At 45.9% G+C, this 72089-nt stretch overlaps 1 protein-coding gene across 1 annotated transcript; it reads left to right on the top strand.

Moving 5' to 3' along the window:
- The first annotated feature begins 30671 nt into the window (after nucleotides 1-30671).
- Nucleotides 30672-36773, top strand: LOC130478116 (phospholipase A2 inhibitor alpha-like protein). The gene is made up of 4 exons (XM_056850246.1): nucleotides 30672-30708; nucleotides 31784-31891; nucleotides 33118-33201; nucleotides 36439-36773. The coding sequence occupies exons 2-4, from the start codon at nucleotides 31801-31803 to the stop codon at nucleotides 36771-36773; spliced, it is 510 nt and encodes a 169-aa protein (XP_056706224.1). The 5' UTR covers nucleotides 30672-30708; nucleotides 31784-31800.
- Nucleotides 36774-72089: the final 35316 nt, after the last annotated feature.

Genomic DNA, 72089 nt, shown 5'->3' with positions numbered 1-72089 from the left:
CTGTCTCAGCAACTTTTTGAAGTTCTTTGACAAGGTTAACAAGGATGTGAATAAGTGTGATCTGGTAGATAGATGCTTTGTCTTCCAAAAGGCTATTAACAAGGCACCTCACCAAAGACTTCTGAATACATTTAGCAGGGGATAGCAGTAAGGACTCTCTTGTGATTTAAAAACAGGGGAAATGACTGGATGCAGAGAATAGGAATAAAGGGACAGTTCTTGCAATGAAGGGAAGTCAGCAGCGTGGTCCCACAAGGATCAGTATTGGAAGTGGTGCTATTCAGTTTAGTCAAAAATGGTCTGGAATTGGGGGTGAACAAAACCCTGGGCAAGTTTGTGGTTGATACCAAGGGGGTAGAGCAACTGCCCTATGACAAGCGATTAAAACGCTTAGGACTGTTGCTTAGAAAGAATACGGTTAAGGGGAGACATGATAGAGGTCTATAAAATTATGTGTGGTATGGAGAGAGTGGACAGGGAGAAGCTTTTCTCCCTCTCTCATAATACTAGAATACGGGGTCATCTGCTGAAGCTGGAGGGTGAGAGATTCAAAACAGATAAAAGGAAGTATTTCTCCACACAATGCATAGTTAAATGGTGGAACTCCCTGCCCCAGGATGTGGTGATGGCTGCCAACTTGGAAACCTTTCAGGGGGGAGTGGACATGTTCATGAAGGAGAGGGCTATCCATGGCTGCTAGTCAAAATGGATACTAGTCATGATACATACCTATTCTCTCCAGTATCAGAGGAGCATGCCTACTATATTGGGTGCCGTGGAGCACAGGCAGGATAAAGCTGCTGCAGTCATCTTGTTTGTGGACTTCCTAGAGGCACCTGGTTGGCCGCTGTGAGAACAGACTGCTGGACTTGATGGACCTTGGTCTGATCCAGCAGGGATTTTCTTATGCTGGTATACCTATTCTCTCTAGTATCAGAGGAGCATGCCTATTATATTAGGTGCTTTGGAACGTAGGTAGGTTAATGCTCCTGCAGTCATCTTTTTGTGGGCTTCCTAGAGACACCTCGTTGGCCACTGTGTGAACAGCCTGCTGGACTTGATGGGCCTTGGTCTAATCCAGCAGGGCTTTTCTTATGTTCTTATTCAGGTTGGTGAAAATCAAGGTTGGTTGTGAAGCATTCCCAGGAGATCTTTCTAAATAGGGTGAATGGGCAGTAACGTGACATACGAAGTTCAGTGCAGGTTAGTGTAAGGTTATGCACATAGTAACAATAAGCTCTAACTTGCAATATATGCTAATGAATTCAGTACAGACTAAGACTGACAAAGAAAAAGAGAACTTGGGGTCATAGTGGTACCTTGATAAAGATACTGACTTAGTGCACGGCAATGATATAAATGGCAAACTCCATGCTGGGAATTATTGGGAAAGGGACTAAAAATAAAATAGGGCCACCAAGATGATTTAAGGGGTTTGAGGAAAGGCTAAAGTCTGGGATTTTTCAGTTTAGGGGGAAAACGGGTTATGTGATAAACATTTTTAAAATAATGTATGGAATGGAGAGAAGTGGATAAAGAATTTTTTTCTCTCCCTCCCTCAAAATACTGGAACTTTGGGACACCCGGGGAAGTTGATGGGCAATAGATTCAGGACAGACAGGAGTTACTTATTTACTCAATGAGTGATTGAGTAAATAAGTAAATTATGTAATTTTTTTAAAAAATCTGCACCATGTGGCTACTCCTGAGAATTAGATATGTGTCTGGATTATGTACATTGGACATATCAACACCATGTCAATGGCATAGTAAAAAGTACAACATCCACACACAATACAAGGAGCTACCAGAGAGGTGTAGTGGTTAAGAGCGGTGGTTTGGACTGGCAGACACTAATCTGGTGAACCGGGTTGGTTTCCCCACTCCTCCACATGAAGCCATCTGGGTGACCTTGGGCTAGCCACAGCTCTCTTAGAGCTCTCTCAGCCCCACCTACCTCACAAGGTGTCTGTTGTGAGGAGGGGAAGGGAAGGTGATTGTAAGCCAGTTTGATTCTTCCTTAAGTGGTGGAGAAAGTCAGCATATAAAAACCAACTCTTCTTCTTCTTCTTCTTCTAAAGCGCCAGTGACAAATGGAGAATGGGACCACTGAACGACCACTTTCTCAATGCTCAGTTTTTTTATTTATTTATTCATACTTATATCCCACCCTCCCACACCAGGCAGGGCTCAGGGCGGCTTACATCATAAAATCCAATAATAATTAATAAAATACAGGGGACACAGCATCATTTAAAAATCCCAGCAAAGTCCCAATAAAACTGATCTAACAACAACCAAGAGAGGGAGGGCATCTTGGCCATCTTCTGGTCACTAGGTGTGGGGGGGAGGTAGTTGTGAATTTCCTGCATTGTGCAGGGGGTTGGACTTGATGACCCTGGTGGTCCCTTCCAACTCTATGATTCTATGAAACCAAAAGTACGAGGTCACCTCAAAAACACTTCCACCCCGTACTGAAGATCTCATACGATTAAAAGCTAAGCAATAATTTGTGGTCTAAAATGAACCACAGACGGCCTGGATGACAGTCAGGGAGGCTGGCAAGGAGACAGGGCAAAGGAAACAGGGAACAGGAGCAGGGGGTGGGGGGTCCAGGACTCAAGCCAGCAGTTCGTCTTACTATATAGCCGTCACTGTCCTCACCCACAAACTAGCAGGACATCTCTGTCTTGCAAGCCCTTTAAAACTGTGTGCCTAATGACCACTTTTGAAATGCTTCTTCAAATCTGAGGAAGAGGAGTTGGTTTTTATATGCCAACTTTCTCTACCACTTAAGGAAGAATCAAACCGACTTACAATCACCTTCCCTTCCTCACAACAGACACCCTGTGAGGTGGGTAGGGCTGAGAGAGTTCTAAGAGAGCTGTGGCTAGCCCAAAGTCACCCAGCTGGCTTCATGAGAAGGAGTGAGTCCACCACGCTGGCTCTCCAACTTAAACCCAATTCAACCCCACTCAAAACTCAAACCCAACTCAAAACTTTAAAAATCTGAATAATATACTCTGGACTCTTATTATAACTTCCATCTGTTTTCAGCCACAGAATAACATCACAAATGTGGTGAGGTGTCAAGTACTTTGGGGCAGTTTACTTATTCTATCTCTTGGATTTCTTTTGACTCTTATGAAGAGCATTTCTTGTGCATACCATTGTATAATTATTTCTAAAAACAATAAATCAATGGAGTATGGCAAAAAAAACAAAAAAAAAAAACAAGGAATACCTATCTGATTTTTAAAAGCTAATGGCTACTCCGCCAACCCCAAAGAGAACACAGTATGGTAATAGAAAATTGAGCACATTTTAAAAATGGGTTTAATCGGGTTGCTTTGGGGTTTGCATTTTTCAATCCTTTTGAGATGAATATAAAACCTGGACCAGGATTTTCTGAGCTGATGGATGGGATAATTCCACCCTCTGCTTCATCTTCTTGTAGTTTGTCATTCCCCCAAGTTGGCAAGTGGGATATTGAAGGTTGAACGTGTTTAATTATTTCAAGGAGGTGAAACCTGGAGCAGGGCAGAAAGCTATCCCTGCTGGAACTCTGGTCGAAAGACGATTAGCTGGAAAACCGCAGTGACGGAAAGTATTAGAGAATGAGTGACCCAGTCAGGCAGGGGAGTATAACTGATCCCAAAAGCATTGACTTAACCATTGATTTGCCATCGCAAAACTGATTGGCCCCAGAGGAATGTTCCTGACCGAACTGGCATTTCTTCTGACTCCCATCTGGAATGGAGGCTTTTCAGCACTGAAGCACTACAAGTAATACACGAGTCACTTATGGAATTAACCGCTACAAGGTGTGATGGTGGCATTGTGGATGCATTCATGGAAGCCTCTGCTATTAGCAACGGTAGAGGAATGAAAGCTCTATGCTTAGAGGCAGCATGTATCTGAATACCAGGGGACAAACAACTTGGAAGGATGCTATAAGAACATTAGAGGAGCCATGCTAGATCAGAGCAATGGTCCATTGTTTCCAAGAGTGGCCAGGGACAGGTCACAACGACGTGTTGCTGACTTCTCCCCAGCATCTAATCATCAGAAACATTCTGCCTCTCAGCCTGGAGGCCCAAGCCAACATCCAACGAAAGACCTATCGTCCATAAATGTCCATCCCCCTTTCAAATTCATCTTCTGAGTCAGTGAGTTCCAGAAGCCAACAGCCCTATGTTTGAACGCCTTCCTTTTGTCTGTCTAAAATCTATTGCCAATCAGTTGACACATACATGAACACATAAAGCTGCCTCATAATGAATCAGACCTTTGGTCTATCAAGGTCAGTACTATCTATTCAGACTGGCAGTGGCTCTCCAGGGTCTCAGGCAGAGGTCTTTTATGTCACCTACTACCTGGTCCTTTTTAATTGGAAATGCTGGGGATTGAACCTAGGACCTTCTGCATGCCAAGCTGATGCTCTGCCACTGAGCTGTGACCCCTCCCCTCATTTTGTCAGGTTACCCCAACTTCTAGTATTAGAAGATAGGAAGAATCCCCCCTTCTATTCACTTTCTCTACACCATGCATAGTTTTGTGGATTTCTATCATGCTGCCCCATAGCCTTTTTTAAAATCAAAATGCCCCACCTGTTTTAGCTTTGCCTAATAAGCCAGGCGCTCAGACCACATGATAATTTAGGGCCTCTTTTTCCAAGCATGTTCCACCTCTTCAATATCTTTTTTTGGATGTTGCAACCACAACTGCACATGGTAGTCCAAATGAGGCCACAATGAGGACAAAACAACTTTTGGCAGTTTTATTCTCATTCCCTTTCCTGTTGACCCCTAGCATTTAATTCACTTTTTTTTTTATTGTCACTCTTCACCACATTGACATTTTCAGCAAGCAATCACCCACTATCCCAAGGTCTTTTTCTTGGTCTGCATGGCATGCTCAAACCATCAGTGTATATGTAAAATTCGGCATGTTAAGTGCGGTCATGGCATGCTCAAACCCATCAGTGTATATGTAAAATTCGGCATGTTAAGTGCGGTCAGGTCAATTCCAACTTATGGTGACCCTCTGAGTTAATGACCTCCAAAATGTCCTATCGTAGAATCATAGAGTTGGAAGGGACCACCAGGGTCATCTAGTCCACCCACCTGCACAATGCAGGAAATTCACAACTGCCTCCCCCACACACCCCAATGACCCCTACTCCATGCAAAATAAAACACACAGGATCATTCCCATTTAGCATTCCACTGTGACATCAAACCATAGTGGTCTCTCAGTGTGGGGACATTAGCACATTCTAACAGTGTGGTGGTAAGAAGAGAAGGCAGACACAGCAGAGCCTTTATAAAGTAGAAGAAGTAGAGTAGTGGCAGATGATAAGAGCTTCCATGGAAGTTCAGTTTCAGAGGGTAGCCATGTTGGACCAGAGTAGAACAGTCAGATTTGTGTCCAGTAGTACCAAGAGTTTCAGGGTATAAGTTTTCGTGAGTCAAAGCAGAGCTTTGGTTCACAAAATATTATACCCTGAAACTCCCGTTGGTCTCTAAGGTGCTACTGAATTCGAATCTAAGTGGAAGCTGAGAAGTTCGTAAGGGTGTCTGTCATCCAATTGTACTCAAAATACAGAGCAGTTGAAATTTCAACTCACTCCTCTCTGATATTCTCCATGGGTGATAGAAGGTGGGATGGGAATCAGTATGGTATAATTTCAGGTGCTTTATTCATCCACTGAAAAGACATCAAACAGAAAGGAAGAATTGTGCCTCCAGGAAAATAGCTACAGTATGTCAGAGTGCCTGCTTTCAAGGAAGGTGTTCATAATACCCGGAAAACGCCGCAATTGTGCTATGTCTTCATAGGATTATGCTGAATATTTCCCAGAATGAATTTCTCTGTAGGAACCAGCATTTTTGGTGGAGTAGGATGTTTGCCCCCCTGAAAAACATTTGGATTGTACAAATATTTGCCTGGTTTTCAATTGTGCTTTGTGCGACCATTTACTGCTGATTTTGATTTGCACTAGTACCAACCTCTTCCTCCCCACTGTTGGTTCTTCTTTCCTGGATGAGTCACAAGAGTAATCTCATCCAATCAGGGATCATTGAGGGAACAGAATGATGTCACAAAGCCTCATAGCCAAATTTGCCTTATATTGGGATGTCAAATTAGGACAACAGAAATGGGACTAAGCTAATAATTGCACAAAGCCATGCTGAAAAATCGCTGGAAACATTACCACTGAAAATATTTACCCAAAAAAGTGAGTCATTTTAGCTCAGTTCTAGTGTGCTTGAGTGTTTTTGTTCCAGGATTGTTGTTCCAGGACTGTTGTGGCCTTTTATGCAGAAACGTTTCCCCACGGTCACCCCCGCCGAATGCTTTGGGGCTTCCTTTTGATTATGCATGCCTTTTCCGCCAGTCATAGATTGCCTCGCTCTCCCCACGTGTTTTGCCCGCATTTTCCGGATTCTGGCTAAAACAGCATCTGGAAAACATGGGCAAAATGCGCAGGGTGAGCGAGGCAACCTCTGACCGTCGGGGACGTGTGCATAATCAAAAGGAAGCCCTGAAGCAGTCGGTGGGGGAGACCGTGGGGAAACATTCCTGCATAGAAGGCCTATGAGTATGCCTCATCACTGTGAAACTCAGGGGCACCATGACAATGACAGTTGGAATGATGTTTCTTGAATTTTGTGCATATAATTAAAGGGATGCTGGCTGAGAGACCATGCTGACTTTACTAAGAAGTCGGCTGCTACAGGATTTCAGGTGATTAAAAAAAAAAAAATGAACCTTTCTAAAATTTGCAGTTTTCTAAAATGGTTCTTAAAACTCCATTGTCCACTTAGTAAAGCTGTTGGGTAGGATTTAAAAAAAAAAAAATCTTTCCTATCTTCACTTTGCCTTTAACTTCTGGTTTTCAGCAAGAAATAAGGTGGCCATTTCCCCAGCGTTTCTAAATGATTGCTTTTGGGCGAAGGCATTTAACTGAGGGAGATGTGGGCCGATAGCCGAGCGAGGACGCAGAAAGCACTACAGTGATAACAAAGGAAGTGCAATCAGCTTGTCAATAGAGGTTGGATTCAGATGCATCCAGGTGACAGAAATGGATAATAGACAAGCAGTCCGCATTCCAAATCTTGCAGCAAATGTTTGGTCTGAAGTGCCCTCTAGTGGTTCTGGTTATCTCCCGCTGCCTAATTGCAGGATTACCGGGATGGCCATTTCCCCCTTTTCTCTCCCCCCCCCCCCCATCATATCTGTTGCTCAGAACAGAAATCTCTATTTTGTTTCTTTGTATTCCAAAGGTAAGGATGTCATCCTCCCCCCATTTAAGTGTATGGTCTACTCCCTTCCTTGTTTTTCATCATTGTTGACAAGCAAACCAAATGGAGTTAAAAAGAGCTTGTAACAATTTGGAGGATTCCGCGAGCCTTGTTAATTGCTCTGCCAGGAAGGACTTCATTTAGCTTCAATATGATTTTTAAAACAGAGTATCCTGGGATAAGGGAAGGGGGTTACGTTTGGAAAAGGCACTCCTGGTGGCTCGCTTCTTCTCATCCTAATGTCCCTTTTCAGAATATATAAACTGTGAAGGAATGCAGTTAGCCAGTTTCTACTCCCAACTCTATTTTCCTGTCCCCCCCACTTTAGTGATTTTCAAGTGCCCTCACTATTCCATGGCTCCTGGTGAGCAATGAATCATAGAATCATAGAATTGGAAGGGACCACCAGGGTCATCTAGTCCAACCCCCTGCACAATGCAGGAAATTCACAACATGCTCCCCCCACACCCCCAGTGACCTCTACTCCATGCCCAAGATGCCCTCCCTTTCATGATCTGCCTAAGGTCATAGAATTAGCACTGCTGACAGATGGCCTCTGCTTAAAAATTTCTAGGGAAGGAGAGCTTACCACCTCCTGAGGAAGCCTGTTCCACTGAGGAACTCTCTAACTGTTAGAAAGTTCTTCCTAATGTTTAGACGGAAACTCTTTTGATTTCAACCTGTTGGTTCTGGTCCAACTTTCTGAGGCAACAGAAAACAACTCAGCACCATCCTCTATATGACAGAACTTCAAGAACTTGAAGATGCTTATCATCAGTTTTCTCTCCAGGCTAAACATACCCAGCTCCTTCAACCTTTCCTCATAGGGCTTGGTCTCCAGACCTCTCACCATCTTTGTTGCCCTCCTCTGGACACGTTCCAGCTTGTCTACATCCTTCTTAAATTGTGGTGCCCCAAACTGAACACGATACTCTAGGTGAGGTCTAAACAGAGCAGAGTAAATTGATACCATCATTTCACGTGATCTGGACATTTTTGATGATTTTCAGGCCATAATTACTTTGAAAGTCATTTATTTCTTTTTTAACAGGCAGATATTTTATGCATACTTAAAGGACACACACCTTGTCTGAGGGTGGCTCCATTTTGCTGCCTTACTGGATCACCCAGTTTGCTATTAGGAGGAACCAGTGAGGGACCTGTGAAAAAACTTACACGGGGGGAGGGGGGATCACACCCACCCTAGTGGTCCCCACTTCCTCACCTTTTGCTCACTCTGCCACCACTGCCCCCTCCCCCTCCATATCTCTTCTCCCTTTGGGGGAAAGCTTAGACTTCCACCTAGGGCTGCCAACCTCCAGGTGGTGGGCTGGAGATCTCCCGCTATTACAACTGATCTCCAGGCGACAGAGATCAGTTCCCCTGGAGAAAATGGCTGCTTTGGAAGGCGGGTTCTATGGCATTGAAGTCTCTCCCCTCCCCAAACCTCACCCTCTTCAGGCTCCATCCCCAAAATCTTCAGTTATTTCCCAACCTGGAGAAACCCTACTCACACCCTATTTTTGTTTCTAATTATGGGATTTCCCCCCACTCCTGCAAATTATCTGGAGGACACATGCCCTTTCTATACCTGGCTCTACTGTACAGATTTTTTCATCAGCACTCTGAGGCCTCGTTCATACTTGCCAATAGCATCACCGGTGATACTTTGCAGAGGTATTCTTCTGCCTGTTTCCTGAATAGCTTCAACCAGTCATCCAAACATCCTTGTCTGTAAAATACATGACAATTAACTCGATTGTCCTGTCCAGCCTATTCACCAATCTGGAGCAATCTGAGTCAATGCGTTGTCGTTCATGCCAGTTTCTAGATAATTTTAAAAGATAACAGCAAGCACTGATGGCACACTACTTATATTTATATAAGCACAATCCTATCTAAGCATATAACAAATTACAGAAGTTCCCGAAATCTGTAGATGTAAACACAGTACAAATCACACCAAGAGGCGAAGCGGCTCCAATAGACTCGGAGAGAAAGCGAGCTCCAAAGAAGCATGGAAAACCCGGACTGGATTTCCTTCGTAGCACTAAGCTCCAAGCTATGTCAATGTAATAAGCTCAAAGTTCATCAAATAAAGCCGCAGTTGGAATTTAATTTACTTCATCCCGAGATGGGAAACCGGTAAGACCCATTTCGCCGTGGCTTTGTCCATCGGGGAAGTGAAAGGTAGCGAAAGATTAATATCTCTAAAAGCAAAGTACAGAGTAGATGGGATTTCTATATACACAAAAATTCTAATTTAAACTAACAATAATAATTCTCATTTCAATTAATAATATATGAAATGGAAGACAATTATTACATACCAGACGCTGAAAAGCATATAGCTTACAGATCAAAGGATGGCTTCTAGCTAGAATTATTATTGTAGCAGAAGTAGCAGAGAGATATAAAATTGTATTACTTTGTGTGCTTACAAAGTTGTTTGATACCATAATCCCACCTATTTCTTTTAAGTTTTTTTTTAACTTTATTATCAAACTGCTTTAATCATATATAGACTTGCCAACTGCCTGGTGGTGGACAGAAGAGGCCCCACGTAAGGGGGGGGGGGCGATTGGCACACACAACCTGTGCGACGCGCTGATATCTCTTCTGGGTTTACCCAGAAGTGATGTGGATGTTATAGTAATCATCCCCAGAACTCTATGGTAAGGAGCTACCCGGAAACCCTAATCATATAATATGTATTACTTATAATATAATTAGCAGATAAAATTGCACGATTCACAATATTTATGAACTTTAAAAACAGGATTAGATTTGCTTTCTGCTCACAAAATCATGAATATACCCAACATGCTGGGACCCTCAGGAAACCCACAGGAGGAATCCCACCCCCTGCTAAGTCCCTACTTTCTCATGCTGCCCTTCTTCCTCTTGTTCTCGTTCAGCCTTTTTCTGCAGTCTTTCCTTCTTTCCTGGTTTAGCAGTGTTGGGTTGCAGGATGTACTTCTCTGAATCTCCTACGGTTGCCAGCCTCCAGGTGGGGCCAAGAAATCTCCCGGAATTACAACTGATTCCCAGAGTACGGAGATCAGTTCCCCTGGAGAAAATGGCTGCTTTGAAGGGTGGACTCTATGGCATTATACCCCACTGAGGTCTCTCTGGCCCAAATTCCACCCTCCCCAGGCTCAACCCCCCAAATCTCTAGAAATTTCCCAACTTGGAGTTCGCAACCCTAAATCCATTATGCCACTGGTGGGAGATTTGGGGGCAGAGCCTGAGTAAGGTGGGGTTCGGTAGGGGAGGGACTTTAATGCTATAGAGTCCAATCGCCAAAGCGGCCATTTTCTCCAGGTGAACTGATCTCTATCGGCTGGAGATCAGTTGTTATAGCAGATGTCCAGCTAGTACCTGGAGGTTGGCAACCCTATCTGCAGAGCACAAATATCTCGCCACTTCTCAGTCCAAGTGTGTGCTTCTTATGCATCCATTTCATTTGGAAGACATTTTATTCCATATGCAGCGCTGTGCTTTAATTCAAACGTGTATTTTGGCATGGAATGTGGGAGAACCTGTCTTCCTGTAGCTGCTTTGACGTTTCTGCTTTCACTGAAGCTTCCCTGGCATATTGACAACAGCATGAATTAGCCAAGAATCTTCCCCCTCACCCCGTTGAAGCACATGCACACACACAGAGAACCCCAGGGTTTTGAATTAGGGCTGCCAACCTCCAGGTAATAGCTGGAGATCTCCTGCTATTATAACTGATCTCCAGGCAACAGAGATCAGTTCCCCTGGAGAAAACTGCTGCTTTGGCAATTGGACTCTATGGCATTGAAGTCCCTCCCATCCCCAAACCCCTCCCTCCTCAGGCTCTAGCCCAAAAACCTCTTGCTAGTGGCTAAGAGGGACCTGCTGTTAGCCAAAATGCGCTTTGATTGGGGAATTAGCGCGCATACGGTAACTATAATATTTATATAGCGGGATGCAACCAATATATACCAGAGCCCGGATATGTGACCCTAGAATAATGACAGAGGCAAGGGATTCCAGATTAAGAGAGTTTATGTAATTCAAGCATTCAATGTAGCAATACAAACATACAAAGAGTCTAGGAGCAAAAGGTGGTAGATGGAGATGTTTGCCAATGTGGCAGGCTTACGATGATGGAAAATACTGTAGCTATCTTGGAGCGGAGTTGTCCTGAGTTCCGTAGGCTAAGAGGAATAAAAAGGGGGCAGGGGGGTCCCCTGCTTGTTTGAGCATGACTGCCCCCTCTGACAGAGTGACAGCAAGTATGGAGGGGAAGGCCTAAGGTAACAAATGAGTGGTGGAGAGCCCAGATATACTGTTTTCTGGGGGGGGGGGCTGATTGGATTACCCACGTGGTTCCCAAGCTAAAACAAAAGGTGACAAAAAGGATTAATGTTCGGCTGCCAGGGTTGGGAAATGGGGCAATTGAGTAAACTTATGCTGTTTCCATTGATTTGCGCAAATCCAGGGGAATCAGGAGTTGCTTGTACATGGGATTAGTACTTATACACAAAGCTGCACATCACTGTCTCCGGGGCTCGTTGCTTTGCATAGCCGGAGGAATGTTGGTTTTACTGTCATCTCAACGTCTCTCGATGGATCGCTAATCAAGTTGATGAAACAAAAGGGTGGTGTTGATGGTGGTTGCGTGCTGACAGCTCCCTGCGAGATGGTTTCCACTGGAATGGGGGCACACAGAAAAATGGACTCCCTCGGGCTCACTTGATGGGTTGAACTGGCCACTGCTCCTTGACTGCCGATTCGTGGGATGACGGGGCGCTCTTTCTCAGGCAGCTTTAGGCTTGCTGCTTGCTTTGGAGAGGCGGAGGCTCGCACCAGCTGGGGTTGCCATGACCAGTCCGGGAAATAGGCAACCCATTTTGTAACACTGCCAACCCTACTCTGAAATATGCTTGGCTAAAACTCTTAGAAAATGCAAGTCTGCTTCATAGGCCCATGTTTCTCCTATCACAACCACAATGATCATATAACTTGAGAAAGGGCCGACATCAGCATACACTAGTGTTGCCAACCTCCAGGTAGTGGGTGGTGACCCCCCCCCCCACTATTACAACAACTGATCTCTGCTCCTCTCCAGCACCGCCTTCAGGTTATTAGAATATGTCCTGCAGTTTCCCACTTTCTAGGTAATCAGCAGAGCCATTCAGGTTCCATTTGGTTTCACAGAACTGTTATCTCTGGTGTGCTTCTCCTTCTGGCCAAGGGTTGAACAGCGGCAGTCTGCCTGGATGCCCTGCTTGGGCCTGCCTCACAGCTACCAATAGGATTGCCAACTGCCAGGTAGCAGCAGGAGATCTCCTGCTAATTCAACTGATCTCCAGCCGATAGAGATCAGATCACCTGGAGAAAAATGGCCGCTTTGGTAATTGAACTCTATGGCATTTAAGTCCCTCCCCTCCCCAAACCCCGCCCTCTTCAGGATCCGCCCCCAAAATCTCCCGCCTGTTGAGAATAGGGACCTGGCAACCCTAGCTGCCAACTGTCAGCTCCTGACCCTTCGAACCAGAAATCACCACAGAGTCGTATAGAATCCAATCAGATGGCTTTTACTGGTCAAAAAGGCAATACAGTGCAAACAGGGAAATATGGCAGCTATGAGAGTCTCACTAGCCGAACGATAATATAAGGCAGTAAATGGCGGGAGATTATACAACATTAGCATACACAGACAGAGTCAACTTTCTCAGGAGCAGTGTTCCCAGGCCTTGGTATGTGTGGTCGGCCTTGAGGCTAGACAGTACAGTACCAACACAGAAACAATACTGGAACCGAGATAGCAGCCTGACATCCTGCTCCCCTTAAGGCCCCCTCCCAGTCGGTAAGGGGGATGGTCTGTCCGGGTAGGTAGTGTGAAAGGCATCGATTAGTTTGGGGGCGGAGACATCTCGTGCACGAACCCATTCGTCGTAGGCAGGGGGGAAGTGCTTCCACCGGACCAAATACTGTAGGTTTCCATGGTGAACACGGGAGTCAAGGATTTTGGAGACTTCGAAGTGCTCTTCCCCCCCCCCACCATAATGGGCTGTTCGGGGGGCGGATCGGGATGCCATTGTGGAGAGGCCGTATGGGGCTTCAGGAGGCTAATGTGGAAAACGGGATGCACACGCCTCAGGGTTTTCGGGAGAGCTAATTCCACCGTGACAGAATTTATGACCCGGGTGATCGGGAATGGGCCAATGAATTTAGCATTGAGTTTAAGGCACGGACGGGTGGAACGTAGGTTTTTGGTGGAAAGGTAGACCAATTTACCCACTCGCAGTTCGCCCCCGGGGGAACGATGTTTATCAGCTTGTGCTTTGTATTTGCGCTTGGCTCGGTCGAGATTGTTAATGAGCCAAGGCCAAGTGGTACGGAGGGTGTGTGCCCAGGAAGCAATGTCAGGATCTCCCTCCCCCTCCACAGTGCTTGTGGGAGTAACAGGACCAAACTCTTGCCCATACACTGCATAGAATGGGCTAAACCCTGTAGATTGATGTACAGCATTATTGTAGGCATATTCTGCAAAAGGCAACATTTCTACCCAGTTATCTTGGTGGTAGTTAACATAACAGCGTAAATAACATTCAAGGACAGCATTTACACGTTCAGTTTGACCATCGGTTTGGGGATGGTATGCAGTAGACAATCCCTGTTCCACCCCCACCAACTTGAGAAATGCTTTCCAAAACTTGGAAACAAAGCCACTGCCGCGGTCACAGATTATTTTGCGCGGAAACGAATGTAATTTGAAGATATGTGTCACGAAGAGGCGGGCCATTTTTTGAGCAGAGGGAATTCCTGCGCATGGTATCAAATGGATTTGCTTAGAAAACAAGTCGGTAATAACCCATAATACAGTTTTTCCCCCGCTGAGAGGGAGATCAGTCATAAAGTCCATAGCAATTACTTCCCATGGTTTGTTGGGTGTTTCTAGAGGTTGCAGTAGTCCTGGGGGTTTGCCTTGTGAGCGTTTCATTGTGGCGCAAACAGGGCAGCTGCGAATAAAAGAGTCAACATCGGAACGCATTCCCCCCCACCAAAATTGTCGGCGCAATAAGTGGAGAGTTTTTAGGAATCCAAAGTGTCCAGCTGTTTTTACTCCATGAGCTAAGTGTAAAACGTCTTTTCGAAGTGCCTTGGGTACGTACAATTTAGAGTCTTTGTACCATGAGCCCCCCTGCTCCATTACCCCAGGGGGTAGGGTGTGAGTGGAGCGTTCAGAAAGGCAGTGGTCCCGAAGGGTATTTAAAAAGGATTCGGAGATGGGAATCCTGGCGGGACCCCCCCCCCCGGCTATAGTAGTTTTAGGAGTAGTTATGGGGGTAGAGCTTACGTGCGGTGGTGCGCAGGTCGTAGGCGGTAGGGCAGCCGGTGGGGTTGGAGGATCGGGATCGTCGGTTCGTTGCTGTTGCGAGGGCGGTTGGGTAGCCGCTCGGGTTGGAGGTGCTGGAGAACTGGATCTGGGATGCTGTCGCTGAGATCGAGTTTGCACGGCCAGTACAGGAAGGGCTCCCCTTTGCGTAGGGGTGAACAGAGAGTCAGTCGGTCTCTCGAGTTTTACCGGGTATTGTGGCAACCGGGAGAGGGCATCTGCGAGAACGTTTTGCTTCCCAGGAACATGCTTTCGGACGAAACGAAACTGAGCGAAGAATTCAGCCCAACGTTGTTGTTTCGCTGATAGTTTATGGGACCCTGTGAGGGCAGCTAGATTCTTGTGATCGGTCCAAACCTCGAAGGGGATATTGGACCCCTCTAAGAATTGCCTCCAGAGAGTTAGGGCATGGTGAACGGCCGCTGCCTCTTTTTCCCAAATGGGCCAGTTCAATTGTGCGTGCGCAAATTTCCTCGAAAAGTAAGCGCAGGGGTGAAGAAGGCCATCCGGACCTTTTTGAAGAAGGGCCCCTCCCATAGCTACATCGGAGGCATCGACTTGCACAACAAACATTTGGTTTGGGTCCGGGTGCCGTAATACGGGTTCGGATGTGAAGAGGCGTTTGAGAGCTACAAACGCAGCTTGGCATTGATCAGTCCACAGGATTTTTGCGGAAGGTAAGGTAGCCGTGTTTGCTTTCCCTTTGGTTTTTAGTAAATCAGTAATGGGTAGGGCCACTTGGGCGAAGTTAGGAATGAACCCTCGATAAAAGTTTGCAAACCCCAAAAACTGTTGCACTTGCTTGCGGTTGGTGGGGGGAGTCCAATCGAGAACGGCTTGGACTTTGACAGGGTCCATGCGAAGACCTTGGTGGGAGATTATGTATCCTAAGAATGTGAGCTGGCTTTGATGAAATTCGCATTTAGCCAGTTTGGCAAAGAGTTGGTGGTTGCGCAGGCGTTGCAGAACTTCTCGGACTAAAGTGACATGCTCTTCCATGGTTTTTGAATAAATAAGAATGTCGTCTAAATAAACCACCACCCCGCGATATAGCAAGTCATGAAGGATTTCGTTGATGAGTTGCATGAAAACCCCCGGGGCCCCTTTTAATCCGAACGGCATCACGAGGAATTCATACATACCGAAACAGCTAGAGAAGGCAGTGAGGTGCTCATCTCCTTCGCGGATGCGGACTCGGTAGTAGGCTTCCACCAAGTCTAGTTTGGAGAATATCCGGCCCTCCTGTAACTGTCCCAAAATATCAGAAATTAATGGGATAGGATAGGCGTTGGTTTGGGTAACCGCATTGAGTTTTCGGAAGTCAATGCATAAACGAAGGTCGCCCTCCTTTTTTCGGACAAAAAACGCGGGGGCCGAGTTCGGGGCATTCGATGGGCGAATGAACCCTCTGGCGAGGTTTTTGTCAAGGAAGTCCCGGAGAACAGTGCGCTCGGAAGCGCTCATAGGGTAAATTTTGCTTTTGGTTAATGTGCAGTCCTTGACTACCTCAATTGTACAGTCCGAGGCTCGGTGGGGGGGTAAGGTGTCACATTCTTTAAGGTCGAAGACATCCACGAAGTCTCGATAGACGTTAGGTAGAACTGGAAGCGTTGGGACATCGGAGGCCAATGCTGGGACGCACATAGGACTGGCGAAGGAGATAGTGTTTGTTTCCCAGTTAATGCTGGGACTGTGTCCCTTAATCCAGTTAATACCCAAGACCACTTCAAAACGGATAGGGGCTATAGTGAAGTCTATTTGCTCCCAGTGGGAGCCAATTCCCATTGCCACCCCTATGGTGCGGTGATCAACTGGACCCCCCTGGAAATGGCTTCCGTCCATTTGGGCAAATTGGACAGGGGCGGGTAAAGCCTCAGAGTCGGCTCTGAGTGCAGCAAAAGTGGCTTCGCTTATGAGAGTGCGACAGCAACCGGAGTCAATTAGTGCTTTGACAGGTAGTTGTGGGCCACCGTTAAGGTGTTGTAATACTGCATCCACGTAGACGGTGGAGTCCACTTCTTTGATTTTGGTAGGAGCATTCGGTTTGATAGGAGGATCCTGAGAGGTCTGTGGAGACGCTCCATTCACCACAGACCGGAGCCGTTTTTTGACAAGTCGAGGGGAGATTCCAGGTTTAAGGCTGGAGAATTCCAAGGATTTTCCTCATCCGAAGAGGGAAAGTTGTCCCCCAATGGGGCACTTGTAATCCGAGACCCGGCGGGGTCGTTGGTAGAAGGCAGGGAGGCTGGGTCCCCGGCATGGAGTGCAGAGGGTGTGGGTTTTCCCGGAGCTGCGCTGCGGGTAGCCGCGGTGCCTCTGCGTGGTGGACGACCTCTGGCGCGGGTTGTCGTGCTGGGACGAGATAATTCATGGCGGTGCGGGCAAACGGCTGCAAAGTGGCCCATTTCTCCGCAAGTAAGACAGGCACCCCTCTGAAATCGGGCTTCACGTTCCTGGGGCGGGCGTGGAGGATTTCGTGGGACGAGCAGTGGTGCCTTGGGTTGAGGCTTTTGGGTGCCCTTTTCCTTGTGCTTTTGACGGACGAGAGAAATAAAGCGTCGGCGGCTTTCCACTTCCTCGGCCAATAGGATCCAGTCTTCGAGGGTATCGGGATCGCCCCGCATGTAAGACCAGTTCAGAACGTCAGGATGCAAGGCTTCCCTGAAATGATGGATCAGGGTGGTCTCGGGCCAACCTACAATTTTACTTGCCAGCCGTTGAAATTCATCGGCAAATTCTCGAACTGTAGCAGAGCCTTGTTTTAATTGTAAGAGTTCCGTTTTGGCTCTTTCCCCCAGGAAGGGGTCCTCAAACCTCCTCCTCAGGGCAGTCATGAAGTTGTTGAGGGAACGAATAGCACGAGAGCGAGTGTCAAACTGGAGGACCATCCAGTCAGCCGCTTTACCTGTCAGAAGGGAAGCTACATAACGCACCCGGCTATCTTCCGTGGGGAAAAGTTGTCCTTGTTCTCGCATATAACTGTCCACTTGATGCAAGAAACAAGGCAAAGTCTCGAGAGATCCGTCGTACGTAGTCCTCAATTTGAGTTGCTTCCAAGGGCCGGGCGCAGGTTGACCCGGTTGCACGGGTGGTCCGGGCGGAGGAACAACAGGAGCTCCAGGAGGCAAGGGTGGAGCAGGCACATTAGCGGGTGGTTGGGGTGGCTGTATGGGTACCCCCTGACCCGGTATCGGAACGGGCTGTCTCTGGGCTATCAGGGTTTGTTGTAATTGCCTGTTCTCCTGAAGCATACGTTCCATTAGTTCCTGGAGTTGATCAACACGGTCGGAGAGCTCCCGATTCTGGGCTCGTAAGAGGTGAACCTCCTCACTTGGGCCACCAGTAAGATGAGGTTTACTGGTCCGGAAGCTTGTGGCCCATTGAGAGCTATCCCCATATAGATCCTCGTCTTCAGACTCTCCTGAGTCTCGACGTCGGTCAGCCAAACGGCGTGCGTGTTGGGTCGCGCGCGACGGGACAAATGCCGGGGAAAAAGACAGACCTGATAGCCCTTGTACATTGTCCTTGGGGCGCGTGTCCATGTTCGCCCGATCCCTAGCTCTTGCTGCAGCCGCCCTGGCTGCTTCAGCAGCTTCTCTCTCTCTTGCGACCTTAGCCGCTTCGGCGGCTTTCTGATCCGCAAGAACTTTGGCATTCTCAAGTCTTAGGGCAGCCTCCGCCGTAATGCGCGGCAAAAGTTCCGTCTCCAGGAGTGAGAGTATGGGGTCGGGTTCCCCGCCCAGCAGAGGTTGTACTCGAACCGCCAGTGCGGGTGCCTCGGCTCCAAAAGTCGAGGTCAAAACTTGAGCCAAGGTGGCTACCGGGGTGTCCTTTGTACATTCCACAAGGAGAAGAGCGGTGCTAATAGCGACTCGCTTGGCCTCAGCCTGACAACTGGCTGCATCCGGGATCAGGGAAAAACCCTCCGGCGGGGCTCCCGCCATGGTAGAACTAGAGGAAAGAGTTTCTCGAGAAATAAGACTATCCAAAAGTCCAGTTAGTACTTGTAAATCCTCAGTTGCCAATCGGGCATCGTCCAGTAATTGATCCAAGTCTTGAAGATCTAAACGAGTATCAGTATCCTCCGACGTCAACATCCAGAGAGTCCCTTTAAGAGATTGCCACTGTTCCTGTACCAGTCCCCTCAAGCGGCAAACCTCTAGGGTAGTCCTGAAGAGTTCAGCGACTATGTCCTGTAACAGGGTGGGATCCTTCCGAGAGGAATCCAGGATAATAGGTCACTCGGAGAGCTTCTCAGCTCCCATCCAAGCGGCAGGCGAACCCTCCTGGGCTCCAGCCTGACTAGTAGTACAATAAAGAAGGAGATGGTTAGCTGCCATAATGTCAGCTCCTGACCCTTCGAACCAGAAATCACCACAGAGTCGTATAGAATCCAATCAGATGGCTTTTACTGGTCAAAAAGGCAATACAGTGCAAACAGGGAAATATGGCAGCTATGAGAGTCTCACTAGCCGAACGATAATATAAGGCAGTAAATGGCGGGAGATTATACAACATTAGCATACACAGACAGAGTCAACTTTCTCAGGAGCAGTGTTCCCAGGCCTTGGTATGTGTGGTCGGCCTTGAGGCTAGACAGTACAGTACCAACACAGAAACAATACTGAAACCGAGATAGCAGCCTGACACCAACGATCACATTACTGGTAAGACATCCATTACATTTAGGGTTGCCAGCTCCAGGTTGGGAAATACCTGAAGATGTTTGGGGCGGAGCCTGAGGAGGGTGGGGCTTGGGGAGGGGAGGGGCTTCAATGCCCTAGAGTCCAATTGCCAAAGTGGCTATTTTCTCCAGGGAAAACTGATCTCTATCGGCTGGAGATCAGTTGTAATAGCAGGAGTTCTCCAGCTAGCACCTGGAGGTTGTGCAATCCTAAGAAAAAAATCTCAGTACACTGCCACAACTTTTTCCTTTCAAATATATTTCTCTCTTTTCTTTCCAAAGTTTCTTAACTTGTCTTAACAATTTATACAACAACAACGTTATAAGTTCCAATACAGTTTAACTTCACTATACAATTACTTCATTACACTTAATACCTTCCCAGAATCTTTAACATAAATGAGTACTCCTCGGGAACAACGAAATGCCGGCAGCAAAGTCCTTGCTCACAAGTAAGCAGTATAAAGACAATATTGTGAGGAACGCTGTGCTCCGCACCACTTCCGTGGTCAGGTGATGTGGACTGGTCCAATCACAATGATGGAAGCTCGTTCTTGCCGATATTTCTCTTTTGGCTGTAAAAAGCTGTGTATTTTGAATGTGGATCCATTCAATATTCATATACAGCATACAAAGATCCCGGTTGCCTCTTGTTTCGCGTTGTGTATAATTAGCTTCTTCAGACCATGTATTAATATTCTAGAAAATTAATTAACACCATGACATCCTATATCTTATTACATGCAGCACCTCCCCCTTAATAAAACCTGTGAAATATATTTCTTACCTGACTGCACCCTTGCAGTTCAAAGGAATGACTCCTAGTCATAGGCTCTATGTTAAAAATTTAGCAACATCTCATTTCTAAATATACGTTTTTTTCTTTCTTTACAGGTGTTCATAATACAAGGTCCATCACTCTTCCAGGTAAGTATCCTGTGTTAACTTGGAGGTGCTACTCCATAGCAATCACTTCCAGTTAAATTTTTAACCATTACTATTGTATTCAATTCAATGCCCTACTAAGGAACTTGATTCCCACTAGATGTACATACAGTTATAATTATAAATATACATAAATATATAAATACATGAATATATAAATATATAAATACAAAAATATGTGTTGTAAACCATGCTGGTAGCTATATTTTAAGAAAGGGTGTCACCACATAATTTAATAAAACAAATAGATTGAGTTATATTATGTACAATGTATAAAAACCATAAAAAATCCTTTGGTGTCCTTCATAAAAAGCTGGATAGATCTAGAGCCGAATTTAAACCATGAGGATGAACAGAGTGGAGCAAGTAAATGAATCTCTCCTCTTGCTGACAGAGTATTCTTTCTGCATTAATATAGGGACCTTTTTGCAACTGCCAGATTGCAAAAAACTGTAAATCAGTGTCCCTATGTCCCTTTTCTTGAAAGTGGAGAACCATGAGAGCGTCCAAAACTTTATTCCTTATTCTGGAACGATGCTCACCCACCCTATATTTTAAAGATCTTAAGGTTTTACCGACATAAATTAAATTACAAACACATTTGATGATATAAATTATTCCCCTAGATTCACAATTGGTAAATGATTTTAACTCAAATCGAATACCTGACTGTTGACATACAAATTCCTTTACAGGTAGTGACAAAGGGCACTGGACACAATGTCCACACGCAAAATGGGTTGAACTACTCTTCTCTTATTAATGTCAGTTCTAATTAAATTATCTTTGATTGTCTGTGTTTTTTTAAGACCAATTTTAGGTAAATATCTACAGCCAGGTATCTCACTAACAATATTCCAATTTTTATAAATAATGTTTTTAATAATGGGGGCTAAATGTGTGTATGTTAAAGCAAAACATAGGGATTTCTGATCTTTTTTAATATTATTTTGCAATAGTTTGTTCCTATTAATATTTCTAGCTCTGTCCAGTGGTCTATCCACTATGTAATTAGGATAACCTCTATCTACCAAATATGTTTTCAATTCATTTGCAGCTATTATGAAGTCTTGTTCACGTGTAGAATTTCTTTTCAAGCGTATGAATTGGCCATAAGGAAGACTGTTTCTTAGGTGAGAAGGATGAAAAGAACCATAATGTAAAAGTGAATTTTTATCTGTAGACTTTTTAAAAGGACGTACTGCCAATTTCAATTCTGTATTAATAAATACTTCTGTATCTAAAAATGAAACCATGTTTGAGGAAATGGTGCCTGTAAATTTAATCGTATCATGACATGTATTCAAATGTTCTAACAATTTTGTGTATGATTCCTGATCCTTAATAATAATAAAAATATCATCTATGTATCTGAAAAATGTGTGTACATTTTGTATATATAACGCATTATTGTAAATAAACGTTTTTTCAAAATAAATCATAAAAATATTGGCCACTGAGGGGGCACAAGAGGAGCCCATAGAAACACCTCTGATTTGTAAATAATATTGTTGATCAAATCTGAAATAATTCTTTTCAAAAACCAAATCCAAAAAATCCATGAGTAAATGAGTGGGCGGTTCCTGTATTATCCTTGTTGACAGCAATTCTGCAATCACTGCAAGTACCTCTTCCAAAGGTATGCTTGTATACAAAGCATTGACATCAATAGATGCCAGCATGTAGCCTTTGGGAACCTGCAGTCCCTCTATTTTGTATATGAAATGTTTGGTATCCTGTACATAAGAACATGTTTCAATAGAAAATCCATGCAAAAAACTTTCTAGATATTGGGCTAATGGTTCTAGTGCTGATGCTGAACCAGACACAATTGGGCGTCCCGGTGGAGGAAAAACATTCTTATGCATTTTTGGTAAACAATAAAAAACAGGAACACGGGGAAATTTATTAATGAGGTGATCTGCTAATTTTTTTGTAATCACATCCTGTGCTAATGCATTCTGAACAACAGTGCGAATCACTCGCATAATTTCTGTGGTAGGATCTCCTTCTAGTTTTTTATATGAATCCTTATCACTTAATAACCTTTGAACCTCATCCAAATATGTTTTTCTGTTCATAATCACTGTCCCTCCTCCTTTGTCAGCTTGTTTAATGACTAAATTAGGATCATTAGCCAGGTCATGTACTATTTTCCAATCCTTAACTGTAAAATTAGGTTCCATAGAGCCCCAATAGTTTTTCTCTGCCTTTTCTATTTCTTTAAGAATCACAGTTTGAAAGGTTGTAATCAGATTACTTGGATTAGGAGGCATGAATGTGGATTCTATTTTAAAGGAGGGTAAAGACTGTTCATAGGTGGCATCTCCAAAAAATTCTTTCAATTTTATGAGTCTGATTAATTTATAAATTTCAATCCGTGTTTGAAATGATGAATATCTAGGCTTTGGAACAAATCCTAGTCCCAAATTTAGAATCCGTATCTCATCCCTAGTTAATTGTTTATCTGAAATGTTTATAACTAATTGTACTGATTGCGACGCTGGGGAAAATACTGAACATAAGATCTTCCTTCCTGGTTGCGCGATCTCAAGTCATATGATCTATGCGAGGTTCTACTAGACAGACTCGACGAGTCACTATCAGAGCGAGATGATTGCCCCATTCTATACTGGGGTCTGCGTCTCCCAGGCGAGTGGGGAATGTTTCTCTTGATATTATTTACCCACGGATAAACCTGATTGTTTTTATAATCCGTGGTGTCCCTTGCAAGTTTGTTTAATTTATTCCCTCTGATATTCTCTTTATAACTCTTAAGTTCCTCTTCAAACTGCTTAAATTTGATAGCAAAGCCAGAGGCATCAAACTCATCCTTGACCTTTTCCACCTGCTTCTTAACATCCTCTTTAATTAGAATTATTTCCTCATTCGCTTGTTCTATAATAAGGATCATAAGGTCCAACGAACATTTGTTAAGTATGGTGACCCATTTCTTTTTAAATTCATTATTTTCTCTAAACAATGTGGGTGCTTTGTTCATCCTAAGTCCACGGGGAATCATGTTATCCTTAATATATTCTTTCAGGGTGGACGCATGCAATTCCGTACGAATCTCACGCTTGGCTAAAACATATAACTTATCAAAGCCCTCACCCGTAGGCATGTCATTTCCCCTAAGGGGTGGAACACCATCCAAAATACGGTTTTTGTCATTATCGTTGTAAGCAAAAGTATCCAACCATGTGGCCATTGTAATAACTATATAAATAGGTGTACTGATATAAAATTGTGCAATCCTAAGAAAAAAATCTCAGTACACTGCCACAACTTTTTCCTTTCAAATATATTTCTCTCTTTCTTTTCTTTCCAAAGTTTCTTAACTTGTCTTAACAATTTATACAACAGCAAGGTTATAAGTTCCAATACAGTTTAACTTCACTATACAATTACTTCATTACACTTAATACCTTCTCAGAATCTTTAACATAAATGAGTACCCCTCGGGAACAACGAAATGCCGGCAGCAAAGTTCTTGCTCGCAAGTAAGCAGTATAAAGACAATATTGTGAGGAAAGCTGTGCTCCGCACCACTTCCGCAGTCAGGTGATGTGGACTGGTCCAATCACAATGATGGAATCTCGTTCCTGCCGATATTTCTCTTTTGGCTGTAAAAAGCTGTGTATTTTGAATGTGGATCCATTCAATATTCATATACAGCATACAAAGATGTAACAAGATCCCGGTTGCCTCTTGTTTCGCGTTGTGTATAATTAGCTTCTTCAGACCATGTATTAATATTCTAGAAAATTAATTAACACCATGACGTCCTATATCTTATTACATGCAGCACCTCCCCCTTAATAAAACCTGTGAAATATATTTCTTACCTGACTGCACCCTTGCAGTTCAAAGGAATGACTCCTAGTCATAGGCTCTATGTTAAAAATTTAGCAACATCTCATTTCTAAATATATGTTTTTTTTCTTTCTTTGCAGGTGTTCATAATACAAGGTCCATCACTCTTCCAGGTAAGTATCCTGTGTTAACTTGGAGGTGCTACTCCATAGCAATCACTTACAGTTAAAAATTTCCACATAAGAACATAAGAAAGGCCATGCTGGATCAGATCAAGGCCCATCAAGTCCAGCAGTCTGTTCCCACTAGGGTTGCCAGGTCCCTCTGTCCCTCCAAGTGGGCAGAGATCAGTTCCCCTGGAGAAAATCGCCACTTTGGCAATTGGGCTCTATGGCATTGAAGTCCCTCCCCACCCCAAACCCCGCCCTCCTCAGGCTCTGCCCCAAAACCTCCTGCCGGTGGAGAAGAGGGACCTGGCAACTAGGGTTGCCAACCTCCAGGTAATAGCTGCAGATCTCCTGCTATTACAACTGATCTCCAGCCGATAGAGATCAGTTCCCCTGGAGAAAATGACCACTTTGGCAATTGGACTATGTCATTGAAGTCCCTCCCCTACTCAAACCCCACCCTTCTAGGCTCCGCCCCAAAAATGTCCAGGTATTTCCCATCCTGGAGCTGGCAACCCTAGCTATCGGACAGTTTTCCTCTAATTTCTAGGCTTCGTGAGTCTAACTACAAGATTGAGGCAGAGGGAGAGTTGGAAAAGTCACTGTTCTTTAAGCCCTAAATCTCAGAAATTCAGTCCTATTGGGAAACTGCCCTGCCAGTCTAATATTGTTCGGAGCAATTCCGGAGCGAGAACAAAATGGTCTGTGATGTTTTGTTCCCACTAGTAGAAAGAACAGAAACAAACGAGGGAACATTGGCTGATCCTTACTCAAAATGGTGCCAGTTTTTGCTGTAATTTTGCAATCCAATATTCTCTGTGGGTGGATTCTGGCCTGTGTGGAAATTTTGGCCCTCCTTCCTATTAGAACGGAACCCTGCTGTTGCAAATTACACCCCTTCACACGGAGCCCATGTATGAAATTATTAGTGGAAGGTCTCTTGTGCACGGAACCTCGCCTGACTTCATTCTCAAAAACCCACGGGCACCACCGCAAATATTTATGTACAAAGGTTGGGAAAGGGAAGACACAGAGTATTGTTAAGCAAGATTTGAAAACTTTTGATTTTGGGAATGGCTCATATTGCCAGAGATTTCGGAAGCACTTTTTTTTTAATGTCAGTTCTCAGAAAAGAAAAGAAAAATCATTAATCCTAAATGAATGGTTTCCTATTTCATGTCGTTGGGTTATTTTAAACAAAAAAATGCTTTAAGCCGTGTTATGTAATGTCTCCAATTGAATTCAAACACTATAGTGATAACAGTCCGATTCATCAGATTAGCAGTTTGTAGCAATGAAAAATGGAGAGGTGATCAGTGGCATCTTCAAGATCAACAAGATTTCTTGAAGCATCAGCTTTCATGAGCAAACGGGATTCAGCCCACAAAAATGGATCAATAAATCTGTTAACATTTATTGTGTCTCAGGACTCCTTTTTGAACACATTAACATGTAAAGCGGCCTTACACTGAATCAGACCCTTGGTCCATCAAAGTCAGTATTGTCTACTCAAACTGGCAGCGGCTCTCCAGGTTCTCAGGCAGAGGTCTTTCACGTCACCTTCTTGCCTAGTCCCTTTAACTGGAGATGTCGGGGATTGAACCTGGGACCTTCTGTATGCCGAGCAGAGGCTCTACCACTGAGCCACAGCCCAGTAATGAGTAAATCTGGTTGGATTTCATAATACACAATGGCATATTTTATTTTTATTATCATTTTTATAATAATCCTTTTAATTTTTATAATCATGGGTTGTACTTTTACGGGTTTGCAAAATGAGAAAATCTCTGCATAGTGTTTATTCAGGCCTGTAAATTATTCTCCCCTGAAGGATGGCAGTGTCTAGGGACTTTTTTTCTTTCCTGTGTAACTAGTCAGTCCTGAATCCTGTGTCTGCTCTTCATGCGTACCAGCAGTAACGATGGCCAGAACTAGATGATACATGAACTAGGGTTACCAGCCTCCAGGTGGGGCTTGGAGATCTCCTGGAATGAAAACTGATCTCCAGACTACAGAGATCAGCTCCCTAGGAGACTCTACCACAGTGGACTCTACGGTATTGTATAGGGTTGCCAACTGCCAGGTAGTAGCAGGAGATCTCCTGCTAATTCAACTGATCTCCAGCCGATAAGAGATCAGTTCAATGGGAGATATGCCCGTCTCCCTTACGAATTTCACCTCTGTCCATGTCAATCTGGGATGGTGGAAACAGTTGAACATGTTCTATTACACTGCCCATTTTATCAGGACATACGTAAAACACTCATTGATCCATTTTGGCTAGCTTCCCAGATAGAGACGGAGTTAGCTATACTACTTTTATTATTAGATGATTCTGTTAAAGATATTACCTATCAGGTTGTGAGATTCTGTGCCAGGGCATGCGCTATAAGGCAGAAGAAGCTGTCATAATGACTTTTCATGTTAAACAGACTATTTTACCAAGAGTTGATGTAACTAAACTTACGTTTTATTTGAGCAAATTTCAGACATTTTGTTTTTGATTATTTATGATATTTCTTTTTGTGCAAGCTGGTCTTTGACCGTAATAAACAAATGATGATGATGATGATGAGAGATCAGTTCACCTGGAGAAAAATGGCAGCTTTGGCAATTGAACTCTATGGCATTGAAGTCCCTCCCCTCCCTACACCCTGCCCTCCTCAGGTTCCACCCCCAAAATCTCCCGCCAGTTGAGAAGAGGGACCTGGGAACCCTAGCATTGTAGTATATTGAGATCCCTCCCTCCCCAAACCCCACCCTCCCTAGGCTCCAAGCATTTCCCAGCATTTCCCAAAATCTCCAGGCATTTCCCAGCCTGGAGTTGGCAACCCTACAACATGACCAAGGAGCTTAATAATCAAATTTGGAGCCTTCAGTGCACTGCACAGCCCAGTGCACTGCACAGCCTTCAGTGCACAGCACTGTGCACTGCACAGTGGAGTGTCTGACACAAATTATGGAGCCATTTTCAGAGCCTCAAAATGGAGGTTCTTAGTTGGCCTATGCATAAGGTTGGCAACCTCCAGGTACTAGCTGGAGATCTGCTATTACAACTAATTTCCAGCCGATAGAGATCAGTTCACCTGGAGAAAATGGCTGCTTTGGCAATTGGGCTCTATGGCATTGAAGTCCCTCCCCTCCCCAAACCCTGCCCTCCTCAGGCTCTGCCCCCAAAACTTCCCACTGGTGGCAAAGAGAGACCTGGCAACCCTACCTACGCACCTATATACCAATGGCTGTGGCTCCAGGTATTGGCTGGAGGTCTCCTGGGATTACTACTGTCATCTATGAGTTGGGAACTATCTGGAGATTTTGGGGTGGAGCCTGAGAAGGATGAAGTTTGAGGAAGGGAGAGACTTCAATGGGGTGTAATGCCATAGAGTCCACCTTCCAAAGCGGCCATTTTCTCCAGGTGCTCTCTTTTCGCCTGGAGATCTGTTGTAATAGCGGAAGATCTCCAGCCAACACCTGGAGGTTGGTAACCCTACTAATAAAAGGTATGACATGGCTTTGGGTTTTGGATTTTATCATTGCGACAATAAATATTCTTTCTTTCTTTTTTAAGGAAGCTATTATGGTTTATTTAATAAGACATTTCAGAAGTCAGTTCAGGCCAGGTGGTTGCAAAGTATATGAATATGATGCCCAACATGAGAATGTACAATGGACGATGGTAGTCTGGTTTCATCTATTACAGACAAAGAGAGTTAGCTGGGTGTGTGCATGAAACTATAAGGATACTTGTTTCCCATGAGAAGTTTTGTCATTTATTTCCGCCATGTCACTTTTAATCCTTTTTAATAATAGCTGTACAAATCATACAGATAGTTCTATGGTGTTACCCGAAAGATTGTTCAAGATGTGATATTTTTTTGCACTTTTAAAGGCTTAGAGATGACAGTACTTTGGCTGGGGCTCATCAAAAGACAGTATAATTTAGAGGATTAAGTAATTTAAAAGCCTTGTCTTGAGTACTAACGTATTGCCATTTATTCCTCTCAAATGACTTGGTGTCCATTTTTAAAGAGGGTGGCCAAACACCAAGAAAAATGACACACATCCCAGTCTAAATCTCATCCTAGAGACCCATAAATAGATTTCCAGCCACAGAAAAATAAGTCCTGTTTAAAAAAAAAAACCAGTAACCATGGCTATTATATATGAGATTGAGGGGAAACAGTAGGGTTGTCAGCTCTGGGTTGGGAAATACCTGGAGATTTTTGGGGTGGAGCCTGAGGAGGTCAGGGTTTGGGGAGGGTCTTCAATGCCATAGAGTCCAATCGCCACAGCAGCCATTTTCTCCAGATGAACTGAGGTCCATCGGCTGGGGATCAGTTGTAGTAGTAGGAGATCTCCAGCTACAACCGGGAGGTTGGCAACCCTACATCTGAGACAGCCATCTTGTTAGGCCTGTATCCCAGTTGTTTTCGTTTTCTCACTGATCAGACTCAAGGATTGTTATGCATACCTAAACGCCTTTGAAGCTGTGTGAACCACAGCGCTGTTTGTGTTCTATAATCTCTTGCTTTTTTTCATACTTTTATATTACCAAGTACAAGTCAGCAAAAGCCATTGCTGTCACCTTTTCCTTTATGCTCTGTTAACCTATTTTGACCAGTAAAAACCAGCTTCTTTGGACCTGACTGTCTCTGATGTGGTTTTTGGTTCGAATTGGGCCAAGGGCTTACACATCTTTGGTAACAGACGTGTTAAAAGTATATAAGAGCAGTGGTTCTTAAGAGGCCCAATTTTAGTGGGGCTGTCCATCCAGGATTACAGTAGGGTAGGGAAGGATTTGCGTCATCACAGGCTGTAGCCATTCCTTTGTCTCTGTGCTTGCTGTCTATCCACCATCTATGTCGGGGTCCCCAGTGTGGTGCCAGGGGGCACTAGGGAAGGCAGGGTTTGGGGATGGGACTTCAATGCCATAGAGTCCAATTGCCAAAGCGCCCTTTTTCTCCAGGTGAACTGATCTCTATTGGCTGGAGATCAGTTGTAATAGCAGGAGATCTCCAGCTAGTACCTGGAGGTTATACCAAAAGTAGTCACTATGCGATACAAAGTGGTTAAGAAAAACTATCGAAACTCGGCTCCGTTTCTAAGCATATATTCAATGGAGAGACAAACAGTACAAAAACAGTGCAATAATATCTACAAGTGACCAGTCTTCAGATTGAGAAACATAAATACAAAGTCGATGCAATGCTATGTACAAAAATCTATGTCAAAAATTTCCCAAGTCCTATGACTTTCAAATGTGGTAACAGTCTTTGTAGGAGCTGGTCCGTGTATATGAGGAAGCAATGTCCTTCTTTCTCTTTACATGAGTCTGAGCGGACGTCTCAAACCGCTAGCAGAAGAGCTGCGGAATAACTCCAATGGTGACCAAGTTGGCACTTAGCAATCAAATGAAAACATCTTACTGGTAATAGACGCTTTCACCAATAATGGCTTCTTCAGCCTAAAGTGCCCAAATAATATTTATATATTTATACAATTAGGCTATTGAGCCACACCTGCTAACTAGATCCAGTTACTAGTAAAACGAAGGTGAGAATGGAATAGACTAAAATCATCTTGCAGACTGCAATGCAGCGCAAAAGCTAAGGTAATATATCCAGTTATTAACATGGGTTTAGAAATAATTTATTATTTTACCTAGATAACTATTGAGCCATTATTATTATAAAGTATAGGTTTGTATGAAGTATATACAACATCCAGTAAAAGCCAGCAAGGTTTAGTTGTAAATTTTGTTCATTATTTTGGTATTTTTCCATACGGAACACAGCAATAACTATATACTGATTAGCACTGGTTACCAAACCTCCAGGATCTTCTAGTCCAGGGGTGGGGAACGTCAGGCCCGGGCGCCATATAAGGCCCGCAAAATCATTTGGTCTGGCCCTTCGTGGGTCCTGGCAGATCTCTGGCTCAGAAGGATCTAAGACTGGCCATCTGCCATCTCCCCCTTCTTTCTTTCTCCCTTCCTGTGTGGCCTGTTGACATTGGCTTACGCTCCCAGATTGAGAAATTTGGTGTTTATTCAGTCTATCTGTTAACAGGCTAGTTTGTACAGGGAGAAATCAAGTCTGAATTGCATCGCGTTGAGAAATCAGGTACGTTTTTGCATGTGTCTTCCCATTTCCCCATGTTTCCTTCCTTGTGGTTCTGGGTTTTCCCCGATGAATCAGAATTTCTGAAACATTATGTGACCATTAATGGTGAAAAGGCCACATTGTTTACAACACAGAGATGTCATTTACAGTAAGAGGGAAGGGTTTGTTTGAGCAACCAATGTGTGTAGTCCTCATATTGGGCAATACACCCTTATAAAAAGGTGAAGGAGGCTGCACAAATTAGACTCAAAGACCCTCATCCAGAAGAACAGCAGCAGTTTAAAGTTGCAAAGTAAGTGGCTGAAATAACAATCTGACTGTATTTTCTTCTTTCTGCCAGAAAAAGTACAATGGCTAAGAGCCATCTAAGTTAGAATGTCCTATCTGCATGCAATATAGGATTTATGAAGCAGATAGCTACACTTCAAGCCATACATGCCATTCTTCCATATTTGATTCCATTGAATGCTTTGTGGAATGCCATTTCCTTATGTTCAGTTACACTGGCTTATGAAGATCTAACATTTAACCATGGTTTGTTTTCTTTAACCATGGTTCAGTGTTACTTCTAAATGCCTAAAGTACAGTTAATGATTGGCCCAAGCCCAAGATATTAAACAAAGGTGTGTGGTAGGTTTGCAAATTTTCATTTGGGTGTGATATATGCACCAAATAAACCCTGGCGACGATAATTTTTGCCTCTCCAAGATTAATGCAAATGTGATAAAGAAATACCTGTTTTAAAATATGATTATCATTATAATTTTATGCTTTCTTAGAGAGCACAAGTAACTTGCAAAAAGAGAAAAGGCTAATTTGTTGATTAAAAGCAGAAAAATATATTAGGAATGTAATAGCACTGGTCATGAAAATTAAAACAGCAGCAAATTAGATACCAGGAAAAAAATTTGATTAATAATTCTAGATAAGGAAAAACATTTGTGAGTTCCTTGGATTTCAAATGGAGAGTTAAGTATGTGCTGAACTCTTTTTTGTCTACTTAGCAAAACCATGGGAACTTAGCCAGTGTTTTGTGTTGACTGAATAGTCCACTAAGTATCTGGAGGCCCGAAAGGCCGCTCCTCAAAGCATTTGTAGTCACAGAATTAATGGAACCGTCTCTAACATAAAACAAAACCCTTTAACAATCATTTTGGGTGTTTTGTTCATTTGTGGAGTGAGAGCATAAATGTCTGTAGCAAGTGAAATGTAGAGCTGGAGGCAGGTTTTCACGATCAAAAACACATGGCAGGAACCAGACAGAACTGGAGAAGGTTGTTGGGAACCATCTTCAAAACCTTGGCTCAGATCAGGGACCATTGCTAAGCACGGATAGATAACTGTACCATGCCCTTTTTTAAAAATAGGTAAAACCATCTGAAAGATGCTTCTGTTCTTCGCATTCAGTGCTCTTGTTCTCGGAACATCTCTGGCCAGTCCACCGCAACAACAGAAACCAGAATGTTGCCATCAAGGTATGTCAATGTTTGAACCTGAGGTGAGACCATAGCTATAATGGTAAAGCAGTTCCAAATAAAATTATAAAACAGCCAGATAAAATTAATCTCAGGGAGGCGTACTTGGGAAGATCTCTGCTTAAAATGAAAAAAAAAAACAGCAGGCTAGGAGCTAACCCTGGTTTTGGATTGGACCTCTTCTGGTTGTAGGAGGAAGCTCACATGACTGCACATTCCTCAATACATAAAAATATTCAGTGTATAAACCAAGAAGGCTGGGCAAAATTGTAGGGTGACCTGATATGATGATGAAGAAAAAGTAGAAGAAGAGTTGGTTTTTATATCCCGATTTTCTCTACCTTTAAGAAGTCTCAAACCGGCTTACAATCACCTTCCGTTCCTCTCCCCACAACACACGCCTTGTGAGGTAGGTGGGTCTGAGAGAATTCAGAAAGAACTGTGACTAGCCCAGGATCACACAGCAGACTTTCATGTGGGGGAGTGGGCAAACAAACCTGTTTCATCAGATTAGAGTCTCATGTGGAGGAGTGGGGAATCGATCAAGGTGGGGTGTAGAGAGCCAGCGTGGTGTCATGGTTAAGAGCAGTGGTTTGGAGCGGTGGACTCTAATCTGGTGAACCAGGTTGGTTTGCCCACTCCCCCACATGAAAGTCTGCTGTGTGATCCTGGGCTAGTCACAGCTCTCTTAGAGCTCTCTCAGCCCCACCTACCTCACAGGGTGTCTGTTGTGGGGAGGGGGAGGGGATTGTAAGCTCGTTTGATTCTTCCTTAAGTGATAGAGAAAGTCGGCATATAAAAGCCCACTCTTCTGCTTCTGCTTCTTCTGCTTCTTCTTCTCCTCCAGATTAGAGTCCACTGCTCTTAACCACTACACCATACTGGCTGTCTAGGAGAGTTTTTGCCCAGTAGAGTAGATAATACCAAGCTAGATGGTACACTGACCTAAAATTTCTTCATACAGTTACACTTGGGCAGACATAAATAAAGTGAGGAGAAAAAATGTGCTCGCTTCTCACAGTAAATCAGAAATTCTAAGAAAAGTTTGATATAATTAATGCTTAATAGCCTATTGAGATGTCTACAGGTGCGAAGAATTCTTAAGCTATTGCACATGCTGCATGCATGTATCTTATCCTATTGCACATGCTACGTGCATTGAACTCAGAGAACTGTACTCTCTGCTTTACGTATCCCCATGAAAATGATTTTGTTTTCCCTTTCAGTACTGCAGAGCTTGACTGCACGGCTAGACGCTTTGTCTCAAGAGGTGAAGACGCTTAGTTCTGCTTTCTTTGCTGTCCACCATGGTAAGTGAGATGGAAGTTTGGCGTTTGCTCCTGGGATCCTATCTTCAGACTCAGATAAAACTTTTTCTCAATTTTCATTCAGCCTCATGTTAAGTGGTGGCTGGCCTATTTTAAATGGCTCTTAAAAGGTAAAGGTCCCCTGTGCAAGCACCGGGTCATTCCTGACCCATGGGGTGACGTCACATCCCGACGTTTACTAGGTTTACTGGTATTATGAGAGAGGAGACCCTATTAATTTTCCAAGGAACTACCAATGAAAACCATGTTGCTGGCCAGCCCACCCCAGCAACTGGTTGGGGAAGCACAATGAGGAAGGCCTTCATAATGTACTGCAGGGATTTGCTTCCAACCATCAGTGGCATGGCAAGTAAATGGCATCTCTTTCTGCACCCATACGACCAAAAAAGGGATACTAGTCATGATGCATATCTATTCTCTCCAGGATCAGATGAGCCAGCACCTGCCTTTTACATTAAGTGCTGTGGAACGCAGGCAGGATAATGCTGCTGCAGTCGTCTTGCTTGTGGCCCCTGGTTGGCCAGTGTGTGAACAGAATACTGGACTTGATGGACCTTGGCCTGATCCAGCGGGGCTTTTCTTATGTTCTTATGACCAGCAGCTTGGACCTGGCTAGCAGGGATGCAGACCCAGGTGTATCATGATGAATGGAACTATGTCAACAGGGACTGTGTTCCTAAGGGGAAGGGTTCTAAGGGAACAGAGTTGGGAGTGGATGGGTGGATCTTGCTTGGGGTGGCAAAATACTATGAACTGGCCCTGCACTGATGTTCTGATTTATTATTTAAACATAGAAACATAGAGCTGGAAGTGACCTCAAGGGTCATCTAGTCGAACCTCCTGGCACAATGCATGAAATTCACAAACCACCACTCCACTCCCCCAGTGACCCCTACTCCATGCCAGAGGAAGGCAAAAAAAAAAAAAAAACCCTCTAGGATCCCTGGCCAATCTGGCCTGGAGGAAAATTGCTTCCTAACCCCAAAGTGGTGATTGGTCATGATTGCTCTCTTTAAGTATTTGTCACTTAGAGGAGGGCAGGGAGCTGTTCCTGTTGGCAGCAGAGGATCATAAGACTCACAATAATGGCTTTAAATTGCAGGTGGAGAAGTACTGGCTGGATATTAGGGAAAACCTTTTTTTACAGTAAGAGTTGTTCGACAGTGGAATCAGCTACCTAGGGAGGGGGTGAGCTCCCCCGTACTGGTAGTCTGTAAGCAGAGACTGGACAAACACTAGCAGGGATGCTCTAGGCTGATCCTGCATTGAGTAGGGGGTTGGACTAGATGACCTCTATGGACACTTCCAACTCTATGATTCTATGATGATCACTAATATAACATTGAAAGCTGGACCTTGTGAGACTCACTGGGGGGGATATCATTACCCCTACTGGTTCCCCTCACTACTTTCCCTTTCCCTTTTCTTGCCCTCCTTGCAGATTTCCATCCACTTTTACTGCTTCCACTTCCTTCGAGTCACAGCTTTCCATGCCCTTGCAAGCTGAAAGTATTCAGTTTTGCTGGGGTTTTACAAGATCTTGGGCAGTATTCTCCTTGTTTGGGAAAATTTTAAGCTCCCCTCACCTTTTCTTTTAGTTTTTGGATACCGTATATACTCAGGTATAAGCCGACCCGAGTATAAGCCGACCCCCCAAATTTGAGGCCAGAAAAGGGAATTTCGTATTGACCCGCGTATAAGCTGAGGGTCAATAAGAAATTCCCTTTACCGGCAATGCTGCGCTCTAAAATGGCGGCCGCCATTTTAGAGAGCAGGGCCCCTGCCCCTGGTCACCCTCCCGCCGGCCTCCCGGGCCCTCCCGACCCACCCCAACCCACCCCGACCCCAGTGCCATCCAAGGGGGGGAGGGGGAAGAGCCCCTGAACCCCCTACTTACCGGGAGACGCGGCTAGGCGGCGGCGGCGGCGCGGCCTTCCTGGGCCAGCAGGAGGCCCCTCCAGGCTCCTGCCGGCCGGAGGAAGGCGCCTGGGCGCGTGGGTGGCGGCAGCGCGGCCGGCAGGGGCCTCCTGCCAGCCCAGGAAGGCCCCTGCCGGCAGGAGGAAGGCGCCCGAGCGCCTGAGAGGCGGTGGCGCGGCCGGCAGGGGCCTCCTGCCGACCCAGGAAGGTCCCTGCCGGCTAAAAGAATGTGCCTGGGCGCGTGGGCGGCGGCGGCGCGGCCGGCAGGGGCCTCCTGCCGGCCCCTCCAGGTTCCTGCCGGCCGGAGGAAGGCTCCCGGGCGCGGCGGCGGTGATGGCGATAAGTTCCCTCCTCCCCCCTACCCTACCCTACCGTATTGACCCGCGTATAAGCCGAGTTCAGCTTTTTCAGCCCTTTTTTTGGGCTGAAAAACTCGGCTTATACGCGAGTATATACGGTATCTATGTAAGCCTGGGGGGGGAGCTGTCCTAGGCTTACAGAAAAATCCCCTTTATCTGAACCTGGCCCTGTTATGCAGACTTTTTGATCTGCATTCTATGGGCTTTGTTCAGAATTAGACATATTGATATTTTCTACATTAAAATTGTCATTGTCGAATCTCATTTTTAAGCTTTAAATGCTGGATTAATTGTGTGGTATTTACAAATATGTGTTAAAACCTCCTCCGTCTATCTTCTCGCCTGTCTCAACAGATACAGTACTAAACTTCCCATACTTTTTATTGAATATCCCTGGGTTTTTTGTGGGGGTGGGATCAGAAGTCTTGTTTTTAAAGCTCAGCTATACTTTGCAAGGACATATCCTGGATGGCCGAGGCTAGCCTGATCTCATCAGATCTCAGCAATGAAACAGGGTCAGTCCTTAGTAGGATTGCCAGCCTCCAGGTACTAGCAGGAGATCTCCTGCTATTACAACTGATATCCAGCCAATAAAGATCAGTTCCCCTGGAGAAAATGGCCGCTTTGGCAACTGGACTCTATGGCATTGAAGTCCCTCCCTTCCTCCAACCCCACCCTCCTCAGGCTCCACCCCAAAAACCTCCCACCGGTGGCAAAGAGGGACCTGGCAACCCTATGTAGCCCTAGTTAGTATTTGGATGGGAGACCACCAAGGAATTCTGAAGTTGCTATGCAAAGGGAGGCAATGACATGCCATCTCTGAACGTTTCTTGCCTTGAAACCCCTACGGGGTCACCATAAATTGGCTGCGACTTGACAGCACTTTACACACACATACTTTGTAAGATCCTAGAACGATAACGCTTGCATTCTGTGTTTCCAGCCCGCTCTTTTGGAAGTGGCAGTGAAAGATTATTCGTGACCAACGGACACGAAGGCAACTTTGACACCGCAAACCGCACCTGCATCCAAGCAAGGGGCTACGTACCTGCTCCTCAGAATGAGGCTGAGAACAATGCCCTGGTCAATGTGGCAAAGAGGCACAGCAAAACAGCGTACCTTGGCCACATTTCTGCCGGGTACTCTAACTGGGCACCTGGGGAACCAAGCAGCCCTAAGGGAGCGAAGAGCTGTGTGAAAATTGATCAAGAAGGCAAGTGGAGCGCCACATCTTGTGAAGAACAACTCTTGCTAATTTGTGAATTTTTTGTTGTTTAGCTCATCTATGTTGATCATCACAGTAGTGTGGTATAGTAAGTGTCGGTCTTGGATCAGGAAGGCCTCGTTTTAATACCCACTCAGTAACGAGGCTCACTGGATGATTCTCAGTCTATCCCACCCCACAGGGTTGTTGCAAAGATAACATGAAGTAACCTTTATGTACACTGCTGTACCTTGAGGGAAAGGCTGAATAAATACGTGATAAATAAATATATCATTTAAACCTCTCTGGGATTTTATTTTATTTAAAAAGTTTTATTACGTTTAAAAAAATACAAATACAAACCAGGATCTAAAATTCAAATTACTGAATACAGAACGGCCATCGACACCAAATTATACAAGCTCAAACTTCACTTATCATTCTGGATAGAAAAACATCCCCTTTTTCAAACTTTCCAGACATTTGGCTGCATAATGGACAGGTTAGTTTACACAGACAAATGCCCTCCACTAATTTCTCCAACCACTCCTCCTTTTTCGGGATTATTCTCTAGGATTTTAAATTCATTTCAAATATATAGCCAGCTTGGGTCCAGAACCCCTTTTAAAATGCCTGAGTCCTTCCCATTCCAGTTGGAATCCTTTAAAGAGGAACCCCTTCAATGCATGGATATAATACTGTCCCATTTCCTCATTTTTAGAATTAAAATTCCTATGTGCAGGTAACCCAAGCAGAATAATAACAGGGACTGGTGGGGTACAAATACAAATGAATCATGGATAGTTCACATCCTTCTGTGAATATCATATTGAGGAGAGGGAGCATAAAAACACTGATTTTTTCACCTCAGGTCATACCCAATTATTAGGAAGGACAATTTAAAGCACAGCAAACGTAGGGCAACTATTCCCAACTTGGCACATTTATAGTCGTCAGATGTCTGATGCGCATCAACCACCTCCTATTGGCTGTGGAAGGTGTAGGTGTGGTAGGAATAATTAGGAGAATGTCCTGCACGCATGTGTATTTTACTCATGCATCCGGGTTGCCAACCTCCAGGTGACGCTTGACGGTCCCCTGGAATTATACCTGATCACCAGACTACAGTGATCAGTTCACCTGGAGAAAAGAGCTGCTCTGGAGGCCAGGCTCTATGCCGAAATACCCTGCTGAAGTCCCCTCCTAGGCTCCACCCCCAAATTTCCCAACCTGGAGATGGCAACTGTATTGTGCATCCTTCAGTGTGTGCATGCACATACAATACCATCTTAGGTGTGCGATAATGCTGCTGCAGTCATCTTGTTTGTGGGCTTCCTAGGGACACCTGGTTGGCCACTGTGTGAACAGACTGCTGTATAGGGTTGCCAACTGCCAGGTAGTGAGTACAGGAAAAGCTGATGCTCTAAAGTCAATCACAATAACAAATCATTCACAAAATTATCACAACATGGTGTATTAAGTGCAGTGAGAGACATACAACATACAAATCTGTATACAATCCTATGTTAACAATCCTAAAAGGTACAAGTCTCAGAAATTCAACTATGAGAAGTCTTCATAGAAGAATGACAAGGGAGCGTGATATAAATAGTCCCATAAAGGTACAAGTATCCAAATATGTAGAAAAATCTTCATAGAAGAGTCACTCTTCTTTATGGGACTATGTATATCACGCTCCCTCGTCATTCTTCTATGAAGACTTCTCATAGTTGAATTTCTGAGACTTGTACCTTTTAGGATTGTTAACATAGGATTGTATATAGATTTGTATGTTGTATGTCTCTCACTGCACTTAATACACCATGTTGTGATAATTTTGTGAATGATTTGTTATTGTGATTGACTTTAGAGCATCAGCTTTTCCTGTACTCATTTCCTTACCATTGGTAGTAGTACAGAGGTGTTTATTTTGGTTGCTTAACTGCCAGGTAGTAGCAGGAGATCTGCTAATTCAACTGATCTCCAGCCGATAGAGATCAGTTCACCTAGAGAAAATGGCAGCTTTGGCAATTGAACTCTATGGCATTGAAGTCCCTCCGCTCCCCAAACCCCACTCCTCAGGCTCCGCCCACAAACTTTCCCGCTGGTGGTGGAGAGGGACCTGGCAACCCTACTGCTGGACCTGATGGGACTTGGGCTGATCCAGCATGGCCTTTCTTATGTTCTTATGATAACCTCCACCCAAACAAGTATGATGGTGCATGCCCCACATGTTTCTGTGCATGAAGCTTTCTGAGGGAGGAACTTTCAAATAACAGAAAAGGGGGAATTAAGGCCTTGTTGGGTTGGCGCATATAGTCATATTGCATATGCAAATTGCATCTGATGAAATATGACCATATTCATAGCAAAATAACAGCTTTGCCACATACCAAGCTGGCATTTGTATCTAACAATATAGAACACATAGAAGCTCTTCCATAGCAAGAAAATAGTTTCAGGCAGGTAGTCGTTAGGGTTGCCAGCTCCAGATTGGGAAATACCTGAAGATTTTTGGGGTGGAGCCTAAGGGAGACGGGGTTTAGAGAGGGGAGGGACTTCAATGCCATAGAGTCCAATTGCCAAAGCGGCCATTTTCTCCAGGGAAGCTGATCTCTATCGGCTGGAGATCAGTTGTAATAGCAGGAGATCTCCAGCTATTACCTGGAGTCCAGTAGCACCTTAGAGAGCAACAAGGTTTCCAGAGTATGTGCTTCTGAGAGTCAAAGCTTCCTTTGTCAAAGTCATCGTGAGCTTTGACTCCCGAAAGCTTACACCCTGGAAATCGTGTCAGTCTTTGAAATTGATAATGGTTTTATGTCTTCAGATTAATGGCACAGCTACGGACACCCGCATGGCACCATGGCATACAAACGTTTTCATGGCTCACTTCAAGTCTCTTCAGCCCCTGTCCATTAACTGCTCCTCCATAGTTAAGATTTACTGGTGATATTTTCATAATCTGGACACATGGGAAGGTAGCTCTCAAGAGATTCCATCGAGATTCAACTATTCTCACCCCGACATCAACCTCAGCATGGACCAGTCAACGCAACAAGTACATTGGTTCTTGTAGGTTATCCGGGCTGTGTAACCGTGGTCTTGGAATTTTCTTTCCTGACGTTTCGCCAGCAACTGTGGCAGGCATCTTCAGAGTAGTAACACTGAAGGACAGTGTCTCTCTGTGTCCTTCAGTGTTACTACTCTGAAGATGCCTGCCACAGTTGCTGGCGAAACGTCAGGAAAGAAAATTCCAAGACCACGGTTACACAGCCCGGATAACCTACAAGAACCAATGAACTCTGACAGTGAAAGCCTTCGACAATATTTTGCAACAAGTACATTTCATTTAGACCACTATGAAATGGTGCAATGGAGCGATAAGCACAGCCTGATACTGAAAACCACCAAACATGCTCACATGCTTCCAGCAACCACCCAGAACATATAAAGCAGTCCACAGGCAACAATCAAGCAGTGCACCACAGTTGCATTTTATTCGATCCCTCAGACAGGGATTCTCAGGTGGAGGATTTACGAAAAGCATTTTTGGGATTATAGTACTGTCCCAATGAAGAAGCAAAAGCAGAAGCAGAAGCAGAAACAAAGAAGCAGAAGAAGCAGAAGCAGCAGCAGCAGCAGAAGAAGAAGAAGAAGAAGAGTTGGTTTTTATGTGCCAATTTTCTCTACCTTTCAAGGAGAATCAAACCAGTTTACAATTTCCTTTCTCTTCCTCTCCCCACAACAGACACCTTGTGAAGTAGGTGAGGCTGAGAGAGTTCAGAGCAAACTGTGACTAGCCCAAGGTCACCCACCTGCCTTCATGTGGAGGTGTGGGGAATCGAACCTGCTTCTCCAGATTAGAGTCTCCAACTCATGTGGAGGAGCGGGGAATCAAACCCGGTTTTCCAGATTAGAGTCCACTGCTCTTAACCACTGCACCACGCTGGCTCTCCAGACTGGTAGCCAGAGCCAGCCTGCTACAAGACACACCCAAAGGAGGGAACAACAGAATGCCACTGGGTGTCATCTGAGTTCTCAACTCAAATCACATCAATGTATTGTTGATGACCTACAGCCTCTCCTGGATAAAGATGTTTTTCACGGGACTTGGATGACAAGCTGACAGGCTGCTGAGAGCCCCACTTGGGGACAAGTGCTCCACTTGGGGACAACTCGCCATCTTCGGATGAGGACAGGGACTGGGACTCCCCTGCTTTGAATCTCGAATCTCCTCTGGATCTGTCAAAAAACGGGCAGGGTCTGTGGTGAGTGGAGCGACACCGCGGACCCTCGCAGCTACTCCTGCAAAACCCAATGCTCCGGTGAAGGTGAGTGAGGTCGAAGAGACTGTGTATGTGGATGTACTGTTACAGCGCCATTAGGGGGGACCCCAGTTACAAGTTAAAGCCTGCTCCCTGATCAAAGAGACCACTTTCAAAGCACTCAAAGCCAAGTCAGAGCCCCTGCCAGCTCCCATCCAGTTCGCCCAGATGGATGGCAGCGACTTTAAAGGGGCTCCAGTGGATCGTCGCACTCGTGAGTTGGCAATGGGCGTCGGCCACCACTGGGAACAAATTGACTTTACCATAGCCCCTATCAGATACGACGTGGTATTGGGAATTAACTGGCTCAAAGGGCACAGCCCTTGTATTGACTGGGGGGTTGGAACTATAAAATTCTCCGATCCTAATTGCGATCAACACCATCTCGAGGTAGCTGTTGCACCTCCGTCAGCCTCGGCTTTAGTCTCAGACCCCCTGTCAGGCATATCAGTGTTGTTTGCTCTTCCATCCTGACTCAAGGAATGTTATCCCTACTGAACCGCAGCCAAGGTTGCGAGAGCTGTTATGCCTGCCACTTTCTGTTTGAAGTTGTTTTCCGTTTGAAGTTGCTCTTTCTCAGGGCTCTCTCTCTCAACTGTTATGCCTGACACTTTCTGTTTGAAGGTCTGGGAACTTACTTTGTTGTCAATATGTAATCTCTCACCCCTTCTGGGCATCTATAATACCAAAGTCCAGCAAAGGCAGCCCCATAGCTGTCACCTTTCTCTTCATGCTCTGTAATACCTATTTGACCAGTAAAGCCATCTTCTTTGGACCTGACTGTCTCCGTTGTGGTTTCTGGTTCGAGGGACCAAGAGCTGACATTGTGACTGCTATCTCTCAATCATCTTTCTACTTTCATCCGTCCGGCTGGAGCCCAGGAGGGTTCGCCGGTCACTCGGATGGGAGCGAGGGAAGCGCTCTCCGAGTGATCCCACAGGGGACGGCGCCCTATGTGAGCCGTCTCAAACCAGCTGGTTGTGATCCCCAGACTACAGGTGTCCGGACCAACCCTGGAAGGTGACGACCCCAATCTTTTCCGGGACGTGGTAGCCGAGCTGAGCAGGACTAGCACAGAAGTTGGTCGCCTTAATGGATTACTACAGTCCCAATGGCGTTCTCTAGTGACTTTTCCTTGGATGTCTGATGCTGAGGATACCAACACCTGTTTAGACCTCCAAGTCCTTGATCGGTTAGTGGACGATGCCCAACTAGCAGCGGAGGATTTACAAATACTAACCGGCTTGTTGGATAAACTCATTATCCGTGAAACTCACTCAACAGGAGCCATGGCGGGAGCCGCACCGGCAGGTTTCTCTTTGGTGCCGAATGCAGCCGACTGTCAAGCAGAAGTGAAACGGATCGCTATCCAAACAGTGCTTCTATTTGTGGATCTCACCAAAGATACCACGGTCGCCACTTTATCACAATTGCTGACCCCAACTTTCGGGGATAATGCTCCTGCGCTTGCGGTCCAGATTCAACCGCTGTTGGGTGGGGAGTCTGAACCGCTCCTCGCCCTCTTAGAGAAGGAACTTTTACCGCTTGTGACCGCTGATGTTGCCTTGAAACTTGAAACCACTCAAACCCTCGCGGACAGAGAAGCGGCGGCAGCGGCGGAAGAGGCGGCCAAAGCTCAAGCCGCACGGGATGCGGAACGAGCACGGGCGACTGTACACCCCAAGGACCCCGGTCAAACCGACCCCTCGTGGAGACCAACATTTTCCCCGGCTTTTGCCCCGTCCCGCACCACCCAACGCGCACGGCGCCTCGCAGAACGGTTTCGGGGATCCGACAATTCTGACGAGGAGGATTTGTATAGAGACAGCTCCCACTGGGCCATGGGCTTCCGGTCCAGCCGGGCACACCGTACGGGGGGATCTGAGGACGAGGTGCACTTGCTGCGAGCGCAGAACCGGGAATTATATGATCGTGTAGACCGTCTCCAAGAACAAATGCAATGTTTGCTCCAAGAAAACGAACATTTACAGCAGGCGCAAGTAACTCCGGCACAGCCCATCCCCCCGGGGCCCACCGCACCAGTTCAGCCGGTGGTACCCGCTCAACCACCAGCTAACCTCCCCGTTCAACCACCGATCCCCGGAGCGCCAGTCGCCCCAGCTCTTGGGGCACCCATGCAACCGGGACAACCTGGACCATGGAAGCAACCCCGATTGAAGACGACCTATGACGGCTCGCTTGAGACTCTACCCTGTTTCCTACATCAAGTAGACAGTTATATGCGAGAACAGGGGCACTTCTTTCCCATGGAAGATAGCCGAGTCCGTTTTGTAGCTTCTCTACTGACGGGGAAAGCAGCTGATTGGATGGTCCTCCAATTCGACATTCGGTCTCGATCGATCCGCTCCCTCGATAATTTCATGACTGCCTTGCGGAGACGGTTCGAAGACCCCTTTATAGGAGAACGAGCCAAGGCAGAACTTCTACAACTTAGGCAAGGCTCTTCTCCGGTTCGAGAATTTGCAGACGAATTTCAGAGACTAGCCAGTAAAATAGTGGACTGGCCGGAAGCCACCCTAATCCACTACTTCAGGGAAGCCTTACACCTTGACATTTTGAACTGGTCATATATGCGAGGTGATCCCAATACCCTCGAAGATTGGATTTTACTGGCGGAGGAAGTTGAAAGCCGCCGGCGTTTCATATCCCTGGTCCGCCAAAGACACAAGGATAAGAATGCCCAAAAGGCCCCATCAAGAGCGCCGCTCCCCAGCCTGCGGAAATCGACGCGACCACCTCAAGATCGCGAAACAAGGTTCCAGAGGGGAGCTTGCCTCGTGTGCGGGGAATTGGGCCATTTTGCAGCAACTTGCCCTCAACGACCGGAGACCATCCGCCCCAGCGTGCCACTCCGAGTTCGAGGACGACCTCAACACAGAGGCACCGCGGCCACCCGCAGCGCAGCGCCGGGACGACCCACACTTTTTGCACTTCACGTTGAGGAATCGACTAACCTTCCTGCACCTAGCGACCCCACAGGGTCTCGGATTACAAGTGCCCCAGTGGGGGACAACTCTCCTTCTTCTGACGAGGACCAATGGAATGCTCCAGCACTAAACCTGGAAACCCCTCTTGATCTGTCAAAAAACGGTTTCGGTCTGTGGTGAGTGGAGCGTCTCCACAGACCCTTGCGGAATCTCCTGCAAAACCCAAAGCTCCCGTCAAGGTGAGTGAAGTGGAAACCACTGTTTATGTGGACGCAGTGTTACAACACTATAAAGGGGGCCCCCAACTACCTGTCAAGGCACTCATTGACTCTGGCTGCGGTCGCACTTTAATTAGTGAAGCCACATTTGCAGCTCTCAAAGTCAAGTCCGAAGCGCTACCCGCTCCCGTCCAATTCGCCCAGATGGATGGAAGCCCTTTTAAGGGGGGACCAGTCGATCATCGCACATGGGGAGTAGCGATGGGCATAGGTTCCCATTGGGAACAAATAGACTTCACTATAGCCCCCATCCGGTTTGAAGTTGTCCTAGGAATTAATTGGTTTAAAGGCCATAGTCCTTATATAGATTGGGAAACGGATACAATCACCTTTACCAATCCTATGTGCGCACTACACCGACAAGAAGTCGCAGTAACGTCTTTAACCTCCGATGCCACAGCACCACCGTCTTTGCCTAAAGCATACAAGGACTTTGCAGACGTCTTTGATATTAAGGAATGTGACACCTTGCTCCCCCACCATGCCACTGACTGTGCAATTGACTAAGAGCAAGATTTACTCCATGAGCGTTTCCGAACGCGCTGTGTTACATGACTTTTTGGATAAAAATCTTGCTTGAGGGTTCATTCGGCCATCGAATGCTCCCAACTCAGCCCCTGCATTCTTTGTCCGGAAAAAGGAGGGTGACCTGCGTTTATGCATTGACTTTCGAAAACTTAATGCAGTTACCCAAGCCAACGCCTATCCTATACCGTTGATTTCAGATATTATGGGACTATTACAGGAGGGTCGCGTTTTCTCCAAGTTGGACTTAGTGGAAGCTTATTATCGTGTTCGTATCCGCGAAGGAGACGAACCCCTCACCGCCTTCTCTAGCTGTTTCGGAATGTATGAATTTCTTGTGATGCCTTTCGGGTTGAAAGGGGCCCCGGGGGTCTTCATGCAACTCATTAATGAAATCCTCGATGATTTGCTGTACCGCAGCATGGTGGTTTATTTGGATGATATCCTTATTTATTCAAAAACCATGGAAGAGCATGTTGCTCTGGTCAGAGAAGTGTTACAACAGCTGCGTAACCAGCAGCTTTATGCGAAACTGTCTAAATGCGAATTCCACCCAGAGCAGATAACATTCTTGGGATACATAATTTCCCATCGGAGCATGGACCCTGCCAAAGTCCAATCGGTGCTGGACTGGACTCCGCCCTCCACCCGCAAGCAGGTACAGCAATTTCTGGGTTTTGCTAATTTCTATCGCGGTTTCATCCCCAACTTCGCTCAAGTAGCACTGCCAATCACTGACCTCCTGAAAACGAAGGGTAAAGGGGTTTCTGCAACGTTGCCCTCCGCCAAAATACTGTGGACTGATCAATGCCAAGCCGCCTTTGTAGCCCTCAAACGGCTTTTCACTTCTGAACCGGTCCTGCAGCACCCAGATCCGAACCAAATGTTTATTGTGCAGGTCGATGCATCCGACGTAGCCAAGGGGGGGGGCTACTCCAGAGAGGACCGGACGGTCTCCTGCACCCCTGTGCTTACTTCTCCAAGAAGTTTGAACATTCCCAACTAAACTGGCCCATTTGGGGAAAGGAAGCATCAGCCGTCCACCATGCCCTGACGCTGTGGAGGCAATTTCTGGAGGGGACCGGGATCCCCTTTGAAGTTTGGACCGATCACAAAAATCTAGCTGCCCTCACGGGGACCCATAAATTATCCGCGAAACAACAACGTTGGGCAGATTTCTTTGCTCAATTCCATTTCGTTCTCAAACATGTGCCCGGGAAACAGAATGTGCTTGCAGACGCCCTATCCCGGTTGCCTCAATATCCAATAAAACGTGATCGCCCAACAGACTCTTTATTTACCCCGGCGCAAAGGGAAGCCCTACCCCTGCTAGCCGTGCAGACCCGAGCTCAAACTCGACACCGGCAAGAGAACCATGCCATAGCCGACAAGGTAGCCAGCCCAAACCAGCAGGCTCCCTCGCCTGCCCCCCTTGTGCCGCCGATTTCCAGCGCTCCGCGACAGCCGCTCCAGGCGCCACCAATTTCCAGCGCTCCGCAGCAACCGCTCCCTCCCCCTCCACCAACTCCGGAATCACCCATTTCTACGAAAGGAGAAGGGGTAACCATCTCCAATAGCTTCCTGGGCTCCCTGCGGTCTCAGTGCCTAGCCGAACGCACTGCCCAAACATTGACCCAAGGTGTACTTGAAAAAGGGGGCTATTGGTACAAAGACTCAAAACTGTACGTGCCAAAAAGACTTCGACGTGAAGTACTACAGTTAGCCCATGGAGCTAAAACTGCAGGACACTTTGGGTTTCTAAAAACTCTTCATTTGTTGTGCAGACAATTTTGGTGGGGGGGAATGCGTTCTGATGTGGACTCCTTTATTCGCAGTTGCCCCATTTGTGCCACGGTCAAACGTTCTCAAGGCAAAACCCCAGGGTTGCTGCAACCACTGGAAACACCCAGCAGACCCTGGGAAGTGATTGCCATGGATTTCATGACAGATCTCCCCCTTAGTGGGGGAAAAACAGTACTTTGGGTTGTTACTGACTTATTTTCCAAACAGGTACATCTGATTCCGTGTGCAGGTATTCCCTCCGCTCCCAAGTTAGCCCGTCTCTTCATGTCACATGTGGTCCGATTACATTCGAATCCGCGCAAGATAATTTGCGACCGCGGAAGTAGTTTTGTGGCTAAATTCTGGAAGGCATTCCTTAAACTGGTGGGAATAGAACAAGGGTTGTCAAGTGCTTACCATCCCCAGATGGATGGGCAAACAGAACGTGTTAATGCTGTGTTAGAATGTTATTTACGTTGTTATGTAAATTACCACCAAGATGACTGGGTAGAACTATTGCCATTTGCAGAATATGCATACAATAATGCTGTCCATCAATCTACGGGCTTTAGCCCTTTCTATGCTGTATACGGTCAAGACTTCGGCCCTCTTGCTCCGGTGGGGATGCCTGAGGGGGGGGGAGGGTTCCGATATAGCCTCATGGACACACACCCTCCGTACTACTTGGCCCTGGCTGGTAAGCAATCTGGAAAGAGCCAAACGCAAATATAAGGAGCAAGCAGATAAACACCGCTCTCCCAGCAAAGAATTCCAGGTCGGTGACTTAGTATACCTTTCCACTAAAAACTTATGGTCCACCCGACCTTGCCATAAGCTCAGTGCCAAGTACATTGGACCCTCTCCCATTGCCCGGATCATTAATCCTGTCACTGTGGAGCTGACTCTCCCCAAAACCCTGAGACGTATTCACCCCGTTTTCCACGTCAGCCTCCTAAAACCCCATGTCGCCTCCCCAAACTGGCATCCAGAGCCACCTCCTGAGCAGCCCGTGATGGTGGGTGGGGAGGAGCATTTCGAAGTGTCAAAAATCCTAGATTCACGTACAAGACATGGGTCCTTGCAGTATCTAATTTGATGGAAACACTTCCCCCCTGCCTACGATGAATGGGTGCGTGCTGAGGACGTCTCTGCCCCGCACCTAGTAACTGCCTTCCACACCGCCTACCCGGATAGACCGTCCCCCTCACAAGGTGGGAGGGGGTCTTAAGGGGGGCAGAATGTCAGGCATATCAGTGTTGTTCGCTCTTCCATCCTGACTCAAGGAATGTTATCCCTACTGAACCGCAGCCAAGGTTGCGAGAGCTGTTATGCCTGCCACTTTCTGTTTGAAGTTGTTTTCCGTTTGAAGTTGCTCTTTCTCAGGGCTCTCTCTCTAAACTGTTATGCCTGACACTTTCTGTTTGAAGGTCTGGGAACTTGCTTTGTTGTCAATATGTAATCTCTCACCCCTTCTGGGCATCTATAATACCAAAGTCCAGCAAAGGCAGCCCCATAGCTGTCACCTTTCTCTTCATGCTCTGTAATACCTATTTGACCAGTAAAGCCATCTTCTTTGGACCTGAATGTCTCCGTTGTGGTTTCTGGTTCGACGGACCAAGAGCTGACACCCCCACTCGTCCTTTCCTCTACCTGTTGAATATCGAGACTTTTCAGAAGTTTTTGATGTACAGGAATGTGATGTACTGCCCCCCCACCGCCAGACAGACTGTGCTATTGAAGTAGTGGGAAATGAAAAACTGCCCAAAAGTAAGATTTACCCCATGAGAGCTACCGAACGTACCGTGCTACGTGAATTCTTAGACAAGAATTTAGCGAGGGGTTTCATCCGGCCATCTACCGCCCCCTCTTCGGCCTCTGCCTTCTTTGTGTGCAAAAAGACGGGTGACTTGCGCTTATGCATCGACTTCCGAAAACTCAATGCAGTCACCCAATCCAATGCCTATCCCATCCCTCTGATCTCGGATCTCTTGGGACAATTAAAGGAAGGGCGTATCTTTACAAAACTTGACTTGGTGGAAGCCTACTACAGGATCAGGATTCGTGAGAGCGATGTACCTCTCACTGCCTTTTCCAGTTGCTTTGGCATGTATGAATTCTTAGTGATGCCTTTCGGATTAAAAGGGGCCCCGGGGGTCTTCATGCAATTCATTAATGAGATCCTACATGACTTGTTGTATAGGGGCGTGGTGGTTTATTTGGATGATATTCTTATTTACTCTAAAACTATGGATGAACACGTTGCCTTGGTGAGGGAAGTATTGCAACGCCTCAGAGACAATCAGCTCTATGCTAAGGTATCTAAGTGTGAATTTCACCAAAAACAGTTAACCTTCCTGGGCTATATAATTTTGCACCACGGACTTACCATGGATCCTGACAAGGTGCAGTCGGTAACCGATTGGGAACCACCCCCCACCCTTAAGCAGGTTCAGCAATTCCTTGGGTTTGCTAACTTCTACAGGGGGTTCATCCCCAACTTCACTCGAATCGCACTCCCCATCACGGATCTCCTTAAGATTAAGGGAAAAGGCAACGCCACCACGTTGCCCTCAGCCATAATCAACTGGACCCCCCAGTGCCAAACCGCCTTTGATTCTCTCAAGCAACTGTTTACCTCTGAACCAGTATTAAAGCACCCCGATCCTGATCAGATGTTTATAGTTCAGGTTGACACCTCAGACATGGCAATGGGGAGTGCACTTTTACAGCAGGGGAGGGATGGTCTTCTGCATCCATGCGCTTACTTCTCTAAGAAGTTCACGCAATCTCAGCTCAACTGGCCAATCTGGGAAAAGGAAGCGGCTGCCGTCCACCATGCCCTTACAGTGTGGAGACAGTTTCTGGAGGGGTCTAAAGTCCCTTTTGAAGTGTGGAGCGATCACAAGAACCTGGAGGCGCTCACGGGGGCCCGGAAACTGTCCGCGAAACAAGTTCGCTGGGCGGACTTCTTTGCTCAGTTCTGTTTCGTATTGAAACATGTGCCGGGGAAGCAAAATGTCCTGGCTGATGCTCTATCCAGACTTCCCCAATATCCAACCAAGGTTGAACGCCCCACGGAGTCCTTGTTCACTCCTGCTCAAAGGGGTTTGCTGCCCACTCTAGCAGTCCAAACCCGAGCGCAAGCCCGGCTCCCACCGCAACCCCCACATGGGGGGGCACTTCAAGCCCAACCACACCGGTCAGCCCGACCGCACCACCCCCCTTGCCTCCTTCGCCAGCTCCTCCGGCACCTAGTCACTCCGACAATCCAGCCGTCCAACCCCCCTCAGGGACGTCCCCTCCCTCCACCACAGAGCCCACACTGCCAGATGGGTTGGATATCACAGACTCTTTTTTAACCTCACTTCGTTCCGCTTGCCAAGCCGAACTCTCTGAGCAGACCCTCCCCTCCTCTCTAACTGAACGTTGAGGCTTATGGTACAAAGACTCTAAGCTGTATGTGCCTAAAGTGCTCCAAAAAGAAGTCCTACAGCTGATCCATGGAGCCAAGACTGCGGGACACTTTGGGTTTCTAAAATCATTGCACTTGTTACGGAGGCAGTTTTGGTGGGCGGGCATGCGAACTGAAGTGGATTCCTTCATTCGCAGTTGCCCAGTCTGTGCTACGGTCAAACGGGCCCAAGGGAAACCTCCCGGATTGTTGCAACCGTTAGAGACCCCCACTAGACCTTGGGAGGTGATTGCTATGGATTTTATGACTGACCTCCCCCTCAGCGAGGGAAAAACTGTACTTTGGGTAATCACGGACCTGTTCTCTAAACAGGTGCATCTCATCCCTTACGCAGATATCCCATCTGCCCCAAAACTGGCCCGCCTCTTTGTGTCACATGTCTTCCGACTACATTCCTTTCTGCGCAAGGTGATAAGCGACCGCAAAAGTAACTATGTGGCTAAATTTTGGGAAGCTTTCTTAAAATTAGTGGGGGTAGAACAAGGTCTCTCAAGTGCTTTCCACCCCTAAACCGATGGCCAAACCAAACGGGTGAACGCTGTGTTGGAATGCTACTTGCGCTGTTATGTTAACTATCATCAGGATGATTGGGTTGAATTGTTACCCTTTGCTGAATATGCGTACAATAATGCTGTGCATCAGTCAACTGGATTTAGCCCCTTTCGGGCCGTTTATGGGCAAGACTTTGGTCCCATAAGCCATAACGATGTCTCCAGGGTGGAGGGGGGAGAAAGTGTTGCTGACTGGGTGCACACGATTCAAACAACCTGGCCTTGGCTGGTGCGAAATCTAGAGCGAGCTAAACGTAAATACAAAGATCAAACTGATAAGCATCGCTCACCAGGCAAGGACTACTCAGTTGGAGACATGGTTTATTTGTCCACCAAGAATCTACGGTCCAACTGCCCGTGTAACAAACTCAGTGCCAAGTACGTGGGTCCCTTCCCCATTGCTCATATCATCAACCCAGTCACTGTGGAACTTTCACTCCCAAAATCGCTCAGGAGAATCCATCCTGTCTTTCATGTCAGTTTGCTGAAGCCACACGTGCCTTCCCCCAAGTGGCATCCTGAACCACTTCCTGATGTACCTGTGATGGATGGGAGGGAGGAACATTTAGAGGTTGCAAAAATCTTGGACTCACGCATCCGTCATGGGTCTCTCCACTACCTAGTCCGATGGAAACATTTCGGTCCTGCCCACGATGAGTGGGTACATGCACGTGACATGTCTGCACCCCGTTTGGTCCGCCGGTTCCACACTGCCTACCCTGACAGGCCTGCGCCCCCAAATGGACCGGTGGAGAACGGTGGGGAGGGGGCCTAAAGGAGGGCAGGATGTCAGGCCTGCTCTCAGAAGCCTGACAGACTGTTTTAGTTTCGATTCCACCAGATGCCTCTCAAGGTCAAACTTGCTAACTGCTGAATTCCTGTTCCAGTGCTATCTCCCTTGGGAACGGCTCCTCGGTAGAGAGGGGGGCCGCCTTGACCCGTTGTGACTAATACTTTCCCTTATAGGCCTACACTGTGCTCCCATTTGCCATTCGTGCCAATGTACCTGTAAGCTCTGCATACCTGTATGTTTTTCCAATAAATCAGCTCTCTTTTGGACTCTGTGTCTGTGGATGCTGTTTCTGGGATTACCACGGGGACAAGTGCTTACACAAGCCTCTTGTTGCCCTACATCGTAAAAAAGCTTCTCACCAACAACAGCGGACCTCCCAACACAGACACAGAAAACAAAACCCTCAACATACCTAAATGTCAACTTTGTCCCAACATACACTGAGGGACCTAATAACATCCGCTACACCATCCTGGATTCATCTGCTTGTGCGTCATCAAATTTAATATACGCCATCATGTGCCATCAATGCTTTTCTACTGCCTACATTGGACAAACAGGTTGGTCTCAGCATGAGAGAATCAATGAACACCAGTATGACATAAGAACTCACAACATTCAGAAACCAGCAAGGAACATTTTAATCCACCTGAACATAATGTTTTAGATCTGAAAGTCGTGGTTCTATTTTTCTTTTTAAAAGAAAAACTTCAAAAGGAATGTACAATGTGAAAGTGCTGAATTAAAACTCATCAAGAAATTAAACATTGCCTGGAATCCTGGTTTAAAGAGAGACTTGGATTTCCTTACTACAATTTCTAACATTTCTACAAGGCCCACTTTTTGGAAACTTTAATTGGCTGTTCCAAACAAGTTTCATCATACTATCATGTTGTTGTTACCTGCCCTGAGCCTGGCTTCAGCTGGGGAGGGCGGGATAGAAATTGAATAATAATAAATAAACAAGCAAATAAATAAATATCACCTCGTGTTGATATCAGTTAATTTTCTTAAACTTCAGAAAACTTATTCCTGGCCAGTTGTATTGATCCTACTTCATTACATTATTTACTCTTACCCCAAAAGAGGCTTGCCTCTGCTCTCTCATCATGCATTACGTGTAAGGGCTCAGTCCGTTCAGGTTCCTCACACAAAGAATTCCACTTGAAAGATTTATGACAGGATTCTCACCAAGTCACAGCAGAAAGGGGGACAGGGCAGCTGTGAACCGGTGAGTATTCGTAATAAGGAAGAAGTTGCCCAGGAAATGTCCCCATCTCCCTGAAAGCTCTTAATTTCAGCCTGAAAAATCACAAGGCACTGTGACTGGTGACATATTGGTACCCAAGGCCCTTGTACATCGAAGGGAGGAGGAATTAGTCTCATTTGGCACTTACCCAGAGTGCTGTTTACTATCATATATTTGATGGTGTGTCCCACAGAGGAAGCTCTGTGACTGAGGAAAAACCATCAGTTTTCTGATTCGGGAAGTGGAATATCAGGAAGCATGTTCTCTTTCCAATTGAGATCTTTTCATGAACACACACGCACACACAAAGCTGCCTTATACTGAATCAGGCCCTTGATCCATCAAAGTCAGTATTGTCTACTCAGACTGGCAGTGGCTCTCCAGGGTCTCAGGCAGGGGTCTTTCACATCACCTGTTTGCCCAGTCCCTTTGACTGGAGATGCCGGGGATTGAACCTGGGACCTTCTGAACGCCAAGCAGATGCTCTACCATTGAGCCACAGCCACATGCCTTCTCCTGCATCCACCTGTTGCTCATATGGCTGACTTCCCCCACCCACCCCCGTCCCAAAAAACGACCAGCTGCACCCATCCAACAGACCCTTTTCTAACAGGCCTTTCCTCACACCCTCTTTATTTTAGTCACCCTTCCTCAAACCTTATCTGCTCCCCAGGCAAGAGACCCATGGATTCTCCAGGGAATTGTGGGTTCCCTGTGCCGCCACAAGCATTCATCCAGAGAGTTTAGAGAACCACCTTAATGGCCACCACAGTTTTGTTTTCAGCCCCTTCACTTCTTAACACTGCACTGGTTTTCGCTCTCTTGGCTTTGTCATCCCCCCAACCCCACCCCCCAACCCCAGCTGACAGTTGTAAATCTTTCCACCCTGACTCCCAAGACTCCCTTTCTTGAGCCAATTTATCCGCATGTGCGAAGGCCAGAGTTGTTTTGCTCCATTAAAGGGGCATTCAGAAGACTTCTGTTGCACCTTCCCCCACTTTGGAGAGCGACCCCTCTTCACAGCCCGCTTGAAGGTTCACCATCCCTAGTGTCGCCTGCAGTCTGGACTACCTACAGAATCATAAGAGTTGGAAGGGGCCACAAGGGTCATCTAGTCCAATCCCCTGCACAATGCATAAGAGGTAGTGACAGATTGTTGTTAAAAAAAAATGTCTCCTGGGAATGTGTTGTTGGAGTGAGAGCGACTCAGCATGCCTGGACACTGGGGGGTGCTATGTTACTCTTACGTTTGTAGTTGCTCTTTCTTTAATGAGATGTTGCTGTTTGGCTGAACTTGGGGGGGCTGCACTTTAACTCCTCCTTCTCCTTTCTCAGCAGCCATTTTGTCTCTCTGCTCTTTCCACATGGTCTGCAAAGGAGGCAGATGTTTCTACAGATCTCTCCTGCATAAACCATATAATCATATTCGCACTCACATGATGCTGGATTATCTAGCTACTTGTATAGGGATGTGTATTCTTTAGATGAGGCTTTCTGTCTTTTATCAACTGTAACAAGAATGTTAACAAACTGAACCTGAATAAATGTAAGTTCTACTTTTCTTTTGCAATTTACTACTTGGGAAGAATGAATTTATTGCACTCAATATCTCGCTTCCATGACTGGGCAAACTCTGCTATATTAACCAAATATAAAATCCCAACAGGGTTATGGGACCAGAGTGAATTTTAAAGTTTTTTCCAACTTGTTTGTTCTCTTGCTTGTGCAACTACAAGGCCTTACAGCCTGCCAGCAAGTTGACAAAAGAAGCTGGGAATTTGCCTAACAGCTACTCCTAAGCTCTGAGTGCAGAAAGTTTTTCTCTCTCTTCCCCTTTCTTGGAATGCAAATATGGCACAGAGAAAGGCCATCCTTGAGAAACAAACAGCAACAATTTTAATACATGGCTTTTTATAATTGAGCATCAGCTCAAAGAGGAAAGAGCTAATTTTTCATTAACTGCTCCACGACCTTCAGGTCCTGAAAATGAAGTCACGAGATGGGACAATGCAGACGGCAAAGCACAAAATTTAATTATAAGTACACTGGCTAATTCCCAATTGGTCTACATAAAGGGTCAAGAAACAGCAAAAGGGATGATTGAAGCCTTAAGGAAAGTTTTTGGTGAGCAAGATAAAGCAAGCAAAATCTCAATGTTTAGGGAGCTTTTCTCCATCAGACTACAGGAAAATGGAAATGCAGAAACCCATATTGAAACTTTATTAAATCTAATTGACAAGCTTGCAACTGCTGGTGAATTGTTAGGTGACCGTTTAAAAGTTGGACTGTTTTTAAGTTCTCTCCCTGAATCTTACTCTGCATTCATTTCAACATTTAATGGAAAAGATTCTAAGTTGGAGAATGTTCTAGGGCTAATCAGAGCTGAGTACCGCAGGCAAAAGGGCTATCATGAGCAGAACATAAGCAAGAATGATTCAAGTTACATGGTCCGAGAGACCAGGCCAAAGTGGGCAGGAACTAAGCCAATTGATCACAGAAAGCCCAAACCCAAAGACAAAAGGAATGTACCTATCTGTTTCAGTTGCAATAAGCCAGGTCATATTCAGAGGGAGTGTTTGCTCAATAAAGATGCAAATACCAACAGCAGCAAACAAACTCGCCCTGTATCACAGAGACAAAAGGATTTTTCCTCAAGAAAGCAATTTAATTTTTGTGTGTCCCATGTAACACAAACTGATAAAAATCGTAAGCCTTGGCTGATTGATAGTGGTGCTTCCATACATATGACATCAGATATAAATTCATTTACTGAATTGGACACAAATGCTGCAGGAAGAGTGCACTTAGCAAATGGAGACCAATTAGAAATTAAAGGAAAAGGAGAATAACGTATGTACTATTGCGCAGCAAGGTTAGCTATATTCCACAGGTGCTCTCAGAAATGGAGTCTTTGAATTGGACTGCCAGGAATCAAAGGCCTGTACAGCCAAGACAACCGCTGATCAGAAGTCTCTTGAACTTTGGCACAGGAGATTTCCTCATCATGATGCAGAAGCCATATTAAAACTACAAACAAAGGACTTGGTAACAGGTATCAATATCAAAGAGTGTTCCAATGATGATCAATTATGTGAATGTTGTATAAAGGGAAAGGCAACTTGGCCTTCTTTTCCCAAACAGAGTCAGAGGTGCTCTAAGCGACCCCTTGACCTAATTCACACTGACTTATGTGGGCCTATCAAACCAGCATTGACTGGGAATAACATTTGTTATCTTTTATTGATGATTTCTCAAGATATAGTGTGTTATTTGCTGAAAGAAAAGTCGCAAACTGAGCAGATGCTGAGAGACTGTGTTGCCATGGTTTCTAACAAGTTCATCAGGAAACCCCAAGCCATCCAGTCTGATCGTGGTGGTGAGTACACATCCAGACCAGTTTTATGCTCATATACCAAAAGAAAAAAGATCCAAACTAGAACCCAGAGCCGAAGAAGGCATCTTTGTGGGATACTCTCCAGAGAGTAAGGGATACAGAATTCTAGACCCGAGTACTAACAAAATTACTACAAGCAGAGTGGTACAGTTTGATGAGCGACCAAGAAGCCATCAGACTGCTGTGACAGATGACCGTCCAGAGGGAGCTGGTGACAACGACCAACTGCTGGTGTATCGCCCAGAGCCAATGGATGCAGTCACTATGCAGACACAACCAGATGCTCAACCAGAGGAGGCTGTGAGGGCAGAAATTCCTGAACAAGCAGGTGAGCCAGAGACCTCTGCGGAGGCAGATGGGACCCTGGATCTCAGACGCTCATCGCAAGCCAACAAGGGAGTTTCAGCTAAGAAACTCGCCTACCTCGCAAGGACATCGCTACCACATGAACCAGCATCATGGGCTGGATTACTGCCCATGCCTGAACCAGAGGCAAGCAAGTGGAGGAAAGCAGCACAAGAGGAAATGGACACGCTGCATAAGAACGAGACATGGATTCTCACCCAACTTCCTGAGGGTAAGAATGCCATTGGATGCAAATGGGTTTTTAAGGCTAAGCAGAATGCAAAAGGTGAAGTTGAGAGATACAAAGCCAGACTAGTGGCAAAAGGATTCTCTCAGACTTATGGATCAGACTATGACCAAACTTTTGCACCAGTTGTGAAATACCCCACAATTAGGATGCTCCTAAGCATCGCAGCATCCAGAAACATGCAAACAGAACACTTAGATATTAAGACTGCCTTTTTACATGGTGAAATAGAGGAAGAACTATACATGAAACAGCCACCAGGGTTTACAGATGAAAACAATAAACATCTAGTCTGTAAACTTCAAAAGGGGCTTTATGGGCTTAAACAAGCTGCGAAAGCGTGGTCGGACAAGCTGACCAAGATGCTACTCAATCAAGGCTTCAGACAAGGCAATGCTGACCCCTGTCTTTACAGTAGACATAAAGATGGGAGATGGACATTTATTCTAACATATGTTGACGATCTGATTATTTGCCATGAAAATCAAAATGACTGTGCTGAGATTATATTCCAACTAAACAAAGAAGTGGAAGTCAAACACTTAGGAAATGCTAACTTTTACTTGGGAATTCAGATTGAACGGGAACAAGATGGAAGTTATCTTCTTAGCCAAAAGCAGAAGATACTAGACCTATTACAAAGCCTGGGCCTGGAAGGTGTTAATCCAATGCCTACACCAATAGAAACAGGCTTCTACAGAGAAGAGGTACCCGATGAACCACTGCCAAACAACAATAACTACAGAGCTGCCATAGGCAAACTTCTATGACATTGCAACAGCTGTAAGTATATTATCCAGAAGGGTTAGCACACCCACCACAAATGATTGGACTGCAGTTAAAAGGGTGATGAGATACTTAAAGGGTACTGCACACTTCAAACTGAGACAGCCAGCAACTAATAATCCCACACTATTGGGATATGCTGATGCAGACTGGGCTGGAGAAAGATCAGACCTAAGATCTACTAGTGGTTATGTATTTTTCTATGGGGGTTGTGTCATTAGCTGGGCAAGTCGTAAACAAGAAATTGTTGCCCACTCATCTACTGAAGCAGAATTTGTATCCGCTTCTGAAGCATGCAGAGAATTAGAGTGTCTTATAATGTTACTGGAGGATTTTGGTATTAAAGAGCCTTTGCCAGTTCAAATGCTAGATGATAACCAGAGTTGTATAGCCTTCTCTCTTTCAGAAAAGAACAGTGCGCGAACAAAGCATATTGGAATCAGGAACCAGTACGTAAGGGCCTTGCAGAGACAAGGAGTTGTCAAACTACACTACTGTCCCACTGGGAAAATGACAGCGGACATATTTACCAAACTGCTACCAAGGCCTGCGTGACAACCTGAATGTTGTGAACATTGACGGCATACAGAGTCAAGAGGGAGTGTCGGAGTGAGAGCAGCTCAGCATGCCTGGACATTGGGGGGCGCTATGTTACTCTTAAGTTTGTAGTTGCTCTTTCTTTAATAAGATATTGCTGTTTGGCTGAACTTGGGGGGGCTGCACTCTAACTCCTCCTTCTCCTTTCTCAGCAGCCATTTTCTCTCTCTGCTCTTTCCACATGGTCTGCAAAGGAGGCAGACGTTTCTACAGGTCTCTCCTGCATAAACCATACAATCATACTCGCACTCCCATGACGCTGGATTAGCTAGCCACTTGTATAGGGACATGTATTCTTTAGATGAGGCTGTCTATCTTTTATCAACTGCAACGTTAACAAACTAAACCTGAATAAATGTAAGTTCTACTTTTCTTTTGCAATTTACTTCTTGGGAAGACTGAATTTATTACACTCAATATCTCGCTTCCATGACTGGGCAAACTCTGCTATATTAACCAAATATAAAATCCCAACATGTGTATATGTTTGTTTTCTTCTACCGTACCATATACATTATTAAAAACTTCCATTCTGCTGCCAAGAGGCTTGCTTGTCACCGCCACTCTGTTTAAAGTATTAAGCTAGTCTTGATTTATTTATAAGAAAAAAATAAAGATTTACAAAGCACTTAGTTTTATTGCCAAATAGTGATGTTTGACAACATTTCAACAATTTAATGCTCCTTAAGACAAAGAAAACCTCTTTGAGACAATGAGTCTCCCTGCCAGAATAGTTGAAGAGGTAGGAGAGACAGAGTCTGTGAGGAGGATGGGCTGTGGCTCAGAGGTAGAGCACCTGCTGGGCAGGCAGAGGTCCCAGGTTCAATCCCCGGCATCGCCAAAGATTAGGGAGTAGGTGATGTGAAAGACCTCCGATTGAGACCCTGGAGAGCAGTTGCCAGTCTGAGTAGACAATATTGACCTCAATGGAGTGATGGTTTGATTCATAGGGTTTCCAACCTCCAGGTACTAGCTGGAGATCTCGTGCTATTACAACTGATCTTCAGGCAGCAGAGATCAGTTCCCCTGGAGAAAATGGCCGCTTTGGCAATTGGACTCTATGTAATTGAAGTCCCTCCCCTCCCCAAACCCCAACCTCCTCAGGCTCCACCCCAAAAATCTCCCGCCGGTGGCAAAGAGGGACCTGACAATCCTACTGATGCAGTATGAGGCCCCTCCATGTGTCCTGTGAGGGAGTGTGCCCCAGCGTTGGTTGCATGTTCAGAAAAGCAACTTGATTCAGGAGGAACATTGTGATAATGCTAGGTCTGTGAATAGATTCCCAATGATTATTAAAAAAACTTTTAAATGACAAGTATAAAAAGAGCCCCAATTCTTATTGGACCTCAGGGCAGGCATTGTTTTTCTTAATACGCTTTATCACTGGTTAATGGTATACGCATCCATACAACATTAGAAATACGGTACATTACAAGGCTTTTGTGTGAGCCAATTCCAATGGTGAAATATCCATGGTATACAACAATAAGTGACAAGAGCCACACAATAGATCAGGTTATTGCTTTACAGCACACTTTTTACGTGTATTTCTCAATGTGTCTTTTTAAAATAATTGTAATTGTATATATTACCACTGAAGAAGGCCAAACAGGCCAAAACGCATCTGGTTTATTATTGGTCATTGACAATGTTTTAATCGTCAACAATGTTGGGAAGTTAGCAACTATACACATCAATTCTTTTTACTGATTAGGCTATACATAGGGCTAGTGTTTATTGGGAAAATGTGATAAAAATAATTTCTAAAGGTCTGGAAATAGAAATACCCATGAAGCCAGAAATAATCCTGTTAAACTGTTTACCAGCTATGAATAAGAAACTCCTTGATGTATGCCTACATATGGTAACATTGGCAAGAATAAATTTTGCCAGATATTGGAAAGGAGCAAATTCTCCAAGCTTAAATACTTGGTTCGACAAAGTAAGAGAGATCTATGTGCTGATTAAATTAACTTACTATCAAAATAACAAAAACATATTGGATAGAATATGGAAACCCACTATATCCAGGATGGAGAACACGCTTAAAAGTTTAGATTCTGTTGGTGGTGGTTCATAAAGAGAGTGTTTATTTAGAAAGTTATATGTTGTATAGGTTTTATTAGTTTTATAAGTACTGGTCGAGTTTCGTTTATTCAAAGTTTTTAAATATTGTATATTTGTAATTTTAATAATAAAAAAAAAAACCAATGTTGGGAAGTTAGCAACTATACACATCAATTCTTTTTACTGATTAGGCTATACATAAGGCTAGTGTTTTTTATTTCTGTGTATACCTTATAATAAATATTATTATTTTGTTATCATATGGAGCTCAACTTTTAGGTTCTGAGTTTTGTTCTGGTTGAGTTTTTTCCCCTTCCCCCCTTTCATTGGTCCCAACCAATTGGACCACAGGGCAGGGGGCATTTAAAAAAAAACCCCACATATTCTGTTTTCACGATCTGAATTGCACCCCCACCTCAGGTCTGTCATTTGCCTGATGTGTGGGGAGTTAACATGCAGATATTTATACAATGGCTGTGTTCACCCCCTCCCCCCGAGGAAGCTCCTAAAGAGGGTGGAGCGTTCAGAAGACAAAGATGATACTGGGGGTCAGAGTACTGTTAACACTTCCTCACATGCCCCAAGTGCAATGAAAAAGGCCCATGTGGTGAAATTTTAGGGATTTCAGGGAGATGTGGAAGGTTTGGCAGGTGAGTGCCTGGCGAACATACTTTGCTTATGCTCCCTTAATTATACATTAGGTGATCTCCTAATTCAATTACCTTAATGCTTTGGTGTTGTTGTTAAAATTCATCATGAGCATCATCCAAAGTCAACCTTGAGCACAGTAGCTGCTTGAGTTAGGTCATGCTTTGGTAATGAGTACAAAATTTGTGTTGCAGCTTGAAATTGTTATGTTGGAAGAGAGTGTTACGGATACCGTGGTCCACCAAAAAGACAAATCAGTGGGTTCCAGATCGAATCAAGCCCGAACTGTCCTTAGAAGCTAAAATGACGAAACTGGGGCAATCCTACTTTGGTAGGGTTGCCAACCTCCAGGTATTAGCTGAAGATCTCCGGATATTACAACTGTCTCCAGCTGATAGAGATCAGTTCCCCTAGAGAAAATGGCCACTTTGGCAATTGGACTCTATGGCATTGAAGTCCCTCCCCTCCCCAAATCCCACCCTCCACAGGCTCTGCCCCAAAAACCTCCTGCCAGTGGCGAAAAGGGACCTGGAAACCCTATACTTTGGACATATCATGAGAAGACATGAGAGTCACTGGGAAAGGCAATAATGCTAGGAAAAGTCGAAGGCAGCAGGAAAAGAGGATGACTCAACTTGGGATGGATTGATTCAATCAAGGAAGCCAGGGATCTCAGTTTGCAAACCTGAGTGAGGCTTAGGGTTGCCAACCTCCACGTAGTGGCTGGAGATCTCCTGCTATTACAACTGACAAAGCTTCCTTGGCTGCTCTAACAAAGCTTCCTTGGCTTTTATAGCTAGACATATACTGAGTGAGACCAGAAACGATGTATGCCAGTCTGAATAAGCTAGTCAGGTCAGTTGGAAGCACCCACGGAACCCACATCCTTCCCTATGAAAGAATAGTGTGAAGCTGGGTAAGGAGATGTGAATGAAGCAACCACATGGGGGGTTCTTCCTCACGCGATCGGTGCTCATCCTCGTGGTCAGGGGCTCATCAGAGTCACATGCATACCCAAGATGCATGGGCTTCTGCCACGGGGAAGTGGTGTCCCTTCTATTTTGGGGTCCCCAATGTGGTGTCATCTGTACCATGTAGGGTTGCCAGGCCCCTCTTTGCCATCGGTGGGAAGTTTTTTTGGGGGGTGGGGTTTGGGGAGGGGAGGGACTTCAATGCCATAGAGTCCAATTGCCAAAGCGGCCATTTTCTCCAGGTGAACTGATCTCTATCAGCAGGAGATCTCCAGGTATTACCTGGAGGATGGCAACCCTAGTGCCGTGGCACCCACCCACACCTTTCCTGGTGCCCACCAAGAGTTTTTAGTAGCTGGGCCCAGGTGGGGCCTTTGCCAAACAAGGCTTCTAATGGGCCTCCGGAGATTTGATAGAGTGTGCAGATGTTTTAAAATGTTGCTTTGGCAGCAGGGGCCACCACAGCACAAGGATCTTGTCTATGTGACTGAAGGTAGGCTGAGGCAGCCATTTTGTGGCTAGCTGCACCTCCTGTGGCAGCCATTTTGTGGGCTATTTTGTGGCTGTGTACACCATGTGGTGACAGAATTCCAAAGCTGCCCACAGGCTCAAAACGTTTGGAGACCTCTGATATACAGTATATATGAAGGCAGCCTTTCTTCTTCGATGATCAGTTTTTGTTGCGCCACCAATATCAAAGGGGAAGAAGAAGAAGAGTTAGTTTTTATATTCCGACTTTCTCTACCACTTAAGGAAGAATCAAACTGGCTTACAATCACCTTCCCTTCCCCTCCCCACAGCAGACACCCTGTGAGGTAGGTGGGGCTGAGAGAGCTCTAAGAAAACTGTGACTAGCCCAGGGTCACCCAGCAGGCTTCATGTGTAGGAGTGGGGAAACAAATCCAGTTCTCCAGAATAGTGTCTGCCGCTCATGTGGAGGAGTGGGAAATCAAACCTGGTTCTCCAGATTAGAGTCCACCGCTCCAAACCACCGTTCTTAACCACCACACCATGCTGGCTCTCACACTGGAAAAGAGTAAGTTTAAATTGCTTACCCTCCCCTCACAAAAAACCCCCATGAAGAATCCCTTTTCTGTGAAAGAGTTGTTTTGAAATCGAGAAACCCATTAAACCGCCAAGACAGCATTGGGAAAAGACGCCGATAAACAATGAGCCCATGGAACCATGTAATCGAGTAGTAGTAATCTCCTTATACCCTTATGGGTGTTCCCCGCCTCCTCTTCAATGCAACCACCACTTGTCATTCCTGGCGCTCTAAGCTCTATAATACTAGTATAATTCCGCAACTGGATCTTCAGGAGCAGAAAGCTTGCCGCCATACAACAATACCCCGCGGCTTGGCCCACGCGGATTTATTTGCAGAAAAGAACTCTTGATCGAGGAGTTTCTTGGGTTTCAGCCTGTTGCCGTTTTCCCCTGTGGGTGTGTGTGTGCCAGGAAAGGGCTCCGTCTCTATAATATCATCACAACAGGTCACTGGAGATCAGAGTTATAAGACATGATTGGGACAAAGGATACCTTGTTGGCAGGCATGATATAAGCAGGAAGCAGCTTCCGGGATTACTCTAGTGTTTAACAATTATGTGAACCCATTATGTCCCCTAACTATGGAATGTCATTTATGCCTATTAGAAATGGCCTAATCATACCTCTACTTGAGATTATTTTTTCCCCTTCATCAAGTGATGAATTACTGCGAAGGGCTGTGGCTCAGTGGTAGAGCATCTGGTTGTCATGCAGAGGGTCCCAGGGTCAATCCCCGGAATCTCCAGTTAAAGGGGCCAGGTAAGTAGGTGATGGACCCTCTGCCTGAGACCCTGGAGAACTGCTGCCAGTCCGACTAGACAATACTGACTTTGATTCAGTATAAGGCAGCTTCATGTGTTCATGTGTACCCTGCAGTGTAATAGTAGAAAAGAGCAAGAGACCAGTAGCACCTTAAAGACTAACAAAAAGATTTTCTGGCAGGGTATGAGCTTTCGTGAGCCACAGCTCACTTCTTCAGATCTGAAGAAGTGAGCTGTGGCTCACGTAAGCTCATACCCTGCCAGAAAATATTTTTGTTAGTCTTTAAGGTGCTACTGGACTCTTGCTCTTTTCTACTACTGCAGACAGACTAACACGGCTACCCACTGTGAATTACCTGCAATGTAAGTAAATGTACAAAAGTTACAAACCTGTGAAAGTCATTCATAGAGTTGGAAGGTCCATAGAGGCCATCTAGTCCAACCCCCTGCTCAATGCAGAATCAGCCTAGAGCATCCCCAACAAGTGTTGGTCCAGCCGCTGCTTCAAGACTGCCAGTCTTAATAGCCTACATCCTTGCAGATCCTCTTCAGTAGAAAGGGCTGTCAAGTCACAGCTGACTTATGGCAACCCTGTAGGGTTTTCAAAGCAAGAGACATTCAGAGGTGGTTTGCCATTGCTTGCCTCTGCAGAGCAACCCTGGACTTCCTTGGAGGGCTCCTATCCAAATACTGACCAGGCCTGACCCTGCTTAGCTTCCAAGATCTCATGAAATTGAGCAAGCCTGGGCCATTCAGGTTGGGTCAAACATACAGAGCTGGTTTGCCATTGCCTGCTTCTGCTAAACAACCCTGGACTTCCTTGGGGGTGGGGAGAGTTCTCCCTTCTAAGCCTTGCTTAGTTTCTGAGATCTGATGAGATGTAGCTACTTTGGGTCATCCAGGTCAGGGAACAGTTCCTCTTATTAACCATTAATTCTTCAACCACCTGTAAAAGAAAAGGGGGGGGGGAGAGATTCACATCTTTTCCAGTTTACAAGCTTCTCTGCCTGGTGATCTAGAGCAAACTTTTACTCACTTTTGGTGATCAGTTAAGTGTCTACACACAGCTTAGAATTATCTGTAGCCACACAGCTAGCAATGGGTTGAGAAATGATGTACAACATTTCAGTTCAGTTCAGGGTGGTGTAGTGGTTAAGAGCGTTGGACTCTAATCTGAGAGGCAATGCAGAGCTTAATGGCATGACTGACATGGAGGAAATAACTAAGTCTCTCAAAGGGGCATCGAAGGGATTTTCCAGAAGCAATTTTAAAATATTCTGAGTTCTTTAGGCATCCAAAAAGCACATCATGTTGCACAACAATACTAGCTATTTAGCTACATCATGATTCTTGCAAGAAGGGGTGGTGAACTAGGTAAATCTTACACAACTTTTTTTAGAGTGAACAAGAGAAGGAACTATCGTCTAAAATCTTCTAAAATCATTCCATAAAGTTTCACTTATTTATTACAAGGTGTCTCGCTTGAAAATGGAAAACTTCTATGGAGTAGGATTTCAGCTTTTATTGGGAGTTGCTCCAGAGCCCAGATGCTGACCTAAGCAGTTTTTGACCCAGAGGAAATGGAGCTTGTTCACACTTGCATAGTCATCACTTCTGGCAGCAAGTGACAGTCTCCACATGTGAATGAGTCATCAAAGATCAGGGGTAAACCCTAGTTTGCCCATTCGTTTATATCAAGCGCCACTGTAGAGCCTATTACATTGCATGCAGAAAGTCTTGGGTTTAATTCTTGCCTAGGAGTATATCAAAGGTTTGATCTAGCATAAGGGCCAGAAGAGATGTGAGAAAGATAGGGAGGCCAAGCCCTATGAGGAAAGGCTGAGGGAGTTGGGAATGTTTAGTCTGGAGAAGAGGAGGTTGAGGGGGGACATGATTGCTCTCTTTTAGCATTTGAAGGGCTGTCAGAGGAGGGCAGGGAGCTGTTCCTGTCGGCAGCAGAAGATAGGACTCGCAAGAATGGATTTAAATTGTCGGCGGAGAGGTACAGGCTGGACATTGGGGGGGGGGAATTACAGTAAGAGTTGTTCGACAGCAGAATCAGCTGTTACAACTGATCTCCAGGTGATAGAGATCAGTTCCCCTGGAGAAAATGGCTGCTTTGGCCATTGGACTCTATGGCATTGAAGTCCCTCCCCTATCCAAACCCCGCCCTCCTCAGGCTCCACCCCCAAAGTCTACAGGTAATTCCCAACCCAGAGCTGGCAACCCTAGATATGAAAGTGCTATCAGCTCTGTTTGCATGTGCAAGTCAGCCCGAACGTTTGCACGGATGTTGTTTCCTATCATAGGCGTGAAAGCCAGACAATGAAGAAAACTGACAGAAAGCAAGTAGATTCCTTTGAAATGTGGTGTTGGAATAGAGTGTTATAGATATCGTGGACCACCCCCCCAAAATTAAGTGGGTTCTAGATCAAATCAAGTCCGAACTGTCCCTAGAAGCTAAAACAACTAAGCCAAGGCTACCGTACTGTGGTCACATTATGAGAAGAGTCACTGGAAAAGACAATCATGCTGGGAAAAGTTGAAGGCAACAGGAAAAGAGAAAGACCCAACATGAGATAGATTGACTTCATCAAGGAAGCCATGGCCCTCGGTGTGCAAGACCTGAGCAAGGCTGTTAAAGATAGGACATTTTGGAGGACATTGATTCATAGGGTCACCATGAGTCGGAAGCAACTTGATGGCACTAAACACGCACACACACAAGTCCAGATATTCAGCTGCACCCAGAGTAACCGAATGCTAAGAAACCAGTTTGTATGCTAGCTCATTTGTGCCTCCATTTAATCTCCTCTTCCAGTGCTTTTTTTTTTGTTTTAAAAATGTGCTAATACTCTCATATAAGGTTGTAACCATTTCCACCAATTCGTCTCTCCCTCTGCAGATCCTAGGGTTACCCTACTCCCAGAATTGCAACTGATCTCCAGACTGATCTCCAAACAGATCAGTTTCCCTGGAGAGAATTGTTGTGTTGGAGGGTGGACTGTATGGCATCAGATCCCTGATGAGGTCCCCCCCCTCCTCAAACCCTGCCCTTCCACAGGCTCCATCAACAAATCTCCAGGAATTTCCCAATCCAGAGCTGACAACCCTAGCAGATCCTCACTAGGCTGTCCCGGAGGGTTGACTCTCTCTTTGTCTGTCTGAGTGGGTCAGTCCATGAGGGATCAGGACTTCGGAGAGCTCCCAAGAAAGTAACAGTGATACAAAAAAGGCATGTACATCCCCCCTTTTTGGCTCCTCATCAGCCACATCAACAAACCCTTAGCATCTATTATAAATCAGTCACTAGCTCAGGGCACCTTTCCTTGGCCACTCAAAGAGGCAGTTATCTATCTGCTACTTAGAAGAAGAGGAAGAGTTGGTTTTTATATGCCAACTTTCTCTAGAACTGAAGGAAGAATCAAACTGGCTTACAATCGCCTTCCCTTCCTCTCCCCACAACAGACTCCTTGTGAGGTAGGTGGGGCTGAGAGAGCTCTAAGAGAGCTGTGACTAGCCCATAGTCACCCAGCAGGCTTCATGTGGTGGGGAAACCAACCCGGTTCATCAGATTAGTGTCCGCTGCTCATGTGGAGGAGTGGGGAATCAAACCCATTTCTCCAGATTAAAGTCTACAGCTCCTAACCACTACACTATGCTAGCTCATGTAAGCACTTGGTCCTAGAAATCCAAAAACCACACCAGGAGACTTAGTAGTCCAAAAGAGTAGGTTTACTGGTAACATAGGCAAGCAGAACTTAGAAATCCAAAGGCAGGAATGGAGGGGAAATTGCAAGCACTTGATTATATGAGAACACCAGAAAAGCAGCAGCAATTCAGTCTATGAGATAATCCCAAACAGTCTAGAAACACCAAGGCTCCCACGGGTACCCACTAGCTTCAAAGGGAACAGGAATGCGAGCACTTAGAAAAACAGTCCTTGAACGAGAGTCTGTGAGAAAACGAAACCATCTCAGATACAGCGAGCAGGCCTGACTTTCTGCTCCCCTTAGGGCCCCCTCCCATCCTGTAAGGGGGACAGCTTGTGGGGGTAGGCATTGTGAAAGGCGCGCACTAGGTGCGGGGCCGAAACATCCCGTGAACGCACCCATTCGTCATAGGCAGGGGGGAAGTGTTTCCAACGAATCAGGTACTGAAGAGTCCAGAATCTTAGCAACTTTGAAATGCTCCTCCCCTCCCACCATCACAGGTTGGGCTGGAAGAGGTTCGGGATGTCATTGCGAGGACGCAATATGAGGTTTCAAGAGGCTTACATGGAAAACTGGATGGATGCGCCGCAGAGTCTTTGGAAGAGAGCGTTCCACGGTTACTGGGTTGATGATCCGAGAAATGGGAAAGGGACCCACGTATTTGGCACTGAGTTTATTAAACGGGCGGGTGGACCGGAGGTTTTTTGTTGACAGGTAAACCAAGTCTCCCACTTTAAAGTCCTGGCTAGGAGACCGGTGCTTGTCGGCTTGAGCTTTGTATTTACATTTAGCCTGTTCCAGATTCTTTACTAGCCAGGGCCAGGTGGTTTGAATTGCGTCCACCCAAGCTGCCACATCATTACCACCCTCCTCCCCCGAAACGTCGATATGGCCGATGGGACCGAAGTCCTGGCCATACACAGTTTGAAAGGGGCTGAAACCTGTGGATTGGTGTACAGCATTGTTATAAGCATACTCAGCAAAAGGCAACAACCCAACCCAGTTATCCTGGTGGTAGTTCACATAACAACGAAGATAACATTCCAAAACTGCATTGACCCATTCCGTTTGCCCATCAGTTTGGGGGTGGAAAGCACTAGAGAGACCCTGTTCCACCCCGACCAACTTGAGGAAAGCCTTCCAAAATTTGGCAACATAACTACTTCCGCAATCGCTCACAATCTTACGTGGAAATGAATGTAATCGGAAGACATGTGACACAAAGAGGCGGGCCAACTTTGGGGCGGAGGGAATACCAGCATACGGGACGAGATGCACCTGTTTAGAAAACAAGTCGGTAATAACCCATAAAACCGTTTTTCCCTCACTGAGGGGGAGATCAGTCATAAAATCCATAGCAATTACTTCCCAGGGTCTAGAAGGGATCTTCAACGGGTGCAACAGTCCAGGGGGTTTCCCTTGGGATTGCTTGACAGTGGCGCAGACTGGGCAACTGCGTATGAAGGAGTCCACGTCAGTGCGCATGCCCGCCCACCAGAACTGCCTGCGCAATAAGTGGAGGGTTTTTAAAAAGCCAAAGTGTCCCCCAGCTTTGGCGCCGTGGGCTAATTGCAGGACTTCCTTCCGAAGTACTTTGGGCACATACAACTTCGAGTCGTACCAACAACCACCTTTTTCTAGTAGGTACGGGGGCAGTGCCTGAGCAGTGCGTTCAATCAGGCATTGGGCCCGAAGGGAGTCCAGGAAGGAGTCAGTCAGGGTCATCCCCACCACGGAGGGGGGTGAAGCAGGGCTCGCTGACAGTGGCGGTGGGGCGGAGGGGAGGACTGGTTGAGTTGGGGCACTAGGCGCAGAAGGCGTAGGTGGGTCCGATGAGGGAGTCACTTCCCTCCTGACAGAGGGTCTGCTGTTCGCTGCTTGGGGTTGGGTCTGGGGCAGAGTTTGGGACCGAGTTTGTACAGCCAAAACCGGTAGAGCATCCCTTTGCGCCGGTATGAACAAGGAGACCGTTGGACGGTCGATTTTCACCGGGTATTGGGGAAGCCTGGAAAGGGCATCAGCCAGTACGTTCTGCTTTCCAGGCACATGCTTGAGCACAAAACGGAATTGAGCAAAGAAGTCAGCCCAACGCTGTTGTTTTGCGGATAGTTTGTGGGCCCCCATGAGGGCCTCTAGATTTTTGTGATCAGTCCAGACCTCAAAGGGGGTCCTGGAACCCTCCAGAAATTGCCTCCACGTCGTGAGAGCATGGTGGACAGCTGCAGCTTCCTTCTCCCAAATCGGCCAGTTCAGTTGGGAGTGCGCAAACTTCTTTGAAAAATAAGCACAGGGGCGGAGAAGACCGTCTGGCCCCTTTTGCAAAAGAGCCCCCCCCCAATAGCTATGTCAGACGCATCCACTTGCACTATGAACATATGATCAGGATCAGGATGCTTCAGCACGGGTTCAGAAGGGAAAAGCTGCTTGAGAGTTGTAAAAGCAGCTTGACACTGATTTGTCCAGTGAATCTTAGCGGTGGGCAATGTGGCAGAGACCCCCTTACCTTTGGTCTTTAGGAGGTCGGTGAGTGGCAGTGCCACTTGAGCAAAGTTGGGAATGAAACCACGGTAAAAATTGGCAAAGCCGAGAAATTGCTGCACTTGCTTGCAGGTGGAGGGAGGAGCCCAATCAAGCACAGATTGTATCTTAGCAGGGTCCATGGTGAGCCCCTGGTGTGAAACTATGTAACCCAAGAAGGTTACTTGTTTCTGGTGGAATTCACACTTAGAGACTTTAGCATAGAGTTGATTGTCTCTGAGACGCTGTAACACTTCCCTGACTAGGGCGACATGCTCATCCATGGAATTAGAGTAAATGAGGATATCATCGAGATAAACCACCATGCCTTGATACAATAAATCATAGAGGACCTTGTTAATGAGCTGCATGAAGACCCCCGGGGGCCCCTTTTAATCCAAAAGGCATCACTAGAAATTCATACATTACGAAACAGCTAGAGAAGGCTGTAAGGGGTTCGTCTCCATCACGAATCCGGACCCGGTAATAAGCTTCAACTAAGTCCAGTTTGGTAAAAATGCGCCCCATCTTCAGTTGTCCCAAGATGTCCAAGATCAATGGGATGGGATAGGTGCTGGTTTGGTTTGTAAGCTCTTGACCCAAAGAACCAGAAATCACCACAGAGACAATTAGAATCCAAGCAGATGGCTTTTACTGGTCAAATAGGCAATACAGTGCATTGAGGATAAGATGACAGCTATGAGGTTCTTGCTCGTTAGTTGGCAATATAAAGCTTGAAAACGGCGGGAGATTACAAAGCACACAACGCATAAACAGAGCACACTTTCCCAGGGGTAGCGTTCCCAGGCTTTGGTATGTGGAGCCGTCCTTGAAGTCTGGACGGTTCAGCAAAGGAACAGAGGCAACATAGAAACCGAGATAACAGCCTGACATCCTGCTCCCCTTAAGGCCCCCTCCCATCCTGCAAGGGGGCTGGTCTGTCTGGGTAGGCAATGTGAAAGGCATTGACGAGTTTGGGGGCGGAGACATCTCGTGCGCGAACCCACTCGTCATAGGCAGGGGGGAAGTGTTTCCAGCGGACCAAGTATTGCAAGACCCCATGGTGAATACGGGAGTCTAGGATTTTGGAGACCTCGAAATGTTCTCCCCCCCCACCATTATGGGCTGTTCGGGAGGCAGTTCCGGATGCCATTGCGGAGATGCATTATGGGGTTTCAGGAGGCTGATGTGGAAAACGGGGTGCACACGCCTTAAGGTTTTGGGGAGAGATAGTTCCACCGTGACAGGATTTATGATGCGAGTGATGGGGAATGGGCCAATGTACTTAGCGTTGAGCTTATGGCACGGACGGGTGGAACGCAGGTTTTTGGTGGATAGGTATACCAGGTTACCCACTTGTAGATCCCCACCGGGGGACCGATGCTTATCAGCTTGTGCTTTGTATTTGCGCTTGGCTCGGTCAAGGTTGCTAATCAGCCAGGGCCATGTGGTGCGGAGGGTGTGTGCCCAAGAGGCAATGTCGGCATCCCCCTCCCCCTCCAAATCTTCTATTGGGGGGGATAGGACCGAAGTCCTGTCCATAGATTGCATAGAACGGGCTGAAACCAGTGGACTGATGTACAGCATTATTGTAAGCATATTCTGCAAAAGGCAACAGTTCTACCCAGTTATCTTGGTGGTAATTGACATAACAGTGCAAATAACATTCAAGTACAGCATTAACACGTTCGGTCTGGCCATCCGTTTGGGGATGGTATGCACTAGACAATCCTTGTTCCACCCCCACCAATTTGAGAAAAGCTTTCCAAAACTTTGCAACAAAGCTACTGCCGCGGTCGCAGATTATCTTGCGCGGAAACGAATGTAGCCTAAAGACATGTGACACGAAGAGGCGGGCCAATTTCTGAGCGGAGGGGATCCCCGCACATGGAACCAAATGTATTTGCTTAGAAAATAAGTCAGTGATAACCCATAATACAGTTTTTCCCCCGCTGAGAGGGAGATCCTGTGAGCTCTTGACCCAAAGAACCAGAAATCACCACAGAGACAATTAGAATCCAAGCAGATGGCTTTTACTGGTCAAATACAGTGCATTGAGGATAAGATGGTCAAATACAGTGCATTGAGGATAAGATGACAGCTATGAGGTTCTTGCTTGGTAGTTGGCAATATAAAGCTTGAAAACGGCGGGAGATTACAAAGCACACAAAGCGTAAACAGAGCACACTTTCCCAGGGGCAGCGTTCCCAGGCTTTGGTATGTGGAGCCGTCCTTGAAGTCTGGATGGTTCAGCAAAGGAACAGAGGCAATACAGAAACCGAGATAACAGCCTGACATCCTGCTCCCCTTAAGGCCCCCTCCCATCCTGCAAGGGGGCTGGTCTGTCTGGGTAGGCAATATGAAAGGCATTGAC

Source organism: Euleptes europaea, chromosome 5 (assembly GCF_029931775.1).
Source record: "Euleptes europaea isolate rEulEur1 chromosome 5, rEulEur1.hap1, whole genome shotgun sequence".
Taxonomy (NCBI): domain Eukaryota; kingdom Metazoa; phylum Chordata; class Lepidosauria; order Squamata; family Sphaerodactylidae; genus Euleptes; species Euleptes europaea.
This window is presented reverse-complemented; position numbering and strand designations above follow the sequence as displayed.

Excerpts from the sequence above, each read along its gene's own strand:
- LOC130478116 (XM_056850246.1), top strand. The coding sequence starts at position 31,801 with ATGCTTCTGTTCTTCGCATTCAGTGCTCTTGTTCTCGGAACATCTCTG. Across the intron at positions 31,892-33,117 it reads ACCAGAATGTTGCCATCAAG|TACTGCAGAGCTTGACTGCA; the intron begins GTATGTCAATGT and ends TTTCCCTTTCAG. Across the intron at positions 33,202-36,438 it reads TTTCTTTGCTGTCCACCATG|CCCGCTCTTTTGGAAGTGGC; the intron begins GTAAGTGAGATG and ends CTGTGTTTCCAG.